Source organism: Macaca mulatta, chromosome 5 (genome assembly GCF_049350105.2).
Source record: "Macaca mulatta isolate MMU2019108-1 chromosome 5, T2T-MMU8v2.0, whole genome shotgun sequence".
Classification (NCBI taxonomy): domain Eukaryota; kingdom Metazoa; phylum Chordata; class Mammalia; order Primates; family Cercopithecidae; genus Macaca; species Macaca mulatta.
Window position 1 is genome coordinate 120,272,321 of NC_133410.1, and position 67,026 is coordinate 120,339,346.

The 67,026-nt window shown below is 35.9% G+C and overlaps 1 long non-coding RNA gene across 1 annotated transcript; it reads right to left on the reverse strand.

Annotated features, from left to right (window-relative positions):
- Positions 1-15,385: 15,385 nt before the first annotated feature.
- LOC144340918 (uncharacterized) lies at positions 15,386-45,916 on the reverse strand. The gene is made up of 4 exons (XR_013417465.1): positions 45,823-45,916; positions 27,065-27,212; positions 18,908-19,039; positions 15,386-16,270 (listed from the first exon to the last, which is right to left on the reverse strand). It is a non-coding gene; the product is annotated as an uncharacterized LOC144340918 (long non-coding RNA).
- Positions 45,917-67,026: the final 21,110 nt, after the last annotated feature.

Sequence of the window (67,026 nt, forward strand, 5' to 3'; positions counted from 1 at the left end):
GGTCTATTTCCAAAAGCAGTTGATTCAAGCCATCTCCTTAGTCTTCGAGCTTTCAATCCTACAATCACTTCTCTGCACTCTTAGAAGATACACTTCTGTATACCTGAGAAATTCAATGTAAATGTTCTCATGGGAGCCTCTCAAAAAAGGTGACAAATGTGCTTATTGAAAGACCAGCTCATGGATCCTTGACATGGCAGTGCTGGCCACTATTAGCAAAGACTACAAACTGTACTACTTAAGTGAAAATAACACTGTCTCCACTTTCCTAAAAATCCCTATCCTCTGCCCAGTCAAGAAGGCAAGGCAATGCAGATAGCTGCCATCTTCTTTCCTCAGAGCCAGGCTCAAGCCTGAGTGCAGGGAGGGGAGATTATTGGGAATAGATGTTAAAGTTTTAAATTAAGTTCACTTAAAATTTTAGAAAACCTAAAGTGAGTCTTAATTTCCAAAACAACCATTGTTTTAGCTGGAACAGATATATATATATATATTTTTTTTTAGCTGGAAACATCTGCAAAGCTACCGGCATAGACTAGAAATATAGTCATAGTAAGAGAGATTTAAGAGAGCATCTTTAACACAATGGTAAGGGAAAAATAAACCGCTTCCTGTTTGTACCCCATTCAGTTCAGTCCATTTAATTTATTTGCAATGATACTCATGTTTGATACATTACAGGAATCTTTAGAATTGTATAACAGAAAAATCAGCCTCCAAAACATCTTAATTCTTCTCTCTCTTCTAATTGCTTCCTCTTTTCTTACCTCTCTTCCTTCCTCCTTCCCTTCCTTCCTTTTTTCCTTTCTTCCCTCCTTCCTCCTTCCCTTCCTTCCTTTTTTCCTTTCTTCCCTCCTTCCTTCTTTCCTCCCATCCTCCCACCAATATCAAGACCATAATCTATGCCAGCACTGCTCTAAGTAACAGGGATATACCGGTTAAAAAGAAAGAAACAATCATTGCCTGCATGGAGTTTATATTCTAGTGTCAGAGAATAAAGTTAATTACTTTGAGCCAAGACTAAGTGAATAGCAACAGCATGTCGTAAGAATATCCACTGAAGGGTGTTGCATGTAGAGGGCATAATGAATGTAAAGACCCTGAAGCAAGAGTGTGATAGGCAGGTTTGAGGAAAAGCAGAAGCACAAAGAGATACTGGAAAAGTAATAGAAGGGGTTAGGGGTACATGATGTGGGATCTTGGGTCTTTAGGTTTTATTCTAAGTGGAAGGAAAAGTCATTGGATGGTTCTAACCAGATAAGTGATACAATTTGATTTTGGTTCTAAATATAGATAGACCATAGTGAGACAAAAGTGGAAGCCAGAAGATGAGTTAGAAAGCTATAATAGTAGTCCAGGCAAGAGATGATAGATGCTTTTACTAAGGAAGTAGAGGTAGGTATGATGAGACATGATTGGATTCTGGTTATAATTTGAAGATTGAACTGAAAATTTTGCTGATGGGTTAGAGGAAAGCTATGCAAAAAAAAAAAAAAAAAAAAAAGGCATTAAACTTTGTGTCCACATTTGTTTGTTTGTTTGTTTATCTCGTGCAGAACCCTGGTGTCATTTACTGTGATCCAAAACGAAACAGGAAGAGCAGAATTGAGGAAAAAAAATCAAGAGTTCAACTTTTGCTATATAAAGTTTGAAATGCCTAGTAAACATTCTATTTGAACTAGATGAGTCTAGCGCACACACATGTAAATATGGAAGTTGTTAGTTTATAGTTGGTATTTAAAGTCAAGTGATTGTAGTTGAGCACCTAGGGAGTAGGGAGATAGAGAGAAGGAGAGAGGTCAGTGAACTGAGCCTTGGGTTACTCCAGCAGCTAGCAAATGGGAAATGAAAAGTGTCCATCAATGGAGGCTGAGAAGGTGTGTCCAGTGGTGTCCTGAAAGCTAAAGGAAGGATATGTCTCAAAAAAGGTGAATGTGATTAGTTGTTAAATGCCACTAAGAAGCTTCATTAGATAAAGATTGAGAACTGGATACTACTAGAATTGACAAATGTGGATGTCCTTGGTGACTTTGATGAAGAGGTTTCAGTGGAGTGGTAGAGGTGAAAGCTTGACTGAAGTTGGTTCATGGCAGAATAGAAGATAGGAAGTAGAGAGAGTGAATAGACATGCTTTAGAGTAGGTTTGTTATAAAGAGGAGCAGAGAAAGGGAGAGGTAGCTGCAGCTCAGTGAGGGATCAAAAGAGGGTTTGTTTTTAGATAGATAACATTATAGAAGGTTTGTGTGCTGGTGGAATGATCCAGTAGAGTGGGGAGAAGCCATGGTGTGAGAGAGAAAGGAACAGTTACAGAAACAAAATAGGTAGAAAGGTGAAAAAATTACAATGAATAGTTTGGCCTTTGATATGACAATGACATCGCTTATGTCTGGCATAAATAGAAAGAATCATACCAACCCTGTATACCTGCTGTTGAGAGTATTAGGTCAGGTAGGCCATGGGAAAGCCCTTTGTAAATGTGCTTATAAACATAAAGGCTTCTATTTAGTTGAGGCATTTTTACTGAATGAGATGATTGTGTCACCTACACCTGACAGATCTATTAGCAAGTGGACCTCAGACAATGCTGGGGAAGGCAGCAGGGGCCTATATTCCCACATACTTATCTGAACACATACCTTTTATATAATTAGACCAGCAACAAATATTGAAGCATCTTTGATGAGCCAAGCACTGACTCGGGCACTGGTAATACAGTGATGAAAAAGACAAAGTCGCTTCCAGTAAGGGTCTTACATTCTAATAAAGAGAGATGATGAATAGAAAGATGAATAAATAAGACATTTTCTGGTGACACTTGTCATTAAAAAAACATAGGGAGATGTGTTAGAGACACTGACCTCATTCCTTTGAGATTGAAATTTGTTACATATGGGGCCTATATGCTCCAGAAACAGAATGTGTTCTGATCACTGAGAGAAATTATCTCTCACCCTCACAAATTTGTGAGACAGGTGGAACAAGACAGAAGCGATCCCCACTTTTCAGATGAGAAAATGCAGATTCAAGGATTTGGGACATCAAGTTGTAAAAGGAAGATTGAAATACAGATGTTTTAGCTTTGAGCTTACTGCTTTCTTTGTGATACCAGAAAAAGCATGTATAATAAATTGAAAATGTTTATTGTTCATTTCAAAAATCATCCTATATATTCAAAACCAGATATAATTATAAACATGCAGGAGTTAGAATCTCTTAGATTTCAACAGGATCCAGGAAGATTAGGTTTGCACTTTTTTTTGTAAATATAATTGTTAGTTCATAGTGGATGCTTACTACATTTTTGGGGAAAATGTAAAACTTTATATTATTAGTCAATCTTCTGTAATGACGTTCTATTAGGTTGTGAGAAATTATGTGTTTTAATATAATGTTTTAAATGATTTTATTTTACTACTGTTATTCCATATTTTATATGTTAAATATTAATATTTGCTCAGAGAAAGTTGTTTATACAATGATTTTTTGAGACTACAGACAGAGATTTTCCTAAACAGAAATAAATATTTTAAACTAATACCTTGTAAAATTTCGCTTTGGAAACATGAAACCATTTGGGGAATATAAATGTGCTGTTCAAGGTTGTTGGCTAAGCAACTCAAAAGCCAGGATTTCTTGTTAACTAAATGCTAAAGCAATAGATAAAAAAAAGTATGATTGCTTTAATACCCCCTTTTTACTTGTACTTAAACTAGACAACTATTTAGATCTGTAAGACAATTTTATCTTTTAAGCTCCGGAAAATGTTGAGTCATTGGTATTGCTGCTAATTAGATGCAATAGAATTTTGAAATGTAATTTCCAAACCTTTTGATTGTCGTAAAATTAAAGACAATGTTAACTATGGAAAATATAAAATTTCTAAAAAGGACACTGTAATATCCTAAGCTGCCTTCCTCATCCCAGTGTTGTAGATATAAGCTCTGGGTTTAAAAATGCTATTACAGATGTTAAAATGTATAGTGTTTATGATAATGATGGAGAGTGATTTTATGAACATGAAGCAATTGAGAATCAAGAATCAAGTGGCTTAATATTGACTTTTATTTGGGAGTCCCAGACTTTTGGTAATCTTATGCATAAACTTTGAGGAAGTCAAATATCATAGGGAGTGTCTAAAATTTTTGTCTGAAGGTCTTTTTGTTCTTAACTGTCAGAGAATATAAAAAATCAGCTGTGGTATTTTCAGAACTATCCAATTTCAAATGCCCTTTTATTCAGTGCTTTTATGACCAGTTGCTTGACAACATATAGATATAGTTACTTCATGTGAGTGTTCCTGTGCTGTTGGTGTTAGCATATTTTTCTGGACATATGCTGTTGTACAGTAGTTCCCAACTTATAGATTCTAAACTGGCTCTAGTGCTTTGCATTGTTACAGATTTAGAAACTTTTGTAACTGAAAAATGTTTCTCCACACACTCTTTTGGAAACATATTCTGAGACAAGTATTAGTTACTAGATATGTAATGTGTGGTGGGTGTGCTTTAGTGATTCAGTATTCATTAGACATTAAACATGCTATGTATAAAATTAAGCTCTTAAAAAATCTTCTATTTTTGTATTAATTTGAATATCTAAGAGTAAATTTTGTTGCTATAACCTGAAAAGTTCAAAATATAACTATTCTAAAATATATTTTAGTGAAAAAATATAATTTCAAAACAACATATACTTTTATAGTAATTACAGCCTTTAATCTCCTCTGTTGATACTTATATCAATTTTGCCAGTATTTAGGCAGTATTGGGAATATCACTATACATCCACACAAGTCATTCCTCTGCATGTATAAATTTCTGTAGGACATTTTATATGTAGTTTATACATAGTTTTATACATAATTTATACATAGTAAAAACATACTTTTATAGTTTCACCACATCATATATCCAACATATAAAGCATATTCAAGAAACATATTCATGTAAATATTTTTTCATTATATTTTGCTTATTATGTGGTCTTAGTTATTAAAGGGGAGAGAATAGGTTAACAATATAATAGATCAAGAATAGAAGAGTGGCATAGGATTAATTCAACACAAACATTTATGTAAATGACTGAATTTAAAATAACCACTTACTAGATCTTCTAGGTTTAGCAAATACCTGAAAGCCAAATGTTTAGACTGTTAACTTTGTGGAGAGAGTGACTCTGAAGACAGTTTCAGGTTAAAGTAGTTGTATGTTTGAACTAAAAACAGTGTGCATAGGAGTCCTACGCAATTCTAGGGGATTATTATTTCCTTTTAAGAAAAACACCGCCCTGTGGATCACCACGTCCAGATTTGTACAAAGAAAAACTAGTTCAGGGCTGAGACTGAGAGCTGATACATTTCAAGGAGGACCGGCCAGCTGCACTTGTGAGCGGTGACAGATCTCTGTGAAATATAATCCTGATTAAAAATGCATGTGTGAAACCTCTTCGAATAAAGCTCTGTGTCCAACAGCATTTTTAGAGCTCCTGCATGTAAGAAGGGAAGACTAATGTAGCTACTCTTGTACTATTCACTCCATCATTTGCTGGCTGTTTTACATTTCTGAAATTGTCTCTTACTATAACATTGAATTAGGTAGAATTATTTTTGTTTGTTAAAAAAGTCATTGATACAAGCGAGTTTAACAATTTAGAAATTCACTGTGCACACATACATGGACTTTTTATAAATATGTCAAAATCAAATAAATACACAGAGTGATAGAAAGTTTTGATATAGATGAACACCAATGCCTATGGTATGTAGGCCTACACTACTGCTGTGTCATATAAAAAGGCATTTGTATGATTACTTCATACAGATTAGCAACTCTATTGTTGTAATTGTATTACTCTTGCAGTGCCAAAGCTATAATCAATTACTGAACAATTTAAGTGTGTATGTAAACTAATTTTGTTCTTTTGGGGTCCAGATTTGAGGGAATTCTAGTATAAAGCCTGGGAATCTCCTAAAATAGAGATGAGATATATTTGTCTAGTTAAACATAAAAACAAATAATGCAACTATGGAGAAATCTGAGCAAACCAAATTGCCTTGTGTTCCAGTTATTACAACTGTGTGTAATTTTGATCCTAAGATTATGGCCTAGATGCCTTATTATGGCTATATCTTTTGTTGGGATCTAAAATATGGTCATAAACCATGCAAATATTCACTTCTTTAAAACATTAGAAAATAAAGAATTAAGGAGGAAATCAGTAGAGTGACACAACGCAGCAACAGAGTATAAGTACTTGTCTGGAATTGCACATGTATCTAGCTAGTTGTATAATTGTTATATATACAGACATACACATAGATAAATGCACACACATATCCATAATAAATATATCAGGAAAATATTTATTGAGCTTATTCCATGGGCTCTATGACGTTATCACAGGTTTAGCTTGTTAGGTGCCCTAAATATTTATTTTTAATGGCTATATTTTAAAAATCTTATTAATACTCCTTGACCAACATCTCCCCATTTCCCCTACTCCCAAGCCCTGGCAGTCACTATTCCACTTAATGGTGATTTTAATAGATGAGTGTTTTATTTGATATCATTTAGAAAAAAATGACAATCCGAAGTTTTCTACATAATAACAATTTCCTGCTGAGAACATTTTAAAATATAATTTCTCCAAATAAAATGTAATTCTAATTTCCATTTGTAGAATGTGTGTAGAAGTAGTGGCCTGTGCAAGTTTCTTTATCTTGCTTTTTCCTATATGACTCAGTCTAGGGCACTGTTCATATCTGGGAGTCAGCAGTTCTTCACAGGAAGATATGAAAGTTAACTCACAGATGCAATGCATCTAATATATTGGTACCAAGTCTTTTTTTAATCATGTAATTATAAAAGTATTCAAGATTTTGAGTTCTGATTTTGTAAAACCAGATGAATGGGTGAGATGAATAAGTTTATCTTCTTTTGAAGGGACATTCATATTCTAAGGGACGTTTTAAGATAAAATTCCCATCTATAAAAAAATTCCTCCTTCCCATATAATTTTTAAAAATACAGTGGGACTTCAAGTTCATATTCACACTTAAAAGACCTAGGTAAGACCAGGTGCAGCTTTACTATTCATGCCTGTAGTAAAGCTTCAAAGCCGAAAATGTTTTTAAGTGTGAGCTAACTTCTCCTTTTTATGTATTCAATTAACATGTATTGAATAGTTATTGACAACCTAAGTTTGCAGATACTCAATTTTATTTAGAGTATTAAAATGGGTATTCTCTGAGGGATAAATAGTGGTGTTTGTCGTCTCTAAATTTGAGATTTCAACTTATTATGCCTTAAATTTTGTCTTCCCTAATATTTGTATATATTTTCAATAATATCTATTCTTCCTTATAGGAGAATTAACCTGATAAAAAAGATTCCTTTATAATGTATATGCATGAAGAGCAATATTTATTATATATTGTGATTTTCCTAAAATAAATGTAAGAATTTTTAAAAAATATATTATATATAGCTTAATGACAATGTATAGAACATAAGATAGTGGATGAATTTCTACCACAAAATATGTTGCAGGTACACACCAATGAATAAAAATTACTATCTCTGGACAACAATAACAACTAAAAGCTTTCTAAAATATTTAAGACCTTGGATATTTTTTGCTAATCCGTTGGTGCCTTTTAACAAGTGAAACTATTTTTTAAAAAGTAAAATTGTCAATGGCTGTTTTTTTGAGATTTATTGGGGGCCCTATTAGCTGGAGTATCTGTTTTTTTGCGTTTTAACAGTATAAAAGCTTTCTCATGTATTATTTTCCTAGTGCACATGCTCACACACGAAAACATACGCAGAGAAGTTTGCCAGAGTGAAAGGCTGATCACCTTCCTGTAAAATGTGATCCTTTATATCTGTGGCAAATATCAAACGAATAAAGCATACATGCATTTTTCTTTGCTGATATCCTCTTACTAATGAATGCTTAGATAGTAGAAATGAAATGTAATTTATCTTCATCATTGTGTATATTTTACTTTATTTGCAATTAATTCTCTTGCTATATTACATCTATGTTAATATATGTTTTCTTACAAATTCTAAGGAGAGTACTGACTTTAATTTATTTCCCATCTTGCAATTAATTTAAGCAGGGGTTTAATACCAGTGATCTCCTTTCTTAGTAACAAATACACATAGTGAGTGTTCTGAGATTTGTGTATGAACCCAGAATTCAGAAATGGGTTTTTATTATTCCTTTTGACTTAAAATACCAATTATTAGCTTAAAAATTCACATTGAGAATTAGTAGTCTCAGATTACTATTTAATTCATTCCTGTTATTTTAAACTATAAATTATTGATATTAAAATCAATGTTTTTGAGCAACATTTCTAGTGTAAACAGGTTCTCTAGTATTCATAGTCTGAAATCACTGTGTGCCTATATATGTATGTGAATAATTAAAAAAATATGTGGAAAATTAAAATCTAAATATTTATAAAAATATATGTTTTTCATGATGTTACTTCCAAGTCCTATAAAGACAGTTACATGAATTTTTGTGTATATTAAAGTAGTGACTTTTAATTACAGTTTCACAAATAAAATTAAGATAAAAATCACTTAATAGATTCACTGACAAGAATTGTCATTGAATGTTATTAGACATCTGACGTTTGAAATGTCAATTGTCATCCCCTTGAGAAAGAAAACTTGTAAAACAAGTATGTTTAGGAAACAGAAAACCATAACTTTTAAACCAATTCTAGCTCAATAGGAATAAAATCTATTATGATTATAAAATAGTCACAGTGCAGGAAGGGAGACAGAAGAGCTAAAGAGAAGTAAAAATGTTTCAAACATTGAAAAATGCTTTATTTTAGTGCCTATAATCATAAATGTAGAGTGCTTCATTGTGAAGTGCAATTTAAAATACTAACTGTTGTGACAACTTGGGGTGAAAGTTCTTTCTGTATTGTATACCTGGACAGAGAGTACATGGGCCCTTCCTAGCTATAGTTTTTGTTACAGGTCTTCCCAAGCAAGAGTTTGGGGTTTCCTTTTTAAATCCTCATCCAGTGATGTTTTCCTTATCATACAGTACAATATCATATGGTGTCTTCAGCAAACAGAATGTAAAAAATTCAAGAAGCCTTACATGTAAGAATGTGAATGTTGACCCTTATTTCTGACTGACCTTGCTGATATACCTTCCATATAAAGTAGCTGTGGGCCTTGCAAGGCTTCTAGTGACTGTTATTTGAATAATAAATGTAGAATCTAGAGAAATATGTTTTTTCTTAGCATTAACACACAGGTACAGCAAATGGTAACACCCCGACTGGCCCAGAGTCCTTAGTTAAATCATCAGTTTGTTAACTGCTGTTTGCAAGGTAAACCCTCCCTCTGGAATGAACTTCTTTAAAGCAAAATGAAATAAAATAAAGGTAAGTAAAAGTAAATAGATTTTCCTATTGAAAGTTATTACTTCAGGAATGAAGAAGATGGATATTGATCGGCACCATCCTTTGCCATTACTGTCAGGTCCACGCAGATAGCTAAGACACTTTATTCTAAGCAAACAGCCATTTTCTCTTCTGACATGGGATTCCAGTGAGAATTGAAAAAAGTAAAAGGTTTGTAAAAACATTTTTCTGTCCTTCTTACAGGGACAATTTATGTTGAAGTAACAGTTTGTGAGATACTTGCACTTCTTATTGATTTATTTCTTCTTTGTCCTGAACAATCTCCTGTTTTGTAATACAGTTACCCTTGTATACTGTTCCTAGGCAGTAATTTAGAAATAATTTTCATTGCAGCAATGTCCCGAGGGGCTCAAAATATTGGAAGTATATGAATAAAAGAATAAACATGTGTAAACCTTTTCTAGGTGTTATCTAGGTGTTTTTAATACATTGATATTTGCAATATTTGTTTTTAGCACTAATAAAAGACACACTATCATGATGAGCTATTGTCATAACATTACAAATGGAATTCTAAATCCATGAAGTCCCCATGGCTTCTGGTCAAATAACCCTCCAATATGACCTTGGGAATCCATGGACTGGAAAACAGAAAAGAGTGTGAATAACATAAACTTAGCGTACTCAGGTTATAATTTATTACTATCAGAGATTGGCTAAGTCTCTGCTGATAAGAAAGCAAATCTGAGTGAAAAATCTAGTAAACCTGAAGAAAAACTTTTGTTTCAATCAATAAATACCTTTGAGATATGCACCTATAAATTTTCCCACTAGTGCATGTATAAACATCCACTTTACTCTGTGTGTTCACCTATACAGTATACAATTGTTTCCTCCAAAAAAAATCAATATGGCTGTGATTCCACTATAGTTCATTCACTGTTTATGGATAGGGATTAATGTTTGACCTCTCCTTGCCTTCTTGACTTGAACCAATTACTTTAGAATAATTTTTCTGGTTTAACTTTTTATCACATTTTCTGACATTTTAGTGAATAATAGTTGACAGCTATGAACATCTGCAAAAGTTATTGTTATCATAACTTGAGCTCAATGGAACTACCGTCACTGATGCTCTAAATATCATATTGCACTGCAGAGTAGGAACACACTTACATTAAAAATTTATTTGATTTTTCAGTAGGAATCTTTGCTTAGTTTGCTTTAACAAAGGCAGACTGTTTCAATTTTTTTTTTTTTTTTTGAAAATGCTACCTGGAGGTGGGAAGCAAATTTGCATTCTGTACAGGGGAAGCCTCAAAGTCTCTATTTTTCGTTCTGGAATTTTATATATTACTGTTATGCAGGGAACAGCTTTTAATCTTCTCTATCACTTTCTACTTTTTCTTAAATGAATAAAACAAAAATCTTTGGAACATGAACACTGAAAACCAGCTTTATGCATCATAGGTTTGTGAGTAATTTCTGATAAAAGTATTTCATTTCAGTGTCCTGATTTCTTATTCAGTTTGCACTCAGGGAAACTGGTGTATTGCATTCTCCTTGAAGAAAGCCATAGAGAGAGAAAATGCAGTTAGTCATTTATGTGCATATAACAATATAAATTGTAAAGATTAAGGGGAATCATTTTGGGGAGCATCACAATTCTGCAACTAAAGGCACTTAAATAATTACCTTTTTAAGCAACTTTTATTGACTATGCAGCAGGATAAAAAGTAATCTTACTTGTTTTAAATGGCATAAAGCAACCAAATGCCATTAACAGAGTGTTACATTTCTTATTTCACTAAGATTGTTGAAGCTTACCAGAAAGAGATAAAAAATGTATAAATTCAGGAACGCTGGCTAGTAATATCCCAAACCATTGTCAGTGGACTCCTACTTTCTCCTGCCAAAATATGTGGAAGCATGCATGGATTGTACTAGATTAGTAAGAGGGGCTCGTTTCCGTGGCATTAGCCAGGTATCTTAGCAACAAGACCATACCAGATTCTAGCAGTGCTCTGTGGTGGTGCATGTAATATCCTGGACATAATCTGTCTTTTAATTTTCTTTGGATTGTAGTGATATTACAGATACATGTGTTCAGTTATAGATCTTTATTTAATAAGAAGAGTGCCTTAGCTGAAGATTTGTACTATGCCAGGAGTGGGCAACTCACAATAATGTTGCTGGCGTTTTAGCTGAGGTACTGCCGTGTCTCACATTTCAGATTGACAGGAAAACTTACTCCCTTCATTAAGATGTGCCTCATAGTTCATATCTTTATGCTGTGGAGATGAGGATGCTGCTGGAATTCATAATACTAAGAACGTTATTTAATGTCAGATAGAATGCAAATTGCTCGTACAATTGAAATGTCATCTAAAACATGCCACCGTATGCAACACCACTTTATTATAAGTCACTGAGAGCAATATCTTAAATTTGGAATTGCACTAATCCTTCATCTGCTTTGTTTACCTTTCATCTATAATAGAGATGTCGAATTTCCTCCAAACTGGATTTGCATGTTTTAACTGCTTGCTCACACAGCTGAAGATGTGTGGGAGAACCATATAGGGGTACTTCCTTTGATTTTCTTGTCTTTTTGTTGTTTGTCTAATGCAAATTAACAGCAAAAGATAGCTTTCAAATACTAGACAAAATGCCATGTCAACCCTTTTGGGGAAATAAGCTAAAGCTTATGAAAGAACATTTGATTGTTTAAAGGGCGAATTATAATACAAATATGCTGTCGGTTTATTGGTAATTGATTTTCTTGGTAATTTAGTTTCATGCAGTATTTTCTTGCATTTAATTGAAACAATAATAATTTTATAAGATTAATTTTGTTCACGGTGAAATTACATGTGTGCTATTTAAGACATTTGTCATGCTCGCTTGGAGAAAGCGTCCAGAACAATTGCCATCCAAAATAAAGCTATCTTGACATAAAAAATGTTGTTTGTACACAAAGGTTCTTATCTTGAGTTCTAAATATTCATTCAAGATGATGGCTTATGTTTTATAGGTCAGTTTTCGGTACCAAAGAAGGCCCAGAACACCTCTCGAATCTGTAAATTCTAGGGTTTTCCATAAAAATTACATTTTTGCAGAGATGAGAGTTGTGAGAAGGAAAGTGGGAAGAAAGAAGAAAGTCCTTAAAACCCCACTCTTTGGGTCTATCCCCTCCTACTCAAGATCCCCTCTTCCTGCAACACTTTCCCAAAGAATTTAGGCTCTTAAATGCTTAGTATCTTTTAATAGGCTGCAGTGAAGATTCTGTTTTGTTTGTTTCATATGATATAGTATTTTCATTGTTCATAACAGAGTATTCTAAATCTCAATATGCATTTTGTAGGGCCTTAGAGTTATACCTCAAAAAGATTATTTGTTGATGAGTATATTTGATATAAAACTTATGTAAGAATGACAGGACTCCCAAAGTTCAAACTCTTCCAATTAGGTAAATATCTCAGTTTTTGTTTGTTTGGTTGGTTGGTTGGTTGGTTGGTTTTTTGAGACAGAGTCTCACTCTGTCACCCGGGCTGGAGAGCAGTGGTGCTATCTCAGCTCACTGCAACTTCCACCTCCTTGGTTCAAGTGATTCTTGTGCCTCAGCCTTCCAAGTGGCTGGGATTACAGGCACACACCACCACGCCCAGCTAATTTTTGTATTTTTAGTAGAGATGGGGTTTTGTCATGTTGCCCAGGTTGGTCTAGAACCCCTGGGCTCAAGTGATCGCCTGCCTTGGTCTCCTAAAGGGCTGGAACTACAAGCGTGAGCCACCACACCTGGGCCCTAGTTAGACATATATCTTATATATCATTTGATATAAGAATCTGTATAAGGTTACAAAAAATTATTTGTATTTATGAAGACATGCTTTGACTCCTTGCAAGGAACAGCCTAAAGTAACCACTATAATATGGTTATTGCCATAATGCTATAACATTTCCTCTAGTTTTTAAAGATCTCTAGAGCTGGGCCGGGCACGGTGGCTCATGCCTGTAATCCCAGCACTTTGGGAGTCCAAGGCGGGTGGATCATGAGGTCAAGAGATTGAGACCAACCTGGCCAACATGGTGAAACCCCATCTCTACTAAAAATACAAAAATTAGCTGGGTGTGGTGGTACGTGCCTGTATTCTCAGCTATTCGGGAGGCTGAGGCAGGAGAATTGCTTGAACCCAGGTGCTGGAGGTTTCAGTGAGCTGAGATCATGCCACTGCACTCCAGCCTGGGCGACAGAGTGAGACTCCATCTCAAGAAGAAAACAAAACAAAACAAAACAAAACTCTAGAGCTATTATACAACTCTCAAAGAGTTGTCTGAAGATTTCAAGTCTTAGAATCACTTGATTCTATTTTATGAAAAAGTTAGATTCCTAGGCCTTTGCCCAGACTCATTATATGAGTCTCTATGGGTTTAGAAATAGCTCCAAGTTTTTCTTTGACACTTAGAATTTGGAACCATTAATTTAAAATAATGAATGGCAATTCATACAAAGGTTAATTTTCATAATTAAGGGTTAGTTTTGGCAAGTTAGACCATGTTATATTTTATATATGCCTGTGTGTGTATAGGTTGTATAAAATATATGATATAAATATGTTATAAATATGTAAAATTTGAGATTTTACTAAAAACTAAGTTGAAACATTGGGCTTGGGATTTCTTTTTAAAAAGTCAAAAGTATGTAATTTGTCATTACATAATTTGGGTTATTTTCATTTTTTCCTTTATTTTTTAGAGACAAGGTCTTGCTTTGATAGTTCACTATCATCTCTAACTTCTGGGCTCAGGCAAGTTTCCTGCCTCAGTCTCCCAAGTAGCTAGAACTACAGACACATGCCACCATGCCCAGTTAATTAAAAAAATTTTTTTTCAGAGATGCTATCTTGCCCAGACTGGTCTTGAACTCCTAGCCTCAAGTGATCTTCCTGCTTTGGCCTCTCAAAGTGCTGTGACTACAGGCATGAGTCACACCACCTGGCCTTGCCTAGGTCTTTTAAGTGAGAATATTAACTTGAAGTTCCACTGTATTTTTAAAAATCATGTAGGAAAGAGGACTTTTTTTATAGATGGGAATTTTATCTTAAAATGTCCCTTAAAATATGAAAACTCAGAAACATATTTTATAAATACATAATATAAAAATATAAATTTTTGCATTCCTTGATGTAAAAAAAAATAGAATGAAGATAAAATCAAGAGCTAAGTTTTTATTCTATATTTGGTCTGGGTACTGACTTTGAAGTCAAGCTACCTTTTTGTTTCTCCTTGCACAATTCTCAGCAACCAGTCTTCCATTTAACAACATCTTGGGTCCAGAAGCATCCCTGGGTTTTGTGTAAACTAAATACAGAAATCAATTTATCCAACTGTGAGGTATAATCATCTCTTGGGTATAAAATGACATCTGGTTCATGGTGTCATCCGCATTATATAGCCACAGTAAAGAAAAAATGACACACAGAAAGATAAATTAAAGATAAATTCAAATTCATGTGAACATAATGGAGTTCCCAAGCTGATGATATATGACTGATGCCTAAAGCAACAATCAGCAAATGGTTTAGTAATAGATGCACATAATTCCAGAGACTGACAAGCCAAGAGCTGGTCTCAGACTCAGATATACATGAACAGTTATTCTGTGCTACCTCTTTGTAGGTGTGGGATACCAAGATATAGTCAAATACAGAAATGTTTCTAATGCTTACCTCAGAATGTCAAGCATTACTTAGAATGATGTATCTGATATGCAACTTGGTAGTTTATCATAAAATACTCTTTTTAAAATTTGAACAATTGCTACTTTTTGATGTCTCCAAAATGTTCATTTATAACTTTGACGTTTTTCATACACAACAGTTGTACCTCTAACTTCCTGTCTTTAGAAACTACGTTATCATCTCAAATTCAGCCTTTCTAAAATCAAAATTAATGTTTTCCTCTGAACACAGGATCATATTACTGATTTCTGAGTTCTGTTGCACCGCTATTTTCCCTTATTATTTGTGTTCAAAGCCTTTCAGGGATGTTTTGGTACAGTATATGTGCTAAAACTTCTAGTCATTTTGCACACAATATCATTGTGAAACAGGTTTATTTTGAAAACATGCCATGGATACATTGGGAAAAAAACAACTTTAGTTCAAGATATCAAACCAGATTTCTCAATACCCAATTAAATTACACATCCTGCTTCTAACCACGTAAAATGAGAAAATATGACACTTTAGGAAAGATATTTGATCATCTAAATAAAATTAGCAGCAAGGAATAAAACATATAGTAGAATTTTTACCTGAAAAAAAAAAATCAAGACCCTATTTCTCTCTTGATGAGGAAAGAGTTTCTGATTTTATAGAAATCATCTGTTTACACCACAGAAGAATATTTTATCTTTTTTTTTTTTTTTTTTTTTTTTTTGAGACGGAGTCTGGCTCTGTCGCCCGGGCTAGAGTGCAGTGGCCGGATCTCAGCTCACTGCAAGCTCCGCCCCCCGGGTTTACGCCATTCTCCTGCCTCAGCCTCCCGAGTAGCTGGGACTACAGGCGCCCGCCACCTCGCCCGGCTAGTTTTTTGTATTTTTTAGTAGAGACGGGGTTTCATCATGTTAGCCAGGATGGTCTCGATCTCCCGACCTCGTGATCCGCCCGTCTCAGCCTCCCAAAGTGCTGGGATTACAGGCGTGAGCCACCGCGCCCGGCCGTGTTTATCTTTTTAAAAAATGTGGCAGGGTGATTTTTTGTTTTTTCCCCCACTTCTTCCTGATGATTTTCTTGGGCATGGCCTCCACCAAGAATCGGATTACAGAAGCAGCCATTGATGATGCAACCTAATGTGGAGACTCTTGGAATCCTGGGGAGGAGACCAAGAGATGAGAGTGTCAGCCCCCTAATTTTAGGGACCTGTATCAGATGTACTGGGGAAGAGGGCTGGAGAATTTGAAGAGTGAAAAGCACACACAACTTTCTCCTTATGCTCCATCTGAGACTCTGTCTGAATTGGAAGAGATAATTAAAATCAAACAATAAAGATGTTCTCTATATGCATCTGGGTCCTGGCTAACAGGACTTTGGTTTAAAAATGGGCCATATGACTGTTTTTCTCTACAACAAAGGACATGATACTGGAGACAGAATCCTCTTCAGGATAGAATCCTAGGGGTCTATTTCTGTATATGGTAATGTTACGTTTTTAGGTCATGCCCCATTACAAGAATGTTGACAAGAAAGCTCATGGAAGAGATTTGTGAAGGATAAGGAGTTAGTAAGGAAGAGCCGATTCTTGACAGGGCTGATATTTGCCTCCAAGTGTCATCATGAATTTGAATATTGCTAATATAATATTTTCCCATCATAATTGCAAACACTCTATTTTTACAAGGTAGCAGGCCAGACTGTTGGAAATTGGCAAAATCGGATGAAAATAAGCACATCCACCTTTTCGGGGGCTGCCACGAAGGAAGAGGTTCTTTCATACACATCTCGTATTTTGCAGAGTAGTTTGGTCCTTTCTAGCTTATCATCCTTCTCATGTGTATTGGGAGAGAGAGAGTTAGAGACAATTAAAAAATCAATGAGAATCCTGTTACTAGAGAATTCACTGTAGCCCTACTACTAGAGAACTAAGAAATGCCCCAAATCAGTGACTGCAAATCACCAACAAATCCTTAGCACTTCTTATGTGCCATAAACCTTGCCAAATGCTTGACACAATGTATGTTTTTCAATCCTCGTCACAGTTCTATGAGATGGAGACTATTAACCAATTGTGAAGATAAGGAAATAGGTTTGGTGAGGTTAAATAACTTTGATAAAATCATTCAGCAGATAATTACAAGAATACTTATCATGCTAAAGCAAACAGTTGCATAGAACTTACTGAGGGCCTCCTACTGCTAAGTGATCAATATATACTAAAAATATATACTAAAAAGTTTAAACCCACAGCAACCGTATGAGGTAGGTACTGAAATTACTATAATTATTCTCATTTTTATAGATAATTAAATTGAGGCCTGGAAAGATTAAGTTACTTTCCCAAGTCACAAATCTAGTAAGTGGTAGAATTAGGATTCAAAATTAGGATTTCAGGCCTCACAATCTGTACTCTTTACCATGAAGCTATGGGAATACATTATAGAACCATAGATCCAAGGAAGGAAACCTTACCTCCCCCAAGCTTTTACCATCAAAATCTAAGTGTCTGCATACATAAAAAATAGTTACAGAGTGAATAAGACCTAATATTTGATAGCACTATAGTCAACAATAACTTAATTGTACATTTCAAAGTAACTAAAAGAGTATGACTGGATTGTTTGTAACAAAAGGATAAATGTTTGAGGGGATGGGTACCCAATTCTCTGTGATGTGATTATTAATGTCTGTATGCCTGTATCAAATATCTCATGTATGCTATAAATATATACACCTACTATGTACCCATAAAAATTTAAAATAAAAAAATTAATAATAAAAAACCTAAGTGTCACCCCTTGAAACACAGCTATTGATATAAACGTATTGTCTTTTTTGTTTTTCATAGTTTTGATATGTGAATGTAGATATTAAACATATTCTATTGATATGATTTATTCTCAATAGCAAAGGATTGTGATTAAAGCAATGGAAATTAAGGACACAAAGATATCAGAAGGCAAGCACTTTGAGATGTTTATCTCTCCATTATTTTGAACCTTTAGGTCAACTTCTTTTGAATAAGTGTGTAGGTGAGTAAACTGAGTGAACTATAGAAAATTACGTTATTGACGTATTTTTGTGCGTATGGTTATACCACTTAACAAGTAAGTGATCTCCAAGAAAATCAGTCCTAAGTCAAAAACAAACAGTATTGAGTAAATTAATGTGCCTTTACTATTGGTGGGCAATAATGAATATTCTGCTAATCTTTAGAATTATTGCAATTAGCACCCAGCACTACATCGCAGACTTCCTTCATGACTTAATCTTTATTTTTAATCTGAAATTGATTTTACATTTGTAATTATTGGTCTACTATGTGGTTTTTGGCCTTTACTAGCTATGCAAAACAATAGCTGGATACTAGAAGGCATTTTATCATAATCTTACTGTTTTTACCATGATTGAATGGTAAAAATATGTCACCATTATTATGATGTCATTTTAAACTTAAATAAGCTTAGACCACTTATTGAAAAATCCTGCGTAATTTTAAATTGATGTTGACATTAAAAAGGATTGCCTATAATGATAGTGTCTTGTAGCTTTAAGTAGCAGTCTGAAGTAAATCTAGTAATAATTATGGTTACATCTTGATCACTTGCCTTTTCCTGTTTATTAACCTTGTAAGGAAACATATTGTTAGAGTCATCTTTAATTCATACAAAAAATTAATCCCCTTCCATCCCTTCTTAGACAAGAATAGAGAGTGTGAGTTCAGTGCTTGAACTTTTTTCCTGGAGAGATTCCCACATGCAAAACGGAGGCAAATCTACTAAAAGCTAAGTACCTTCATCACACATCAGCTTCGAGGACCTTCTGTTACTGTCTGTCCATCTCTTCATCTCTCTTGGGAGGAGCCCGAACCCGCACAGCCCAGGGCCTGCTGAAACCAGCCAGTGGTAGAGCCGTCAAGACCAGCCTATTTGAAAAGAAAATAATGAAAGACAAAATCTCATCAGCCAACCTGAATTGCTGATCCCCGGAGGGTGCTCTAAGAAAAGTTGGAAAAGATTATGTAAAATAGCTCTCATATGTTAGGCAGGAAAAATTACTTATTGCCTCTAAATGGAAAGATTGTAAACAAGGTTTCCCATTTTTGCAAAAAAGAAAGATCAGTTGCATCAGATGCTGCCTTCAAACACAGCTTCTATAAAGTGCCATCAGGTTTAGATTCAGCCACTTGTGTCCAAGACAGAAGGGGAGAAATGGGAGAGATTTATCTCTCTTGTCTCTAAGCCTCCTTCTGTGTTGGGCAGAGCCCAAAGTCTAAATAGATAGGATCCTTTATCCAAAACCCACACTTCTGCCTTTTCATCCTAAAAGTGAAACAAAACAATTTGGCAGTTCAATCGTCAAAGAAACAGTAATATTTTGTAAAGAGTTAACCATGAAAATGTGACCAAATCAGTATTTGTTTACTGTCTCCTCTTATTAAGAATATGCAGTTTATGTATAAATTTGTATAATTCTTACTTTGACTTAAAAATTATGAATAAATGAATGTGTTTCATAGTTATACCGATGCTGTTATTGATTTTAATTATATTACAAGTTGATGGTTTGTATATATAAATGTTACAGACAAAATCAATGAAATTTAAAGTATGTGTGACCTCTAATTGTGTATGTTTTTTCACATATTTTAAAAGTTACTAAATAAGCATGATAACTTGAATTTCTTTCTCTTTCTTTTAAACTGTACCTACCCCAAGCCTCACTGTTATTTTGCACCCTTTCCTGACCACTCTAGTCCATAGCAGTCTCCTTTTTGTAATAAACCCAAAGAACGGTCGTTTCTAAACATTTTGCCATAAAGCAAGTTAATTTTTACCTTTTGTAGACCCTACCTATGCTTCCAGATTTTAGTTAGCAAAGATGTATTTACTTTGTCATTTGTTTCTTCACTTTCTATTTATGGGTACTATTAACCAGCAGTAGACAATAGTGGCATTGATTTGCCAAATTTGATGAGAAGAGCCAGGTCTGGGATTTGGACTGAGTGAATGTGGGCAGATGTGGTACAGGTGTTTGGAGGACACAGAGGCTGAAGTCCTCGGACTCCTTAGCAGAGCAAAGCAGTGTGGATTAGGGCTTGGACAGAGAGAGAGCGAGCTGATGACTGGAAGTGTGTGATTGCCAGAGATGAGTGGGAATGCTGCATGAAGCCAGGAATGGGCCAGGAGCTGGATCACCCATTGTCAACGTAGGATCTGATTGTAAGTGAGAGGCAAATAGCACAAGAAGTAAGTAGAGAAAAATTAAGAGCAATCATATGTCACTTGTATATTATTATATAATTAAAGCATGGATCCATTCATCAAGAAAGCGCCCTGCCTTATCCCTGGAGTGTCATTCCTATTTGAGTCTTTAGGGGAATCTAAACAACTTCTGAAATAATTTTAGCGAAGTGTTTGTCTCTGGTAAATGCACATTAGCTTTTAAAAACTATATTAAAAATGTTAAACATTTATGAAGAATCACTGTGCTGCCTCTTCCTATGAGAAGTTCCAGTCCCAATTTCACTGGTGTAGGGAAAAGGAGTGGAAAGAACATGCGCTATTTCTTTTTGAATGATAGCTTTAAGAGCTCTCCTGTGGCTCCACCGTGCTATCTTTTCCATTTGCCATAAAACCAGCAAAGTTTTAGGTAGGGAATAAAAAGCTGGAACAGATACCATGTTGAACCCCAGGTGGACATGCAATGTGAGTGAAAAATCCACCTTTATTTTGTAAGTCGCTGAGATTTTTGAGATTGCTTGTTATCATGGCATTGTTTAACATGATCTGACGAGCATACATTGTCATTGACATGATTGTTTATCCTGGAGGTCAGTCAATATTTGTATGCCCTTTGTATTTTTTACATAGTATTTTTAAATCTTATTTACCTAAATTGTATGTCCCTTGAGAATAACTTTAATATCTTATTTTTTTTTTTGCTTTTTGATCCACCATTTAAACAGTAAACCTCTGAAATAAAGAACTTTAGAATGTGTCAAGGTTAATCAATGAATGAATAACTTTACATATGCTCCATCTTAGTAACTATGAGTGATACAAACATGTCAAAGAAAGTGCAATTAAGATAAATATTTCCATATTGACAAGTCTATGGAAGTTACCAATCAATTCATTTCTTTCTGATAGTAAAGCAAACGATACTTCCATTCTTTAATGAGACATCTGAAGGCACAGTGTGCAATTAAAAACTATAAATATATTGTTGAAATTATTTTATAAAAATAAAGCATCACACTTTTAACTTGCACTACTGATGACTGCCTAATATGGCACTTATTGTACACATTTTCAAGAAAAGAGTTACTTTAAAACTAAAGTAGGGGAAGTTTCAAATGGGAAGCTTTGCTGGTAACCTCAGGATATTTACTACATTTCTGAGACTGACCCTCACCCTTGATGTGAGAAAATTAGGTTTAAGTTTCTATTGACTGATAGATTGAAAAGAATTATAATTATACTAACTGAAGTATGATTGAGGATGCCAAGTTATTTATTTATAGACAAGAATAGCTATGTTCATGATCCTTACTCCTGGTACTCTTATTCAGGAAAGGCCAGGGACTAGGAAGTACATAGAGTTGGAACTAGTTGTTGGATATTTTTCACGAGAAGTACATATCACGTGGCCATTTTATTGAAATGTAATTTCAATAGCTGGAAGTAATGAAATCTCTTTGTCCTGTATTAAATAATAGGTCTCTAGTGGTAGAATGCATTTGTTAGATTCATCACTGTTCTTCCCTTTTCCACTAATGTCGCTATTTGAAATCCGTGTTCAATCTGGGTCACCTTTTCTCATTTATATGGCATATGTATTTTTTCTTTTGATGTACTCATGTTTCTAATAAGTTTGAAGAAAACATTCTTGCCTGTCAGATGGTAGAACTGCCTGATAAACCAGTGTTTTTACTTAATAATTGAGCTCTTCGTGGGGAATATCCTCTTTTTATGTTTTCTGGTTTGTAAGAAGTACTTCCCAATTGCTATCATGTACTGCTTCTGAATAGCCTGGGGGCAACATGCAGGTAACTATGAGAAAAAAGTACTTTGCTTAGTATTCAGAAGATCTAGGTTCCAGACCAGCTTTAGATTGTATTATCCGTGTGACTCTGATTACATTACTTATTTTTTCCAAGCCTTGGTTTTCTAATATGTAAAATAGAAGTTATGTTATCTTCTTCACAGAGTTGTAAGGATAAGTAAATGCTATGCGAATATGGGCTAATATAAACATAGACTTGAGGGTGCCATCAGGTAGCACAACCATAGCTTTATGTGTTCTTAAACTTCTCTCGGACAGCCTAGACACCACAGCTGTCCAGTGTGGACCGCTGTGGCTGGACCATGTATTTAAGGAATTCTGTCTTCTCCTGGAAAGGTCCTTGTCTTCCTCCCACCATCTGATTCATAGTCTTTCACTGCAGTTTCATTAAAAGACCCTTAGGAGTAATTTGGTCATGTGTCTGTGTTTACCTCAGTCAACATAAGACACCCCAAAACCCCATAGTCATCATTCATGCCTTAGACTTCCATGCCTATATGGTTCTGCGTATTCCATAATTTGACTCACCCAAACACTTTCAGTCATTAGCAAAATCTTCGAAGTCAGAGGTAGAGAACATTATTTTTAAAGGGCCAGATAGAAAATATTTTAGGCCTTGGGAGCCAAGAGACAAAATCAAGGATATCGTGGAGGTATTTCTATAACCATTAAAAATGTAACTATTTAAAAATACAAAACCTATTCTTAGCACCTGGACATAAAAACAGGAGTTTGACTGTCTGACCACAGCCTGGCAACCCCTGCTCTGCATCTTCAGTCTCCTCACAAAAATTTCTCTTCCCCCTCTTGGTTTATGTGGACCCTGGCTGCTCCCTGAGCACATTTCTATGTGATGTCCTCATTAACGATGATTTTTTCCTTCTACAACCTTCATATCACCATGCCTGGAGGTAAGGGTAAGGGTCTTCCTAGATCTCATTGCTGCCTGCAGACCATTGTAACAACCCTCCTCCCCTTTCAAACATTCCTTCTCAGAAACATATGCTGCTTGATTATTCCACCTTCATTCATTCTTGCCGTAATCATCACCAGATTTCGGAGACACTACTTCCTCATCCCTCAACTTACATTCATAAGTAGATCCTATCCATTACGCTACCATCTATCCTGCTCCAACACAACTCCTGTCATATATCATAGTGATTTCAATATCTATGCAGACAAACCTTTCCAGCATCCTTACTGCTCAGGTCCTTGACCCCCTCAGCTCATTAACTTGCCTTCCAGTGCACCTTAGTCGCTGTAGCTATGCCTAGATCTTGATGTTATGAATTATTGCACCTTTTCATAATCTCAACTTTAAGCACTCCAATCTCAGACTTTTGCGTGCCTACTTCCCCTCCCCAACCCGGTCTCTCATTCTCACTCTCTCTGGTACCCTAACTCTAAAATGCCTTTCTTTCCAGTTCCTATTTTTCCACTTTCCATCATATCCTTATCCTCACATAGCTTAGATGCTGTGGTCCATCATTATACTGACTTTCCTGCATACCACCTCAGCTATTTGCTCATCCATTATCTTGGCCTAGAAAAATCCCAAGCTTATTAAATTCAACTCCTAACTCACTATTCGGCTGCCCAAGCAGCTGACTTGAACTGAAGAAAACCGTACAATCAGGTTCTTGTGTCTCTCATTAAGTTCATGACCACTACTCTCAGGTGAGCTCTTAGTGCTGCTCTGTAACACACCTCTTTATCCTTAGGTTCTGTACTCCTCTCCTAGAAGATTATTTCACACCTGAAAAAGAAAACTCTAATCTCCCACATCTTTTTTCTGCCATCTTTCAAAATATGACCTTTTTTTTTCTTATTTCATTGAAATAATGGAAACAATCAAAAGGCAATTTCGGTGTGCTTCTGCAACAGATATACCAACCTGCGCACATCAGTCCCTAAACATGCTACCTTCCCTCCAGGTAGAAGCTATACATTGCCTTTGCTCCCTCTAAGGCTAGCCCCTCTTTCATGCATTGTGTTCCTCATCACATCTTAGGGACATTTTTTCTACATTTGCTTTCTCTATCCTGTATCAGATTATACCTGTCTGCAGGAACATTCCCAATATTCTACATCTATGTTATAATATCACACATTCTAGAAGAAAGTCATTTGGCCTCAATACACTTCCAGATACCTCCCCAGTTCTCTGCTAGCTTTTATAAAAAGTCACCTCAAAAGATTGTATTTAATCTCTCTCCACTTTTACACCCATTCTCTCTTTAACATACTTCATTCTGGTTTCAACTCCAACCACTTCTCAGGGACAAAGAGCTCCATATAGCAAAATCCAGTGGGCACTTTTATTTTCTTACTTCACTTACTGGGAAGCAGGCTTTGACACAGCTGGTGATTTCTTCCTTGAGACCTGCCTGACCTCTGGAATACCACTCTCCTTTCATGATCCTTTTACCTCATGAGATGCTCCTTCTGGGCTTGTTCCTCTTTATCTTCACATCTGAACATGGTAGCTATCTAGGGTTCAGTCTATAGACCTTCAGTACTCTCTCTTTCTATACTCAGTTTTCGGTGAACTAATTCAGTTAGTTTAGCTTTAAATGTCATTTATACACTATTTCCAGAATCATTTCCTTTGAATTCCAGATTCTAATATCTTACTGCCTATCTAACATGTCTAGGTGGATGTCTCATATGAACTTCAAATCTAACACGTCCAAGTCCAAGTTATATATTTTCTCCCAAATCCCACCGCTAAAACCTCTTCCCATCTCAGTAAACCAGAATTCTATTCATCCAGTTGCTTGGGTCAAAAAAAAAATTGAGGCTTTTTTGACACCTCTTTTCCCCCACACACAATCTAACACAGTTCTGTTGATTTTACCCTTCAAGTATTGTTTAGAATCTCACTACTTCTCTCTCCACCTCGAGTATCTCAGTCCAAGGTAGCATTATCTCTTACGTGAATGCTTTCAGTTGTCTAAGTCATGTTTTTTTTTTCTTTCTTCCACCCCAATTTCTCTGTAGTCTGTTTTCTTCTGAAGCAAAAAATATTCTATTAAAATATAAGTCACAGATTGTTTTCTGCTTAAAACCCCATTGACTTTACATTTCTATTATTTCTTTGAGAATTTCTTGCCTTCTCTATTTCTAATAGTAAGATGCTAGAAATCTTAGCTTATTCCTTCACATTTTGTTCGTTTCCTTTCATATTTAGTGTCATTGTATGTTTCTCTATAATCTTGGATATTTCCTTGGCTTTATTTTCTTGTCCATTAATTAAAAATTTTAATTTCAGGGATCTTAGTTTCACCTTCTATAAGCTTTCTCATAAACCTGTATAGATTATTTGTATAGCATTCTATTCTTGTTTTGTGAATATAATGCTTTCTTGAAACTACATAAATGTGAATTAGTGAATTCTTTTTTCCGATTTTTTATTTGCCCCTTTATTCTATGATGATTTTTCATTTTAATTTATATAGATCTTTCTCCTTTATGCTGTTCTTTTTTGTCTGAAAAATCTTGGTTGTCTGTTTATATTCAATCAAGAAGCATTAGTTAACTAGTGTGCATTTTCTCTGCTGATAGGTAAATGTTAGTGTGTCCCATGCATGGTAGACTTGGAGATCAGTGTGTGGCTGGACATAATTTATTGACTGGGAGGTTTAACTTTAAATTGAATGAGCAGAGGCAGCTATTAGGTCTCAGGTCCCCCAGAATTCAAAACAAGGGGCTTTATTCTTGGCAGACGCATTCACAGCAGAAACCTTGATTTAAGCAAGTAGGTCTACTCAAACTCTTCAGAAAAGAATCCCCTGGGGATTTTATCTAGAGGAGAAACACTCTGAATTTTTCGTTGCTGCCAATTGGGGGTACTGATTGGTGAATTTTACCAGATACAGATCTTCATTTAACATCTCTTTTTCATCCTTCTCATTTGTTCTTGACATAACTTCATTATAATCCCTCACAACACATCTTGAACTTAAACTGTTTTGTATAGTTTCAGCCATCCATTAGCTTTCGTGCTTCTTTGACTTTCAGAAATGAATTAAAATGTTTTCTCTACTGATGACTCAATTTCCTTACTTTTTAATTCTCCTCCTGGTTATGAATTTTTAATTTTTATTGTTTATAGTTCTACAGCTTAGTAGGCATGACCACGTTTGTAATGGAAGAAACAACTTTACCTGTCTATCTATTGCAGAGTTTGTGCTATTTAATGAGATTATAATATTTTCTCTGTGGGTTTTCCGTTTTGGTGAATATATAATTTCCTTAATTTTTTTCTCCCAAATTCTGGAAGGGCTATTCACTTCATCTATATCAATTACAAAACCAATGTTACTTGTGTCTAATGCAGGAGTCCCTAACACCAGGCCATGGACTAACACTGGTCCACCATAGCCTGTTAGGAACCAGGCTGCACAGCAGGAGGTGAGCAGTGGGTGAACCAGCATTACCATCTGAGCTCCGCTTCCTGTCAGATCAGTGGAGGCATTACGAGGGTGAATCCTATTGTGAACTCCACATGTGAGGGAAATAGGTTGTGCCCTCCTGATGAGGTAGAACAGTTTCATCTCCAGACCAGTCCCCACCTCGCACCGCTTGTCCGTGGGAAAATTGTATTCCACAAATCCTGTCCCTGGTGCCAAAAAAGGTTGAGGACTGCTAGTCTAATGGAAATTCATTTTCATGCAGAAAATAGTGTTTACAATAGTTAGTATTAAAAATCGGTATAAAGATGAAATTGAATGGGCAGGATTTCAGTTCCACAGTATTTGATAAAAGTTTCTTTCTCTATGGAACATGGCAAAATGCGTTAAGGAGAAAAAAAAAAAGTCTTGTTTTCCTTTGGTGGCATCATGATGATTACTTACCACGGGACATTTTCATTACTTACATATGTTTGTTGCTTTTTGATTTGTTAAGCATATATGATTCAGCATCATTTTCTCTAATGCAAGATGACGAGAAAACCCTCAAACCACAGTGGGTTCTGCTGGGATATCCTCTCAAAGTATTCACGTTTGTCAACCACGTGTGGCATACTAAAAAGAAAAAAAAGTGAGACTTTTTGAAATAATAAAGTAGAAGTAACTCGTTAATAGTTTCAACAATAAATGCCAAAATTCAGTTTTCCATTAAAAGGTTTTTGTCAAGTTGAAGAAAATTATTTCATTTTAATGGTTTTTATATTTTATAACTTTAAAATTATTGGCATGTTTTAATTTTTTCCCTTAGAAAAGTTATATTTAGTTATTTCACTACCAGTTTGAATTTACAGCATATGCTTACTCTAATTACAAATTACTTTTCTAATTTAAAGATTATGATCACTATATTCTTAGCATCTGGTAAGGTAGATAAATGTAAATGAATTTCAGCGATTTAGATATAATGTTAACATTCACACTCCTCCAATATTATTCAGATGACTAAGACATTTAGATTATCTTAATTCAAAGGTACCTAATATTCATTAGTATCATTTTGTCATAGAGTCCAGCTATAATTACTTATGTAAATAAGTAAGTTAGTAGTAAAATATGTAATACCCGACCGGGCTTGGTGACCCAGGCCTGTAATCCCAGCACTTTGGAAGGCCCAGGTGGGCAGATCACTTGAGCTCAGGAATTCGAGACCAGCCTGGGCAACATGACCAAACCCAGTCTCTACAAAAACATACAAAAACTAGCTGGGTGTGGTGGTGGGCGCCTGTAGTCCTAGCTACTGGAGAGGCTGGGGTGGGAGGATCGCTTGAGCCCAGGAGGCAGAGGTTGCAGTGAGCCAAAATCGCACCCATGCACTCCAGCCTGGGCAACAGAGAGAGAGCCTGTTAAAAATAAACGTAATATATGTCCTATTTATAAAAGAATCGTTTGGAGTTGCAAACATATTAAGTAATAACACAGATGAATTTGGTGATTGAATTTAATACAGGGTGAGCAGGCCATTTTTACACAGGGCTAATTGCAATGCCATTTAAAGTAAGAAAAGTCCCCAAAAGCTATGCCTTAAAGTCATGTAGTAAGCACAAAAAAGTAAGAAGAGAGTTTTGCAAAGTTAATTTTTGAAGGGGAAAGTCTCTGTTTTCTCTTCTTCTTAGCACAATTTTCTATGTCATAACTTCTCTGTGATCCTCACCTGGCCTCAGCTGCACCTCAGCCTCTACCTGCTGCCATCCATACAGGCTCCTCCCCTGCTTCTGTTGTTCTGCCCTCCTCTGCTCTGCATTGGAGACCCACTGCACCTGGCCTAAGATTCTCAAGGACTCCTGTTAGAAACAATTTTTCTGCCCTCTTTTCTTCTTGCAAAATTTACCTGTCTAAAAGCCTACGTCAGTAAATTTTCCAAACTTTTGTTAATAAAGCTAATCAAGAAAAAAATTTTGAGCATTCAACTTCAGAATATTATTTTTGGTTATTTGTACATTGGATGCATGAACTGCCGTATGAATATATGTGTTTCATAAAACATACAAAAATAAAAATTAAGGGTAACTGAGGAAAAAAGTGGTTAGTGAAACTTTATTCCTATACTCTGATAGAAGTCTAGTATTTCCTTTGTGGGCACACTCACTCTAGAGACAACTGCATAGATCATTATTTTGGGTACAGCCAAGTGGTTGAAAATCAAATAAATTATTTCTTGTAGGATATTGATGAGGGCCATTGACTTAATGTCTCTCCGTTTTCAGACATGGTTGTACTTGAATAAGAGTTTTTCTGCTAAAGATATGACACATTATGGTATCACAATCTGTGTGAAAACCCTGACGATGGAAATTTTTAAGGGGAAGCATTACCTCAAAGCCCCCTTTGCATAAACTTAAAATTGACCATAGAGACAGATATTTTTACAAGAAGATACAAATTTGTAAAAGGAGATGCTACCAATTAGGTGGGTATTGGAACATGTAAACACTTTTGTTATATCTCTCTAATAACAGTCCTTGGGTTGGAGTAGCAGAGAGTTATAATTTATTCTGAGAATTATTTTCTTATTTGTTCTCTTTAATTGCAGATATATAAAATGGCTATAGCTTATAGTTTCAATATGGTTGCTACTTAAATATTTATAAAATTAGTTTTTTTCTAACTAGAAAGAACTTTAGATTTTATTTCATCCAACCTCTTTATTAGGCAGTAGGGTAATTTGAGAGTAGAGAGGTTTAGTGGCCCTATTGAGGTCACAGAGGTACTGACAGGACTAAGGCTTTACAATCCAGCTCTTCTTCTTGTAGGACCGGGAGGCCTTCTGTTCTCAATCAGCAGAAATATAAAGGGATCCTATCTGAAAAATGCTCTGAACTATATGTGCCTCTGCTTGCATTCAATTTGTTACAGGGAGTGTCAACTATAGATCCCAGAGTTTAAAATCTCATCCATGTTACAGCTATGGTGACTTGGATTTATAACTCAGATAACAGTTTTTCTAATCAGTCTTGGTGAGCAGAGCAGGAATGAAGCATAAAGAGGAAAAAGATAGACCAAAACTGATGTATAGTAGAATCCAAGCATACAGAAACTTGGAAAGGCTCAAGAAGCCTGTAGAAAAATATGTTCTAGTTTTATGAATCTCTCTTGCAAAGAGAATTTTTAGAGCTCTGTTTTCAAAGTATCTAAACTGGAATGGGATTTGGATGATAGAGAGCCAAGACACTGTGGTGAAGACAAATGAGGAAGCATGCATGGATATACACTGACTCTGAATAACCAATTATTGATTTGAATTAAACTTCGAAGAACCCCAAGGACTTTTTTAGAAGATGGAAACAGAATGAGGAATACTGTTTCCTGAGTACTTAGGATGCACCATGAACTGTTACCTTAAGGACATTGATTGGGTATCCTTTGATCCGCCATTTCTTTGAGTTAAAGACCCCTCTTCAGGTGCAACTATATGCCACACTCTAACATAACCATATATTTGTTACTTCCTATTGTCTGTTGCTCTTATTAAAATGTAGCCTCCCTCTTAGATATATATCTAAAAGAAATGAAGGCATATGTCCACATAAAAACCTGTTCACGAATGTTCTTAGCAACATTTTTCACTGTAGACAAAATAGTAGAAACAACTCCGTCTACCACCTGATGAATGGATAAACAAAATGAGGTATACCCATACAATAAAATATCATTCAGTGACAAAAATGAGGAAGTACTGACACATGTTATAACATGATGAAACCTTGAAAATATGCTAAGTGAAAGGAGGTCAGTTACAAAATACTACATATTATATAACTCCATATATTAACTTGCTAGTATTACCATAATAAAATATCATAATCTGGATGGCTTAAACACAAGAAAGTCATTTTCTCTCAGTTATGAGTGCTAGAAGACCGGGATCAAGATGTGAGCAGGTCTGGTTTCACCGGAGGCCTCTCTCCTAGACCACCTCTTGCTGTGATCCTCACACGGCCTTACCTCTGTCTACTTACGCCCCTGGTGTCTCTTCTTCTCATAAGGACACTGCCCAATTGGATTAGGGCTTTGTTCTTATGATATCATTTAGTCTTAATTACTTTTTTAAAAGTCCTCTCTCCAAATACAGTCACATTCGAGGTTAGAGCTTCAACACACAAATTTTGGGGAAACAAAATTTGTTTCATAACACATTTATATGAGATATCCAAAATAGGAAAATCTACAGAAACAGAATGTAGGTTTGTGGTTGTCAGGGTCTAGGGAAATGGGAAAATGAGAAGGGATTGCTAACGGGTACAGGGGTTTTGGAGGGGATAATGAAAATGTTCTTGAGTTAGACAACGGTGATGGCTGCAAAACCCTGTGAATACATTAAGCACCATTGAATCATACACCTTTAATGAGTAGATTTTACGGTGTATAGATTATATCTCAATAAAGCTGCTTAAAAATGCAATCTCAATGTGGTAAAGGCACATTTGGAGATAGAAATAACGTCGGTTAATTTAACAAAGAGAATTTAATAAGTAATGAAGAACTGAGAAGCCAAAAAAAAAAAAAGACTCTAAAGTATCACAAAAGTAGCAACTGGCACCCTTAGAGCTGGGAAAATAGAGAGACTGGAATTATTAACATTTAGCAGCTTAGAGGAGATGAAATTTAGACCTTTAGGAAGGCACTCCCTGGCTGATGCTAGTGTCTCTGAGGAAAGGTGATACAGATTCTTTGAGTCTTGCAAACACTGTGACACGGAATCAAGTACTGCAGGTGGAACAAGCTGGCCCTGCTGGGGTGAGGGAGGGTTATGAGAAAAATGCTGTCAGAATCAGGAGGCAGGCAGGAGGCAAGCAGGAAGGAGGGTGTGCTATCCTCCTCCATTTGCCTCCAGGTTCCTCAGGGAGCCCCTTGTTTTTAGATCCTAATAGAAAGCAGCTGGCAAAGGAGAACTGTAATTTGTAGGGTTCCAGCCCTAGCATCAGAAAGCTGATGATACAAGGATGAGTTAGAATTCCAGAGACAATGGCTAAACTAATGACACACAAGGTGTAGCTTAGCATAAACTACAGAATCTCTTCGACCTTTTCCAACCCCAGTGATTATAGAGTCAAAGGGTTCATATAGTAGAAGAACAATGACCAAACGCTGGTCCACCTCTGATTCAGTACAGTGGGTGATTGTCTAAGGTAGTTCTCAGACCACTTTAAGGTATTCCCCTGAGCGTATCTTGCTGGGTGGTCAAAACATTCCCTGGGTTTCTTGAGAAGCCTAATTAACCTGGCCACCCAGACAGACACCTGTCCAGCTCTGCTGCTTTCTATCTTACTAGGCTGGAAGATGGCCAGAGGTGCATCAGAAGCTGGGTAGCCTTAATCCCTTTGGTCTCCAAAATGCCACAGATTAAGTGAAATAGTTTTAAGACCCTTGTTTGCATTTTCAACAACATAGTCTTACCTAACATATATTTTAGGTATTGACACAATAAAAGAATTTCAAGACCAAGCTGAACTTCTGTGCTTCAATCTATATTACATGATAGCAAGTAGACGCATATTAACAAACTTTTATAAGAAAACATTTACGCTCAGTGCAGTATTATGATATATATTTTTATGTTGTGATTCTCCTGCTACCATATTTTTAATGCATCCATTTTGCAGCAAGGATAGAGCTTTATTCTAATATTAAGTTCTTAATTTGGGGAGCTAAAATGCCAAATGCTTTTTTGTTTATGAAAGGATGATGAAAGTAGGTGGTAGTTTTTATTTTTGTTTATTATAGTACCATTTTGTGGAAACATTAAAAAGACTACTCTGCATCAGCTTAGCTCTATTTCCTCATGTCATTTGCACACATGGCAAAGTTTGTATATTCCAGTAGCCAAACTTGAAATGACTTGTCCAATGTTCTGAATATTTCTTTCTTCTCTTCATTTTTCTCCCATACTCCAACATGGCAGACATGAAGCACTGCTCTGTATTTCCCGAATACCTTTTTGGGGCCAAGGGTCTGTGCCAGGATATCTGAGGATCCTTCTAGTTTCAGGTGGCTAGGAGTACCAGGGAGCATTCTGTACTATGAAGTTGGTTCACAGGTTTTTTTTTTTTTTTAATAATACTTTTGTTCTGCTTATTTTCATGGTCTTTCCTATGCTATCTTCCTATCCATTTCTTTCTCCTTTCCTTTAGGGACTCCAGAATATCAGGAAGCAATTCTCATTTTTTCATAGTGCAAGAATCCCACCCAGGTTTTATTTCTTTTCTAGTTAAGTCACTATTGGGCTTGTAGAAGTCAAGGTTTATTACTGCATATAAAATACTTATGACTAAAGCTCCAATTTTCATTTAAACAAGTCTATCAATATAAAAAGAATTTTTTTTTACATTCAAATTCCAAATTATCAAAATATGACAATGCTACAGCTTACAAAAATTTACTCAGCTTTATATTTACTTGGCAAGCTATCAGACCCATTGTCACATCATTACCTAAAACTTTGATCTATAATTCAGAATTTATCTGATTTGGGAACTCTAATGGAATAGGCTCACTTTGAGGTCTTTGTATGTAAGAATTGAATTATGTCTATAATTTGTATATGAGAATTGAATTCTGTCAAGCCTCTATAAGGCTTGAATTGTGTCCTCTGTTTTCAGCCTACATCTTTGTGTGGTTGGGCTGCTGTGTTTTGTACCAGTGGAAAGCTTCTGGGTGGTCTGCCAAGGGGATCTAGACAAAGCTCCCACAGGAATCTAGTCTGGAGGTCACAAAGGCTTGGGATCCTGAGGACAAGCTCCACAAAAAAGAGAGAATGTTCTAACATGATTGTAAAACACAGACACAAAAAGTAGTTTCAGCCATTGAGGCCACTTGAAAATCCAGCAGCATCTGATTGAATAGCATCTAGTCTGCAAACTGCAGATGTAAAGAGAAAACCCATTATTTTAATTGGATACCAGAATCCCTGGATCCCACCATTGTGTGCCCAACTGGCATGTTTCAGTTCCTGAGTTGGCAAACTCAGGAAGGTTTGTGTTAAGTATGTTAATTTAGTCTTCTACAAAATTAGCACCAAGCATGATATCAATTCATACATGTAGCTTATCCATTTGGTCTTTCTATTTATAACACAGAATTATAAATTCTATTCATCTAATTATATAATAGATAAAATACAATTTCCTTTTGAGGGCAATAATTATTACTCAGGCAAAGTAAGTGGTTGCTTTTCAAGAGACAGTTTATCTTTTAGCCTTTAAGAAAATTATCTTATCTATTTTTTCATAGCAGTAGTAAATTTCTGAGGATTTCCCAGGGTAAATAGTGTCACGTGGGACAGGTATTAGCCTTGCATGTGTGATGCTGTTATATATGTATCTATCATTTCTCTCAGTTTTTAAGAGAATCTGAGATATTAAGTGGCTGATGAAAAAGGCATAACTTTATCTTTTTGAAACGACAGAGTTATCAGGGGATCACCACTATGACTTAAGTATTAGCTGTAAAGATTCCGTCTCGCTCATTACAGTCATTTCAGTCTTTTAATTGAGATACATGATCAAAAACAAAGATAGGATTTGGGACACTGTGAAACCAACTGCTTCATGTTTTCAGAGATTTAAAGTATAAGTCCCTTTTGGGACTCAACATGTATATTTCAAAAATGAACCAGGTTTTAAAAAATGAGTTTCTGGACTAGATGATCTCTAATAATCTTTCCAGACCTCCAATTTTATGCATTTATGTGGGCATTCCCAATATGGACTTTTATGTATCTCTGATGTAAAATTATCTTGTTAGGAGTATAACTATTTTTAAAAGTATGTGATTTCCCCTCAGAGGTCATATTAGTTTTTTAAATAAACTGCTCAGCAACCAAAATTTACATTTTGCTGATAAATTTGTCAGGAAGAAAATTTCACTATTTATATTATAATTCCCATTTCCCTTCATTCACAGCTTATTACAAAATGTAACTCAGAGCCATTTGTATGTGGTGCTAGAATCAGTGAGATAGTATTGTGTAGGACTAACACTTCTAACTTATCTGCCAGACTTTGGAAATCAATGTTCATTTCACACCTACTCCCTCTCCCCCAGTAGTGCTCAACAAATACCAATGCTGGGAGAGATGACCCCTTTTAATTCCTTAATATAGGCCACAGTTCTCTTTGATTTATAGAAGACTGGTAGACTATTTATAAAATATGTATCTGCAAGATGCAGTTTATGAGAAACTTGGCTTTTGGGACACATTAATTCTAACTGCAGATGCAACTTTCATGTTTTATAATATAACCCTGACAGCTGTAATTTCAGATTAAAGATTTTTCATTCACATTCCCATCCTGATTGCTCTGCACGGTCCTTATATTACCTTATTGTCAATAGCAAGTGTTCACCCTTTTGGGAGTCATTTAATAACCAGCTGCCATTTAAAGTGTGGACAGAACATTTGTCTCAGCCAGGCCATCTCAAGTAGAGTTCCTCAGCATACAGAGCTGGGACCCCTTCAAGAAAAACAACAGCTGGCCTTCGCTATTGTCCCAACTTTTCCTTTTTTGTTGAGGCCAGTTAAAATAAACACACGGACACTCTTGGTGAATATTCTGAATGCATTTGTGAGTTTGTTATTTTAGTAACCAAATCATTCCCTCTGTCAGTCTCACCCCCAATCCCTTATCCCACTCTGACCCCATCCACTTCATAGCCCAGGCTTTCATTCTTTCCTGAGTTCTATCAATGTATGTTCCTCTTAAAGTCACTTATATTGGTTACTCAGAATTGAGCAACATGAAAATTGTAGGTTTAGTAGGTACCATAAAACGTCTGCTTTTTGAGAGGCGAACATATCAGTTTTTATAGATTACGTGTTGTAAATGATCAGACTGTAGTTAAGAATAATATTAATTATAATAACAAGACAATCTTCCAGGAATAGAATTACAAATCCTGGTTTGTCTATGAAATCTTTGAGTCCGTTGATATATGAAAATGAATTCATGATTGGTAATATTTGTATTTAGTGTCTCCCTTTAAATTTCCTTAACTTGACAGCTGGGGATTAGCATCTACAATAGGCAGCGGCGGTAAAAGGAAATAAAAATGAAAAGTAAAGGAAGGCTTAAAAAAATAAAAGACTCTTTCATGGCTAATTAAACCAGAATACAAATCAATCATTGGAAATAAGTGATGAATTTATTATGCTTGAAGGCTCACTATACCCTGTAGTGTTTGCTATACACCAAAATTGCAATTCTCATCAGCTTATAGGGTAATCATTTACCTTCAGCTTTACCTTTATCTATCATATTGATCTGAGACTCAGGCAAGGAATGGAAGGTTGGCAGTCTAAGTAAGTGTGAGGAGTTAAAGTGTCTGAGCTAAGAAACGTAGGAACCTCTGCCTAGTAGATGAAGACTTTACTTTTTTCTCATTTCAAATGTTAGGAAAGTATCTCAGTCCTAAGTCCACAGGCATATTTAATTCAATAGATGGTAGAGGTGGAGGTTGGGGAATGGCAGCCCCTGGATTTTTCAATTGATTATATCACCTTTACATGCTCCTGGGCTTAATGCTGACTGACACTTAGGTTTTGGACTGTATTATCAACAGTTATCAGGAAAGGGCTGCAATGTTAAATTCATGCTAGCCTGTAACCCTAGCATTTTGGGAGGCTGAGGTGCGCAGATTGCTTGAGTGTAGGAGTTCAAGACCAGCCTGGGCAACCATGGCAAAACCCCATCTTGACAAGAAAATAAAGAAAGTAGCCAGGCATGGCAGTGGGCGCCTGTAATCCCAGCTACTAGGGAGGCTGAGATGGGAGGATCACTTGAACCTGAGAGGTGGAGGTTGCAGTGAGTCACGGTCATGCCACGGCTGGGCAACAAAGCGAGACACTGTCTCAGAAAAAAAAAAAAGGCCCAACAGTCAAACACTAAATTAAGATTGAAATACTTTGAAATACTTTTTCTTCTGTTTATTTTCTGATATTTGATTTCACAGCCACTGCTATGTGTAATTTGTCTTCTAGGTAGACTATAATAATAAACTTTTTTCTTTTTCTTGAGAGTCATGCATAATTTTTACATAATGACATGGTTTTTCTTTTCACAAATGTCACAAGCATATCGTGAGGGACCATTTAGACCTCTAAACTGGCTCTTGATTTTTGCACTGAAAGAATATAATAGCACATAATGTTTCCAAAATAAAAATATGTTGAATTTATGAATACTTCTCTAGATGTATGCAAATATCTAAAAATTTTGTAAAATGAAAGCCAGGTATTCTTTCATAGATACAAGATAAAACATAAGCATGTGACTGACTAAAGTCTAAGGAATGGCAAAAAAAAAGAAAAAGAAAAAACCAAATGTGATTACCTCTGCTTCATTAAAAAAATTGCTGACTTTCTTAATTTGCCGCCTTGCCAATGTGGGATTCACAGACTGGCTCCTACAAATAAATATTACTTCTTCTCTAGCGATAGTGCCATAACTAAGCTGTTGAACTCTCACCCCTATAAGGCACTTAGCTCTCTCTACTCCAGCTCCGTGACCTTGCCCATGGGGCTGCCAGGACTTCTCTTGGTTGTCTCAATGCATCTCATATATTAGCCACTATATGCTCTCTCAGAGTGAAAAACCATCATCCAAAAGTTGGCCCAACTCTCCTATGTGTCATCATGTGAGGGCAGCAATAAAGAATTAGGCCAGCTGCATCACCCACTAGAAGAAACCATGGTCTGAAACATCTGCATTTCAGGTCCAGCTATAGATGAATAATAAATCGAGATGTCTCTGCCTTAAATTGGAAAAGAGGTCCCATGACTAATCATGCCTATTAGAGTTTAAAAAAAAAAGGTCATCTTCATATTCTGCCTCTGCACTTCAGTGCTTACCTGCAGACGGTTAAATACAATTGAGAAGGTAGCTGTTTTAAGCAAGGCCATGAATATTTACCTTCATTTTTTCTTGTTTTATTAAAAAGAGAAAAGTAAAACAAGTTACTTTTTAAAAATTTAAATTAGAGAAGGTGCAGCACAGAAAAAAAAAAACCCTATAAAAAGGCAGACCTGTAACATCTAAATTAAATAAAAATTTAGAAGGACCAGGCCTTCCGGTGCTGGCTGTTTCATTATTTACTATAAACAAAGCACGGAGACCTCTGGAGGCTAATGGGGCTGTTGATTGGTGTTTACTCATCTCAGCAGGATCTGGTTTCTGATAATCTAGGACTCCTATGTATTGATGAGTGTAGGCTGCTGGTGAACTAGTAGAGCCCACTTCAAGGTAGGAGAGAATGGCTTGTAAGTTCTTTGTGGCTAGGTTGAGCTGAAAAACTTTGTTTATTTAGAATTCTTCCCAAGTCCTCTAGGACCCTAGCAAGAGCTGCAGAAGTCAAATTTCCTAACGTCCTGTGTGTCTTTGTAGAAGAATCTGGTTGATAAAAGGCTAAATAAGAAATCTACCATATTCTTCAAAGGAGTCCAGGACATTTTATCAGATATTTATTGTTTCCTTTTACATAGTGATGTTTTGGTAGATTGTCGTTTAAGCATAAGCTATTTTAGGCTGAATGACTACAATTATTATTATTTGCTCTAAGAGTAAATTTTTCAGAAAAAAAAACAAAGGTAATCTACATTTTGATGACATTTTAATTTTCTTTGCTTTCATGGCCTTTTAGGTTTAAGACCTAAAAGCAGATATCAAGATGATTTTGACAAGTTCTGCCACAGAAACTTGGAGCTTCGTTATAAGTAAGCTCCCATGAGAAAGTTTATTCCCCCGTGGTGGTTGTTCCGGATAAGAAATATAACTTTTGGATACTTAGCCCAATGATGATTCCAACTTTTTGTGGTCTGATGACCAATGATTATGTGATTTCCGTCTTAGAACCACGGAGATAACGTATGCAATAATGGCTTTGTATAAACTTAGTGACATTACACTTAAACCATAGTGAGTGCTAATACCTAGTAGCTATTTGATGTTGTCAGAATCATTTCTTTTCTGCCTCCAACAGAATTACCACAATTCTACTTCCCCACCAAAAGGAATGAGACACTGCTTTCCATGTATCCAATTAGGCTTTGCTGAGGATCACATTTTGATTAAAATGCAAAATTTAAAAGCCCACTGATTTGTTATAATTTCGGTAGTTCCAACGCATATATTTTAAGCTTGCTGCAGTTTAGGGAAAGATGTTTCACATTTCTTTTCATTTTGTTATTATGTCTTTATCATTTATCATTAATAGTCCTAATTAAATTTACCATATTTGTCTTTCAGAATCTGTGTTTAAAAAGAAGTTATAGCTTAAAAGATGGTATATAACTAGTATAAGAGTAAAACAATTCTCTCAATCTGTTTCTTCATCCCAGAATGACATTTTATGACTATCAAATACATATATCCCTTCTTAGTGAATGTTAGTTTTTTTAAAATATTGATAGAAGTGGACAAAAGCAAACCAGTAATTAAAAAATTAATTTGCTGATCATGTAAGAAAAGATAAATCTTATATCTATTAATCCATCAAGAAGTGTTTATTGAGCAGCTACCATTATATCTAAAACTGTGACAGATATTGCACAAAGTAAAGGAAAAGAATATTCTGAATTCTATCAAGGGAATCACACGAGGCAGACATGACACAGGAAAACATTGGATAACACAGACAAGCACATAAGTGTGTGTTGGGTTACGCAGTTGAGCAAGATAGAAATTCAGTGATGAGCATGGGCTAAGGAGAAGTTGTTTGAAAGAAGCAGAGCAAGGAATAAACCTTCACAGAAGGCCTGAATTAGAGAAGAGAGGAAGAGGCAAAATGTGGGTCACACATGCTATGTGATCAGAAGCCAGTAAAAAGGAACTAGTCTGAAGAAAAGAGCTAGTTATAAGAAAAAGCATTTGGATAGTTAGCAGGGTTGAAATCTAGGAACAGAATTTTCATTCTGTGTAGTAGGTAAGAGGGAGCCTCTGCTGGTTTTGAGGCAGAGAAGTGAAACTCCATAAAAATATGCAGAATATGTAATTTGAATAAGGGAAAAATCTAGGGCCGGTGAATAGGAAGGCTTAAGCACAGATGGGCAATGGAGATTGAGCAAAAATGATTCGTACAGGATTAATTTTGCATTTAAATGTTTTAGTTATATTATTATTATTATTATTTTAATTTATTTATTATTATTATACTTTAAGTTGTAGGGTACATGTGCATAACGTGCAGGTTTGTTACATATGTATACATGTGCCATGTTGGTGTGCTGCACCCATCAACTCGTCATTTACATCAGGTATAACTCCCAATGCAATCCCTCCCCCCGCCCACTCCCCATGATAGGCCCTGGTGTGCGATGTTCCCCTTCCTGAGTCCAAGTGATCTCATTGTTCAGTTCCCACCTATGAGCGAGAACATGCGGTGTTTGGTTTTCTGTTCTTGTGATAGTTTGCTAAGAATGATGGTTTCCAGCTGCATCCATGTCCCTACAAAGGACACAAACTCATGCTTTTTGATGGCTGCGTAGTATTCCATGGTGTATATGTGCCACATTTTCTTAATCCAATCTGTCACTGATGGACATTTGGGTTGATTCCAAGTCTTTGCTATTGTGAATAGTGCTGCAATAAACATACGTGTGCATGTGTCTTTATAGCAGCATAATTTATAATCCTTTGGGTATATACCCAGTAATGGGATGGCTGGGTCATATGGTACATCTAGTTCTAGATCCTTGAGAAATCGCCATACTGTTTTCCATAATGGTTGAACTAGTTTACAATCCCACCAACAGTGTAAAAGTGTTCCTATTTCTCCACATCCTCTCCAGCACCTGTTGTTTCCTGACTTTTTAATGATCGCCATTCTAACTGGTGTGAGATGGTATCTCATTGTGGTTTTGATTTGCATTTCTCTGATGGCCAGTGATGATGAGCATTTTTTCATGTGTCTGTTGGCTGTATGAATGTCTTCTTTTGAGAAATGTCTGTTCATATCCTTTGCCCACTTTTTGATGGGGTTGTTTGTTTTTTTCTTGTAAATTTGTTTGAGTTCTTTGTAGGTTCTGGATATTAGCCCTTTGTCAGATGAGTAGATTGCAAAAATTTTCTCCCATTCTGTAGGTTGCCTGTTCACTCTGATGGTAGTTTCTTTTGCTGTGCAGAAGCTCTTTAGTTTAATTACATCCCATTTGTCAATTTTGGCTTTTGCTGCCGTTGTTTTTGGTGTTTTAGACATGAAGTCTTTGCCCATGCCTATGTCCTGAATGGTACTACCTAGGTTCTCCTCTAGGATTTTTATGGTATTAGGTCTAACATTTAAGTCTCTAATCCATCTTGAATTAATTTTCGTATAAGGAGTAAGGAAAGGATCCAGTTTCAGCTTTCTACTTATGGCTAGCCAATTTTCCCAGCACCATTTATTAAATAGGGAATCCTTTCCCCATTTCTTGTTTCTCTCAGGTTTGTCAAAGATCAGATGGCTGTAGATGTGTGGTATTATTTCTGGGGACTCTGTTCTGTTCCATTGGTCTATATCTCTGTTTTCGTACCAGTACCATGCTGTTTGGTTACTGTAGCCTTGTAGTATAGTTTGGAGTCAGGTAGCGTGACGCCTCCATCTTTGTTCTTTTGACTTAGGATTGTCTTGGAGATGCGGGTGCTTTTTTGGTTCCATATGAACTTTAAAGCAGTTTTTTCCAATTCTGTGAAGAAACTCATTAGTAGCTTGATGGGGATGGCAATGAATCTATAAATTACCTTGGGCAGTATGGCCATTTTCACGATATTGATTCTTCCTATCCATGAGCATGGTATGTTCTTCCATTTGTTTGTGTCCTCTTTTATTTCACTGAGCAGTGGTTTGTAGTTCTCCTTAAAAAGGTCCTTTACATCCCTTGTAAGTTGGATTCCTAGGTATTTTATTCTCTTTGAAGCAATTGTGAATGGAAGTTCATTCATGATTTGGCTCTCTGTTTGTCTGTTACTGGTTTATAAGAATGCTTGTGATTTTTGCACATTAATTTTGTATCCTGAGACTTTGCTGAAGTTGCTTATCAGCTTAAGGAGATTTTGGGCTGAGACAATGGGGTTTTCTAAATATACAATCATGTCATCTGCAAACAGGGACAATTTGACTTCTTCTTTTCCTAACTGAATACCCTTGATTTCTTTCTCTTGCCTGATTGCCCTAGCCAGAACTTCCAACACTATGTTGAATAGGAGTGGTGAGAGAGGGCATCCCTGTCTTGTGCCAGTTTTCAAAGGGAATTTTTCCAGTTTTTGCCCATTCAGTATGATATTGGCTGTGGGTTTGTCATAAATAGCTCTTATTATTTTGAGGTACGTTCCATCAATACCGAATTTATTGAGCGTTTTTAGCATGAAGGGCTGTTGAATTTTGTCAAAAGCCTTTTCTGCATCTATTGAGATAATCATGTGGTTCTTGTCTTTGGTTCTGTTTATATGCTGGATTATGTTTATTGATTTGCGAATGTTGAACCAGCCTTGCATCCCAGGGATGAAGCCCACTTGATCATGGTGGATAAGCTTTTTGATGTGTTGCTGAATCCGGTTTGCCAGTATTTTATTGAGGATTTTTGCATCGATGTTCATCAGAGATATTGGTCTAAAATTCTCTTTTTTTGTTGTGTCTCTGCCAGGCTTTGGTATCAGGATGATGTTGGCCTCATAAAATGAGTTAGGGAGGATTCCCTCTTTTTCTATTGATTGGAATAGTTTCAGAAGGAATGGTACCAACTCCTCTGTACCTCTGGTAGAATTCAGCTGTGAATCCATCTGGTCCTGGACTTTTTTTGGTTGGTAGGCTATTAATTATTGCCTCAATTTCAGAGCCTGCTATTGGTCTATTCAGGGATTCAACTTCTTCCTGGTTTAGTCTTGGAAGAGTGCAAGTGTCCAGGAAATTATCCATTTCTTCTAGATTTTCCAGTTTATTTGCATAGAGGTGTTTATAGTATTCTCTGATAGTAGTTTGTGGGGTCGGTGGTGATATCCCCTTTATCATATTTAATTGCGTCGATTTGATTCTTCTCTCTTTTCTTCTTTATTAGTCTTGCTAGTGGTCTGTCAATTTTGTTGATCTTTTCAAAAAACCAACTCCTGGATTCATTGATTTTTTGGAGAGTTTTTTGTGTCTCTATCTCCTTCAGTTCTGCTCTGATCTTAGTTATTTCTTGCCTTCTGCTAGCTGTCGAATGTGTTTGCTCTTGCTTCTCTAGTTCTTTTAATTGCGATGTTAGAGTGTCAATTTTAGATCTTTCCTGCTTTCTCTTGTGGGCATTTAGTGCTATAAATTTCCCTCTACACACTGCTTTAAATGTGTCCCAGAGATTCTGGTATGTTGTATCTTTGTTCTCATTGGTTTCAAAGAACATCTTTATTTCTGCCTTCATTTCGTTATGTACCCAGTAGTCATTCAGGAGCAGGTTGTTCAGTTTCCATGTAGTTGAGCGGTTTTGATTGAGTTTCTTAGTCCTGAGTTCTAGTTTGATTGCACTGTGGTCTGAGAGACAGTTTGTTATAATTTCTGTTCTTTTACATTTGCTGAGGAGTGCTTTACTTCCAATTACGTGGTCGATTTTGGAGTAAGTACGATGTGGTGCTGAGAAGAATGTATATTCTGTTGATTTGGGGTGGAGAGTTCTATAGATGTCTATTAGGTCTGCTTGCTGCAGAGATGAGTTCAATTCCTGGATATCCTTGTTAACTTTCTGTCTCGTTGATCTGTCTAATGTTGACAGTGGAGTGTTGAAGTCTCCCATTATTATTGTATGGGAGTCTAAGTCTCTTTGTAAGTCTCTAAGGACTTGCTTTATGAATCTGGGTGCTCCTGTATTGGGTGCATATATATTTAGGATAGTTAGCTCTTCCTGTTGAATTGATCCCTTTACCATTATGTAATGGCCTTCTTTGTCTCTTTTGATCTTTGATGGTTTAAAGTCTGTTTTATCAGAGACTAGTATTGCAACCCCCGCTTTTTTTTGTTCTCCATTTGCTTGGTAAATCTTCCTCCATCCCTTTATTTTGAGCCTATGTATGTCTCTGCATGTGAGATGGGTCTCCTGAATACAGCAGACTGATGGGTCTTGACTCTTTATCCAGTTTGCCAGTCTGTGTCTTTTAATTGGAGCATTTAGTCCATTTACATTTAAGGTTAAGATTGTTATGTGTGAACTTGATCCTGCCATTATGATATTAACTGGTTATTTTGCTCGTTAGTTGACGCAGTTTCTTCCTAGCCTCGATGGTCTTTACATTTTGGCATGTTTTTGCAATGGCTGGTACCGGTTGTTCCTTTCCATGTTTAGTGCTTCCTTCAGGGTCTCTTGTAAGGCAGTCCTAGTGGTGACAAAATCTCTAAGCATTTGCTTATCTGTAAAGGATTTTATTTCTCCTTCACTTATGAAACTTAGTTTGGCTGGATATGAAATTCTGGGTTTAAAATTCTTTTCTTGAAGAATGTTGAATATTGGCCCCCACTCTCTTCTGGCTTGGAGAGTTTCTGCCGAGAGATCTGCTGTTAGTCTGATGGGCTTCCCTTTGTGGGTAACCCGACCTTTCTCTCTGGCTGCCCTTAAGATTTTTTCCTTCATTTCAACTTTGGTGAATCTGGCAATTATGTGTCTTGGAGTTGCTCTTCTCGAGGAGTATCTTTGTGGCGTTCTCTGTATTTCCTGGATTTGAATGTTGGCCTGCCCTACTAGGTTGGGGAAGTTCTCCTGGATGATATCCTGAAGAGTGTTTTCCAACTTGGTTCCATTTTCCCCCTCACTTTCAGGCACCCCAATCAGACGTAGATTTGGTCTTTTTACATAATCCCATACTTCTTGCAGGCTTTGTTCATTTCTTTTTCTTCTTTGTTCTTTTGGTTTCTCTTCTCGCTTCATTTCATTCATTTGATCCTCAATCGCAGATACTCTTTCTTCCAGTTGATCGAGTTGGTTACTGAAGCTTGTGCATTTGTCACGTATTTCTCGTGTCATGGTTTTCATCTCTTTCATTTCGTTTATGACCTTCTCTGCATTAATTACTCTAGCCATCAATTCTTCCACTTTTTTTTCAAGATTTTTGTTTCTTTGCGCTGGATACGTAATTCCTCCTTTAGCTCTGAGAAATTTGATGGACTGAAGCCTTCTTCTCTCATCTCGTCAAAGTCATTCTCCGTCCAGCTTTGATCCGTTGCTGGCGATGAGCTGCGCTCCTTTGCCGGGGGAGATGCGCTCTTATTTTTTGAATTTCCAGCTTTTCTGCCCTGCTTTTTCCCCATCTTTGTGGTTTTATCTGCCTCTGGTCTTTGATGATGGTGATGTACTGATGGGGTTTTGGTGTAGGTGTCCTTCCTGTTTGATAGTTTTCCTTCTAACAGTCAGGACCCTCAGCTGTAGGTCTGTTGGAGATTGCTTGAGGTCCACTCCAGACCCTGTTTGCCTGGGTATCAGCAGCAGAGGCTGCAGAAGATAGAATATTTCTGAACAGCGAGTGTACCTTTCTGATTCTTGCTTTGGAAGCTTCCTCTCAGGGGTGTACTCCACCCTGTGAGGTGTGGGGTGTCAGACTGCCCCTAGTGGGGGATGTCTCCCAGTTAGGCTACTCAGGGGTCAGGGACCCACTTGAGCAGGGAGTCTGTCCCTTCTCAGATCTCAACCTCCGTGTTGGGAGATCCACTGCTCTCTTCAAAGCTGTCAGACAGAGTCGTTTGCGTCTGCAGAGGTTTCGGCTGCGTTTTGTTATTGTTTACTGTGCCCTGTCCCCAGAGGTGGAGTCTACAGAGACAGGCAGGTTTCCTTGAGCTGCTGTGAGCTCCACCCAGTTCGAGCTTCCCAGCAGCTTTGTTTACCTACTTAAGCCTCAGCAATGGCGGGCGCCCCTCCCCCAGCCTCACTGCTGCCTTGCCGGTAGATCACAGACTGCTGTGCTAGCAATGAGGGAGGCTCCGTGGGTGTGGGACCCTCCCGGCCAGGTGTGGGATATGATCTCCCTATGTGCCTGTTTGCTTAAAGCGCAGTATTGGGGTGGGAGTTACCCGATTTTCCAGGTGTTGTGTGTCTCAGTTCCCCTGGCTAGGAAAAGGGATTCCCTTCCCCCTTGCGCTTCCCAGGTGAGGCAATGCCTCGCCCTGCTTCAGCTCTCGCTGGTCGGGCTGCAGCAGCTGACCAGCACCGATCGTCTGCCACTCCCCAGTGAGATGAACCCAGTACCTCAGTTGAAAATGCAGAAATCACCGGTCTTCTGTGTCGCTCGCGCTGGGAGTTGGAGACTGGAGCTGTTCCTATTCGGCCATCTTGCTCCGCCCCTTAGTTATATTATTGAATATTCACATTAAAGAACTGAAATTTGTTATGCTTTGCTTTTCTATAACTTTTTATCTTGATTTTTCTAATAATATTCCAAAACTACATTAACATTTTTTTAAGTTTTATAGTTATGTTACCATAATGATATACATACACTGAAGAAATTTTTAAAAATACTAAACCAGCAAAAAACATAAAATTAAAATCTCATAGAATTCCACTTTACTTGGAAATCATTATCATTAATATTATAGCATACGATTTTTAAGTTACTTTTGTACTCACGTTTTTGCTGTCAAAAAATAGCATACTACAATACCCTTATTCTATAGTCTCCTTTTTTAAACTGGAGTATATAATGAACTTTTTCCTGTCACATTTCAAGAGTATTCTATAATGCCAATTTAAATGGTTATATTGTACGGCATGACAGAAATAGACCATGTTTATTTCCTTGGAGTCCTACTCTTGAGTATTAAGTAGTTGCCAGGTTTTCTTATAAAAATGGTTGCATAAACATCCTTGTAGCTAGATGTTTGAGTGCATACAAGATAATTGTTATATTATAGTGAAGTCAAAATTATTTATTAACATTTGTCTTAAAAATAAACACACTAGTAATTTAGATTTTTTTTTAAAGCAGGTTACTAGAGTTCCTGCCATGTGCAATTTGCACTGCTAAGTGTCATGTAAAATGAGTTGTACAAGTTAAAGCCCGTACTGTTATATAGTACCAGATAGGATGCCCAAGATACAACCTGCTCAATTCATTCTCTAGAAATGGAAAATTTTGATTTTAGAGAACACCGAGAAATGAGTTGGGAGGGTAGTTTGGACCCACCCTCAGGTAGTAGTGGTATGATTATAGACTAAGGTGATTCGACTGATTAAGATTTTAAAAACATATCTTTGGTACATTTAAAATGCTTTAAGGCAGAGTGATGAAAGTATGAAGATTGAAGTGAAGAATATTTATAGCTAGGGAACCAAAATGGAAGGTTACTGCCATTTCGTAGGGTGCGTGACCATGACATCATGGGGATACAAACTGTCAGGGAGGAAGAGGCAGGCATAAACTGAAAGAGAACCTTCAGTAAATGTAGCTGTCAGTTTTCTCGATCTGGCAGGACTGGAGCCAAAGACATAATCACCAATAACCACAGCAAAGGCAGTAGTGGGACTGAGTGGGAAGAGCTTAGATCTGCAATCATTTGTATTGGAAGAACCAAACTTTTCTTTGAAACTTAGAATAGCATAATGAATTAGGATGAACATATTCTTTGTAAGATGTTCAAAACTCCTCAAATCATGTATCGAGTTAAGGAAAAAAAATAAAACAGAAAAGAAGCATTAAAGAATAAATTCTGGTATTAGTGAAGTTCTAAAATAATTCGTTTTTATATGATTTACATGCTCTTGCTTTGCTATTATTTTAATAAACAGATTCACTCTATGTCAACCATTTACATGAACTTTTTCCAGTAGTCTAACAGCTATTGAAACCAGAATCTCCCCTGACAAAAAAAAAAAAAAATTCTTTTAATTTTTTTCTACTAGTGTTTTTTACACATTTACCCAACACAAACTTCTCATTCTCTGCTCAAGTATATCTTGTCCTTATTTTAAAAAATAAAAGCTATTTTTATTGGGTACTTATCATGTGCCAGACAGGTGCAAAATATTCTATGGGAAAATTATCTTGTTTACACTTAATGTCATGGAATTTGTCTTTGAAAAATGCTTTGCAACTGCTGCCATTGCTATTAGCTAGAGACTATGAAAATAGAGTTATGGAATGGATAGTTCTGAAATCTTACTTTAATGTGACTATCCCCTCGTGTCTATTTAATATCTCTTTATCTGGATACATGGCTATGATAATTAATTTCTACTGAGTTCTAAGGGATGCTATCATAGTGCCATTTAAAAACTTTACTATGGGCTTATATTATCATTGCTTTTTAAATCATTGTAATAGCATGTCCATGATATTACAATTGTTTTTACCTTTAATAGTGGAGAAATTTTAAATATATGATTCATTTGCAAATACAAATGCACAGCATAATGCAAATTATGTAATGAATTTGGCTTTTGGAAGTAGGGTTATACCAAGACCTAAATAAATGCCTTTGTGTGTGAGCAATGAAGTGGTCAAACTATCTTCTACTGCCTTCTTTCAGCTGAGTTTCCTTTCCCATGGAAGTTTTCCCTCGCTGCTACAGAAAATTTGGCTGTAAAAGATGTGCATGCAAATGTCCACAGGTGTTGAGCCTATACCATAATGTCAGGCACGCAAATGAACAACACAGGAGCTTAGTAAACTACACGTGCATCTACAAATAATTGCCCATGGTTACTGAAATTGGGCCAACAGTCTTTTTTTTTTTTTTTTTTTTTTAAAGCCCCTATGTATATGTTGCTCTTAACTTGCTCCAGATTTTGTTTCTAAGTTGCACCCGCAATTTCTAAAGGTACAGACAAGAATAAGGCCACCTTTTTTCTATAGAATATTTCATATACTGGAGACCCAGAAATATGTAAATCTTTTTTCTATGTTAAGCTTACATAGATTTTATGTGTATGATTCAAACTTAACGTATAGGATAAATATTGAGAAAGAATGCTTGCATCTTTTGCAGTGTAAGTCTTTAAGACACTGTTCATTCTATGGTTCAACTCTTCCTGAGTAAAGGCCTACAAGATAAATTTCTTTTAGAACTTAGCAGCAGCAGAAAAACAAAGTTCACCTTAAAAATTAACAGCTGTGCTTCATTATATTGGCCAAGAGAATTAGACATTTCAATTTTTCCTAGTCATTTGGCTCAGTGTAATGTAGACAGGTTATATGTGAGATATATATATATATATATTTCATTTTAATCCTTCAGTTCAAGTCAATACAAAATGACACAGCTACATAATTGGATAACACGTTCATTAGGAAGACTGATAGTAACATCCTATCATGGGAACTGCCGTGCTCCTGTTTCTATCCAAGAACTCACTCAGAATTGTTAAAGATGATATGCTCACTGCCCTCATTCTCACTCCCAGTGTTGCTTTCTGTGTTAGGTCTCCATTATTTTATACACTTGTCTCCTTCATTCCAGTCTGTTTCCTTTAAAGCCAGCCAAAATATTACCACAGGTTTTCTCTATAATGAAAATCTTCGCATTTCTCTCACTTGCTTTTGAGTCATAAATGACTCCCCAAGGATCAACCGTAAAATAAAAGGTTGTGGGATGATTTGTGACTGTTATATCAAAAAAGCATTCTCTATTCAAATATATTGGAAAGTTTTTTGGAGTTAAATGGATTTCTTTATTGCAAGACTGCTCAGAGCCTTTAGTATTCTAAGGTTGATGGGAACCACAGAGAGAGCTATAGAAAGGTATGTATAATTTCTCAGACATATGTATACATAGTACCCTTTTTTTGTGGAGGTTTGGGGGCACAAATGGATGGAGAACTACTCTTTGGAAAACAGGTAACTGCAAAAAGAATTTCCAAGTCTTTCTTCTTACAGACAGTATCCTCTACAACCTCATCCCATCTGCTTTGCCAGTCTTATCTTGGCCATAATATACATTGCACTTAAGCTGGAGTATTTGCTATTTCTGGACCACATCATGCTTTCTCATCTCAGTGTGAGTTTATACTGTTTTATTTGCTTATGAACACATTTCCTTCTTTCTGCTTGTGTACTAGTCCATTCTCATAGTCCTATAAAGAACTGTGTGAGACTGGGAAATTTATAAAGGAAGAGATTTAATTAACTCACAGTTCAGCATGGCTGAGGAGGCCTCAGGAAATTTACAATCATGGCAGAAGATGAGGGAGGAAGCAAGGCACCTTCCTCACAAGGCAGCAGGAAGGACAAGTGCAGACTGAATGTGGGAAGAGCCCCTTATAAAGCCATCAGATTTTGTGAGAACTCACTCACTATCATAAGAATAGCATGGGGGAAACCCTTACCCCATGATGCAATTACCTCCACCTGGTCTCTCCCTTAACACCTGGGGATTATGGGGATTACCGGGATTATAATTCAAGATGAGATTTGGGTGGAGACACAAAGCCTAACCATGTCACCATGTAAAATACATTGTCATTCTTCAAGATCCAGTTCAGATTTCTCCATTTCTATGAAGAATTTCCTCTCCTTTTTCTAAGGCAGGACTATTCCCTCCTTCTTCATGTTGTCACTGAACTTTTTATCAAGCTTCTATTATTGACTGAACCACTGTCCATTATTAATTTATTTCATCACACAAATCTTTTATTTTTATAAAGAAAGCACACTCACAATGTACACTTCCTATTAAATGTAAAGATAAATATGGGTTCACTAGTCTCCATAGAAGCTCCTCTCCCCAATGAACCACACATACAGGATTTCATGCCACTGAGTACTCTCTTACCCCTTGTAGCTGGGCTAGCCCTGTCATTTGCTGTTGATCACTAGACTCTTGTAGAAAGATACTACATAACTTCGGAGGCTAGTCATAAAAAGCCCTGCATTTTTCAAATGGATCGCATGGAATGCTCATTCTGGAGGAAGCTAAACACCATGCAAGAAGGATGACTACTGTGAGACTACTGTGATGTGAGGAAGTTCAGGCTAGTTATGTGACGAGAGACAGAGAGAGAAAGAAAGAGAGAGAGAGCCCAGACAGCACTGTGCTCTTCCAGACATTCCAGACAAGGTACCAGACATGTGAAATAACTTATTTTGTATCTCCAGCCCAAACACTATCTAACTGCAACTGCAAATTCATGACAGCTGTCCAGCTGAGTCCAGTCAATTTGGAAGTGGGATAATGTACACACATACACACACACACACACACACACACACACACACACACACACACGGCATTCCCTTCAGGACCAGTTGAGGGTGGAAGCTAAAAGTATGTTAAGGAAACTGTTAGTAAAGTCTGTGTTAAAAATGTCAGCGGATTTCTTTTTTGTTGTGCATTTTAATGTTCAGGAAAAGACATAGGAAAAAACAAGAAAAAATCTGTTAAGTTTTCAAGTAAAATCTAGAGGAAGCATTTCTGAGACAATTACTTGCTAGCTTCAAAAATAAAACCATTTCTCTTTTCCGTCTTCTCCAACCAGCAAGAGGCTCTTAAAAGAAATGCCTCAGGTAAGGGTAAAAACTAGGGTGCTACCAGGAAAACATCATCTTAGGGTAAATATTTCAATATTCTTTGTTAAGAATTCAAAGATATTTGCAGGGTGCTTGGTAGGACCCTCAGGTAGAACATGGGTTGACAAGTGTCTTTTTTATTATTATTACAAAGAGCCAGATAGTAAATATTTTGGGTTTTGCAGGCTACATAAGACCTTTGTCCTATATTCTTTGCTGTTTGTTTGTTTACTGTGGTACAATATACAGAACATGTAATTTACTGTTAGAGACATATAGCGCGTTCACAGTGTTATGTAACCTTCATCACTATCTAGTTACAGAACATTGTTATCACTCCAAAAGAAAAACCCAAACTCCTTGAATTGTCATTTCCCATTCTCTACTCCTCCCTGCACTGACAACCACTAAACTGCTTTCTGACTCTGTCGATTTTCCTTTTCTGGATATGTTATATAAATGGAATCATACATTATGGGGTCTTTGTGTCTGCTTTCTTTTATTTAACATAATACTTTCAAGGATCATTCAGCTGTAGCATATATCAGTATTTCATTACTTTTTATAGCTGAATAATAAACATTAAATGGTATGAATATACATCATTTTGCTTCTTCATTCATCAGTCCATGGACATTTGGTTGTTTCTACCTTTTGGCTATTATGTATAATGCTGCTATGAGCATTCATGTACAAATTTTTCTTTGAGCTCTTTTTAAATTATTTTGGGTATATACTCAGGAGTGGAATTTCTGTCATATGGCAATTCTGTTTACTGTAGAACTGCCAAATTGTTTTCCACAGTCACTGCACAATTTTACATTTCCACCAACAATATATGAGTTTTCTAATGCCTTCATGTCTTTGACAACACTTGTTATTTTGTTTTGTTTTAATTTTTAGTCTAGCTATCCCAAAGGGTGAAGAGTTGTATCTCATTGTGGTTTTAATTTTCATTTCCCTAATGGCTAATGACACTGTGCTTCTTTTCATGTGCTTGTTGGATATTTGTATATGTTCTTTAGTAAAATATCTATTCAAATCCTTTATTCGTTTTCAAAATTAGGGTTGTTTGCATTTTTATCATTTAATTGTAAGAGTTTTTATTTTAAATATATTCTAGATATTAAACCCTTTTTAGTTATATTATTTGAAAATATTTTCTCCCATTCAGTGGGTTATCCTTTTTCTCTTTTGATAATGTCTTTTGATGCATAAAAGTTTTGCATTTTGTGAAGTATAATTTGTGTGCACAAAAGTTTTAAATTTGTATGAAGTACAATTTTTCTGTTTTCTTTTATTGTCTGTCCTTTTGACATCATATTTAAGAAACCATTGTCAAATCCAAGGTCATGAAGATTACTCCTTTGTTTTCTTCTAATGCTTTAAAAATTTTAGCTCATATTGTGTCTTTGATTCATTTTGGGTCAATTTTCATGGATAGTATAAGATAGAAATCCAACTTCAATTTTTTGCATGTGGCTATACAGTTGTCTCAGCACCATGGCCTCCTCTCCCCATTGAATAGTGTTAGAACTCTTGTTTAAAATTAGTTGACCATAGACGTATGTGTTTATTTCTGGACTTGTTTCAGTTTACTTCCATTGATTTATATGTCTATCCTTGTACCAGCGTAACACTGTTTTTATTATTGTAGGTTTACAGTATGTTTGAAATTGGAAAGTGTGGAGTCACCAACTTTGTGCTCCTTTTTAAAGATTGTTTATTTGTGATTCTTACAATTCCACATACATTTTAGGATCAGTCTTCCAATTCTTGCCACAAAGGATACTGGGATTTTGATTAGGATTACATATTAAATCTGTGGATTGCTTTGTGTAGTGTTACCATCTGAACAATTTTAAGTTTTCTAATCCATGAACATGGGATGTTGTTCCATTTAATTAGGACTTCTTTAATTTATTTCAACAATATTTTGTAGTTTTCAGTGTACTATTATTTGTGTTTTACAATCCTTTCAAATGTAACAAATAATATTCTTAACTTGCAGACCTAACAAAAACAGGCTGTGGGTTAGATTAGGTCTGTGGGCCATGGTTTGCCAAACCCTGAGATAGCCAAAAAAGGCTTCTAACAATCTTAAGTACATGCCTCTTAAACTTCTATGATAAAAAATTAGGTTTCTAAGGATCTTAAGTATGTTTTGCCACAGCACGTTGACTCTCATCCCAAAGAGAAAAAGGAGCGTCTTGAAGAGATTTTTGGTTTTGTCATTTGTTTGATGGATTAGACTATAATTTTATACACAGGAAGCCCACAGTATTTTTAAAGCAATTATACCATGTTGAACCAAAAGAAATAGATTAAGTTCAAAACAAAGAGACACTTGGTGACCCCAAATTTTTACAGGTAGGAAACAGAAAAAGCTACTCTTTGCAAACATGGGCCACTGCTTATCAAAATGAACACTGACAGGGGCAGAACAAAAAACAAGAGAGTGGCACTAAAAATCAGTGAGAACCATCATCAGGAGGAGGAAGTGGGCTCTGCTCAAGGAATTGGCACCATTTACTTAATTTCAGAATTTTCATAGACCAGTTACCCCTCCTCCATTTTTTAAAAAATATACTTTCTAAGTTCTAGGGTACATGTGCACAACGTGCAGGTTTGTTACATACGTATACATGTGCCACGTTAGTGTGCTGCACCTATTAACTTATCATTTACATTAGGTATATCTCCTAATGCTATCCCTCCCCTCTCACCCCTCCCTACAATAGGCCCTGGTGTGTGATGTTCCCCTTCCTGTGTCCAAGTGTTCTCATTGTTCAATTCCCACCTATGAGTGAGAACATGTGGTGTTTGGTTTTCTGTTCTTGCTATAGTTTGATGAGAATGATCGTTTTCAGCTGTATCCATGTCCCTACAAAGGACACGAACTCATCCTTTTTTATGACTGCATAGTATTCCATGGTGTATATGTGCCACATTTTCTTAATTCAGTCTGTCATTGATGGACATTTGGGTTGATTCCAAGTCTTTGCTATTGTGAATAGTGCCACAATAAACATATGTGTGCATGTGTCTTTATAGCAGCATGATTTATAATCCTTTGGGTATATACCCAGTAATGGGATGGCTGGGTCAAATGATATTTCTAGTTCTAGATTCTTGAGGAATCGCCACACTGTTTTCCACAATGGTGGAACTAGTTTACAGTCCCACTAACAGTGTAAAAGTGTTCCTATTTCTCCACATCCTCTCCAGCACCTGTTGTTTCCTGATTTTTTAATGATTGCCATTCTAACTGGTGTGAGATGGTATCTCATTGTGGTTTTGATTCTCATTTCTCTGATGGCAAGTGATGATGAGCATTTTTTCATGTGTCTGTTGGCTGTATAAATGTCTTCTTTTGAGAAGAGTCTGTTCATATCCTTTGCCCACTTTTTAATGGGGTTGTTTGTTTTTTTCTTGTAAATTTGTTTGAGTTCTTTGTAGGTTCTGGATATTAGCCCTTTGTCAGATGAGTAGATTGCAAAAATTTTCTCCCATTCTGTATGTTGCCTGTTCACTCTGATGGTAGTTTCTTTTGCTGTGCAGAAGCTCTTTAGTTTAATTAGATCCCATTTGTCAATTTTGGCTTTTGTTGCCATTGCTTTTGGTGTTTTAGACATGAAGTTCTTGCCCATGCCTATGTCCTGAATGGTATTGCCTAGGTTTTCTTCTAGGGTTTTTATGGTTTTAGGTCTAACATTTAGTCTCTAATCCATCTTGAATTAATTTTTGTATAAGGAGTGAGGAAAGGATCCAGTTTCAGCTTTCTACTTATGGCTAGCCAATTTTCCAAGAGCCTGCATTGCCAAGACAGTCCTAAGCCAAAAGAACAATGCTGGAGGCATCACACTACCTGACTTCAAAATATACTACAAGGCTACAGTAACCAAAACAGCATGGTACTGGTACCAAAACAGAGATATAGACCAATGGAACAGAACAGAGCCCTCAGAAATAATACCACACATCTACAGCCATCTGATTTTTGACAAACCTGACAAAAACAAGAAATGGGGAAAGGATTCCCTATTGAATAAATTGTGCTGAGAAAATTGGCTAGCCATAAGTAGAAGCCCTCCTCCATTTTTAATGAGAATATTGATTGCAGCTTCACTGGACCATGTGTGCCCATTGTGTATTTGACATGTTGGGAGGTGGTACTGACAACTTGTCTTTTTAGTTTGCATGTCTTTAGACTGAGAGGGGTAGACATAAGGACTTTCAATGACATGTGAATCTTATTTAAATGAAGTAATCTTAGACTTAAGTCTGATTCTGTGATGGAATGAGAATTTTAGTGACCTTGTGAAGGGAGTGTACATATTCTGCAAGTGGGAGGAATGTAAATAATTTGTGGCCAAAGCAATAAAAGATGGTCACAAATTCTTTGTCACATTTCCCATAAGGAGAAATTCATCCCACTCACTACTCATTAAATCTGGGTTGGCCATGGGCTGCTTAACCAATACATTAGCTGGTAGTGGAAGTGACACTGACTCAGTTTCACTCCCAAGCCTTAAGAAGACCAGAGGGTTTGCCTTTTGTACTATGGGAGAGCAATTAATCTTCACATAGGAAAAGGGATCACATGGAGAAGAGTGACTTGACACTATAGATGAGGAGAGAGGCTTAGTCACCCCATATCTGGCAACTCATTTGAATGTCTCTAATAACTTTAGTCATACTACTATCTGACTGCAATTGCATGAGAAACTCCAGAGAGCCCAACAAGAAAAAATTGCTTAGTTGAGCCCAACTAATCTATAGAATCACAAGAGATTATAAAAAACAGTTTGACATTAAGCCACTAAACTAAATTTGAGGGTAAATTGTTGTGCAACAAGAGATAACCCAAACACTTGAGAAAACGTCTAAGTCTACCTAGGTAGGAAAAATGAGTGCAGCCACTTAGGTAACAAAAATGAAGCTACTAATTCTAGAAGAATGACTACATGTCCAATATGGACAGCAAAACTTAGACACAAAGGAATGATAATTTCATGCATATTACCCTCTGTCTTAGATAACTAGAAGCAGACAAAGAGTGTATGTCTCAGTGAGGCTCATGCAACTGCATCCATTTCCCGCATCCACTTTTTTTCAGAATCAATCAGAAGCTGGATTCCTTTTGAAATAACTGAAGGAAGGTTTCTGAGCATTTAACTTAAAAGTTTCTCCTGAAGTTAACAATCAGGCTAATAATGTCTATTCCATTGAGATCTGTAGAGCAGCACCAAAGCATGGAGAGGAAGGAGGGCATATCACTAACAGTTTATTCAATATCTGATATATTTGTATCTGAGTACCCTGGTAATATAATCAGTTCCACCTCCCATAAACGTAGTCCAAAATCTTACCACTGACATTAGCCAAAGAACAACTAGAAATATGAGTCTCCCAGCACTTCTGGTCTCATCTGATGGGTTATGTGTCACATGGTTTTCTACCACAGTGGAAATCAACATTTCCTCAGATAAGCGTATCTCTAGATCAATTGAGAAAGTCCCATATCTTTTTGTTTTTATTTTTTTGGTAGTCGTGTTAGTGGAGTTTTGAACTTAGAAATTGCTTTTTATTTATTGTTTTTTGTTTCTGACTCTTATCAGACAGAGGCCCTATTCTTTCTGACACAAGCAATCTTTATTTAGGGACTCCAACAATTGGTGGAAACTCTGGAGGACTAATCTATTCAGTAGAGTCTGTGTCCTAGTGTATCTTTTACAGGAAGACTGAGTCTCTGTGCACTTACGTCAGTAGGTCTGTGGTAATGCCATCCCTGGCCAGAACTTTATTTTATGAGTTTCTTGAATGAAAACCATCAAGTGCTTAATCTGCTTTCGCATGTAGTCATTGCTGAAGGATATGGCGAAAGTAATCCTAGCCCAGTGGATCACAGACTTGAGTTGGCATTTGAAGTGAGTAGTAGAAAGAGGGAGAAAGAAAATTAATCTAAAACTGGCCTTTATTGGCATTTTAACATAATTGTATATAAATGCTTGTCTATCTTGCTATACTGTAAGCTACTTAAGAATAATTCCATGTTAGCCAATTTTGAGGTTCCTAGTATTTATCATAAGGAACTGCCAAGTAATCTTGTTAAATTATAACCAGTATATTGTAGTGGTTAAAAGTGTGGACCCTGGAAGCAGACTGCCTAGGTTCAAGTTCCTGCTCTACTAATTTCAAGCTGTGTGATCTTGGACCAGTTACTTAACATTTCTGGGACCTTTGTTTCTTCTCCTGTAAAATGGGAATTATGAACTCATCTCCTGGGATTATTGTGAGAATTAAATGAATTAACATATACCAATTGCTTAGAAAATTGGCTGGAACAAAATAAGCACTATAAAACTTTTATCTATTATGTTGTTAACATAAAGCAGACATGCTGAAAATCAGAATTTATCTCTTATAAATAGGCACAACCACAATGCCAAGAAGTCAAGGTAATATCAATCGTTAAACTGAACAGTTTGCCTGCATTGCTTTTTTTAAAGGTTGGCATTATTATACCCATCTTTTATGTAAGGAAACAATGGCTTAGAGAAGTTGAATAACTTGTCCAAGATCACATAGCTAGTACGTAACACATCCAGGACTTATTAGTAGGTGGTCTCAATTCAAAACTTGTGCTCTTATTTTTGGACTTTCATATGCTATCACAAGTAATACAGAAATACAGTAGAGAAAATGACTCACTTTGCTGGATAGTCAGGGAGGCCTCACTGAGGAGCAAGTTCAAAAATTACTAAGTGGATCAAAAGAAAAAAAGTTTCCATTCAATCTTTTCTCATTTTTAGAACAGTTTATATAATATACCCAGGCACTTTATGGAGTAGGAGGAAAAAACCCTATTTTGAAATTACTTACATATGCTTTATATCCAGCTTTACTTAAGCACTTAAATTCAAATTTCTAAATCTTATTATTCCATTTAAAAATTTCCACTTTTTATGTAAAAGTAGGACAGTTATCTTTCAGGAGACTCTTTGATTAAAATCTGACTAACCAAAGTTGAAAACACTAAATTCCCCTTTAAATAATCAGCTACATTTATAAACTTGATTAAATTACCTTAACATTTTCATTTACATGTTAACATTAACATGTATAAACTTAAAACATTTGATGTTTTAAACACTTTCATGACTTACTAATAAATTTATTACTGTAACAAGAAAAGGGACACCAAGGGTTTAAATGCTTAAATGCCTCTGAAATGCTAATAAATACATTTTTAAAATTAGTACTTTTGAAAATAGGATTTTTAAACCTTTACTTTGTAAAATATAGACCCTCATATATTTTAATTGGGAAGTCTATTCTTCCAATTATTTTTTTCTTGGCCTATATCAAATTAGCATGAATTTCAAAGACAGAGTACTACTTTTTGAAGTATTGAAATGTAATTAAGCACTTAAAATGAATATATGTTGCACTTTTACTTTTGAGTGATAATAGAAAGTATTTTGGTATTATTGGGAAGTCATCATTATGACAATTACTTACCACTGTCCTAATTGAGCTCTTTTAAAAGGTGTTGATAAGACAATTTTGGGTAAAGCAACTTACATTTTTTTGATAAAACATTTAAAAATATATTGTAGCTTACACTTTCTAGACTTTCATTAAATTCACCTGTCTTTCTAAATATTTTTTATAGTTTCATTTTCATTGTTCCTTACCAGTCTTTCAGATGACAGAACATAAAATTATTTCAAAATAAGAATAATCAAGGGCTATGACTCCATTTTCATTTATGCCATGTAAAAATGTTTTTCTGTATACTATATGCACATGAACTTTAGGTTGTCATGGGAAGCCAAAAGTAGTCAAGCAGAGATGAGAGGAATCAGAATTATTTTTGCTATCTACAGAATAAATAAAACACTGAATATGAGTCATTAGTTTAATTATGGAGTAGTAAATTGCAAATAATTAAGAATTAATTAAACTTAAGTGAACATTAAAACAAAACACAGAGTTAAAAATAGGCTTCTTTGATAAAAGCAAAATGTAAAAACACATTGCTCTGATAATTTTGCTAATGGAACTGCTTTGAACCAGGGTAGTGGAAAACGATAGAATCCCTTGATTGTCTGTAACTTCATTTTCTTTAAAGAAGGCAGGCAGATCTTTGGCACTGAGAAAAGAGGGAAAGAGTTATTTTTATAATACTGGATAATAGCTTGAAATCCAAGAGTTACTAAATGAATGCAAGGGACTAAGCTCTCTTACTTTAATGCGGCAATCTGCATCTTTAAATCTTTGGCAGAAAATACTCGATGTTTCTTTATGTCTTTTATCCTCTTATTGTTCATTTGGTGAATCACTGTATTAACTTTTCATTGTTTTGTTTCTCACACCAATACTATAGTCCATGTTTACCAGTAATTCTATAACATTCCTTCTTTCCCGCAGGTAAGACAGGATGCGAGAGGGGACTTATATTTGTGTAAGGAGAATTATACTTGGGTTACTGAATAAGGGAGAGTGGTCCGACTCAGACACCTACTGCTTCTGGGCTATGCTGGGCACCTCACCCTGTCTGGGAATTTTCTTTATGGGCATGGTGGGACACATATCCTTTGAGTCTGAGCTCATTTCATAGCTTCTGAAACACTGATCTGGTTCTTCCCTGAAGAAGGTAGGACATTATCTCAGTTAGAGGAAAAAATATATATTTTCTATGTTTTGAGCTTAGTTGATGTGAACATATTGACTTAGGTTGTCCAATCTCAAATTTCATAACTCTCCTGATTTTAGAACCATAAGTTAGAAAATGTACTATGCAATAGCCAAGCCCAGGGGCCAAGAGCTATGCCCATTCATTATTGTCTTTCCGATAGTCATTCAGTGTCACATACAATAGGTTTTCATACATATTTGTTGAATAGATTAAGAATGAAAACAGAAAATCAAATCATACTGTTTGTCTACCTCTGCTATTTGTTGTGTTGATTCATCTCATGTAAAAGCTGAGGCCTTGATGCATGAAAAAAGTAAGTAAATGTATTGCTTATAAGTATAAGATTATGCACATGGAATTAGACAATATAATGCATGTCATTTTTTTCTAAATTTTACTTTAAATAATGGTCATTTACATATTAATATTGAATTCATGGAAATATAAGAAAAAATGACTGTCACAAAAACTGAGGATTAGAATTTCCAAGAACTAAACATTTTTCAATATTCTTTAACTGCGTTTTGAATATTTATTCATTTTAAGTTTGAATGATTAAGGCTGAGCATTTCAATTACCGTTAATTTGTCTTTAAAAACAATTTTTATATACAAACCAGATCATGTTCAATTTTCATCATTGTTAGCATCTCTAAAATGATTTCTATAAGACAGGTAGAAAGAGTATTAGAAAAGAGACAGAGGAGAAATAATAATTGCTAAAAAGATGGTAAAATGTTTCCTGTCAGTCTTTAGTTGATTTATTACTCACTTTCTCTACTGGTTTTATAACTTACCAAAGAGTCTCAGAAGCTCTTTTACAAAACCTGGGCAGTCCTGAAGGGAGTATGTACACATACGTATTTAAGCCTATCTGGTTTATTTATCATTTGATACATTTAGAAAAAGAAGGGAGTAAGGTGACTTATGATGTGACTTATAATATGGTATTTATCATGAGGGGTAGTTATATTTAACAAACACAAACATTTCTGGTTTGACTGAAAATTTCCCTGCTGAATGGATAGGGAAAATACTGTGTGGTAGTGAAGATTTTTATTGTTTTTATTATTTTTGCCATTTGGTTACTTATTTTTCATCGCTCTTTTCAAAAATTACATATTGGAAAAAGGCAAAAAAAAAAATACTAAATTTTTTCCCCTATTTTGCAGCCTTTAAACTGCTCTAAAGTCAGTATGATAGTGGATGAAAGAGTGTTTTTTAAAGTTTTAAGCTTATAAAATTTAATCTTAGCTCGTAGACTACTTTTCAACAGTATTAGCATTATTGCACATGTAAAGTAGCTAAAATATCTGAAAATCAGTGAGTTTCCTATATTCTTACTGGAAGGATGAACTCTGTCTTTCTTCCTCTCTTCCTTTCTCCACCATATAACAATAAAGCTCATGTATTGACAGTGATCTCAATGCACATAAGTGGTTTGTGTTTGGTCCATCACACTGCTCCTGAGAATGCACACTTTACATGTACATGTATTATTTAGTATTTATTATTCCATGGAAGAGACTCACCCATAGAAAGAGTTCAGAGAAGAGGTCACACAGAAATGGTTTATGCATTAATGATGGTTCTTTACCATCTTCATTTGGATTGTTTGTGAAATTATTTGGGGAGGGCAGTGTAATGGACTACACTCCTTAATTGACAGAATGATCTAATATATTCATGGCAGCTCTGTCAGTAGGTCAGGGCAGGAGGAAATTAGTAATCTTTGTAAGACACTAAAAAGTTTTCAGATTCTAGAGTATGCATTATTGAAGCCTATTAGAACTTAAAATTCAGATTATTAGCATTAGTTTGATTCATTTGTTATGCCTCTCTATTTTAATATAGACTGTGCAGTGTATGCATTGAGTCTCTTAGTCAAAAGGAAACCAATAACATAATTTGATCCATATATCACCTTCTTGGATTTGAAGTTACAGTAACCCAATGGAGGATAAAAAAAATAGAAACTTCTATTTCTCCTAACTATATAGATAGAAAAAAATGATCAGCCTGGAATTAATGATTTTATTAGGTTTCTCTTTTAAAAGTTTATGGCTATGTCTGCTTCATTTTTATTATTAATTTGGATAAATCTTATATGCTTGTAGCTGCAATGCCACGGATAAAGATAAAGGAATGGGCAATGATAACAGGAAAAATAAAATCAACTTGAATTTCATTAAAAGTTGTTGGAGAAAGAATTTAGGACAGATAGATACTCTAGTATTCTCGAAATTCCATTAACATAATGGAAGAGGACTATGTTTATGCACACGTGTGTGTGTGTGTGTGTGTGTGTGTGTGTGATCTTGATATGTTCACAGTTGGTTGAAGATAGATTGGCAGTAACAGCTGCCACCAATGTCAACAATCAAGTACAATGAAGTGTGGCAACCCCCCGACTGCTTTTCATTCAAATGAGTTATGAGTTCTCACCGTTCAGAGTCACTCTCATTTTTTAAAAAATCGTAAGCGGAGTTGTGAGAATTGGGGAATATCCACCTGGCAGGGAAATTTTCATGCTTTGTGGGAAAAAAAAAAGTGGAAAAAAGAGCTTACATCAGATCAATCAAAGTCACTAGAAAATGTGAAAGTGAGAAAAAAAAGCAGTGAGAAATAACAAAAAAAGCAATCCAGACAAACCCATTAATGAGAATGAGTGTCAGTTTTTCTTGGTTCAAGGACTCCACTACAATGGATTGGAACACGGAGCACCATATCAGAAATGCACAGAGGCAACTGCAGAGAGGCAAGGGGCCCACTCGACCCCCAACATCAAAGCCTACTTGCAGAAAAAAAAAAAATGCTTGGTTACTTGTAGCTTAATCCAACATTACACACTTCTTTCAAACATCAAAACTGCTGCTCAGCCTTTGGATGGCTGGGCATTCTAACTACTAATCCAGCCTTAATTATAAAAATTTTATACTCCCTCAGTTTCCTGCCCCCTGTACCACCACATGCCTGCTGGGAAAGAAAGGCATGGAAAGCAGGCAAAATGAAATTAGGGAATGCTGTGTGGTTAAAGGGAATTGTTGCTTACTTAGTGGTCACGGCAGATAGTATGTTCTAGAAGCATCTATATGTAAAGATCTTTTTTATAGAAACACTAACCCAATTTCAAATTGTCTCTATGTTTTGTGGGAAAATCACTCTTTTTTCCTTTCTTAACTCTCCCTAATAAGCTAAAACTTATTCTCACTCTGAGGTATCTTAAATGGCATTGGGGTCCCAGAGATCACTTCAGGCTACTTGTGTCAAAAGGTAAAGGTCACATATTTCTTTCCAATCAGCTTTTACCCACAAACGTTGATTCGTGGTCTTTTTGTACCCTTGGGGCTAAAAGCACATGCCATTTGTGTGTATGTACTTGAACCTGAGTGATGTCAAGTTAGAAAGTTAGATAAATTACCTTGAGAGCAAAATAAATAAATACATACATACATACATAAATTATTCCGAGCACTTCCCATGAATATGGTAAGTTTATGGTTTCTTATTCTTTTCCTAATGATTAACATAACTTATCCTTTCTCTTCCCATAACATATTTCTAAATGCTTGTAGACAATTAACGTGTCTCACTTTCAATTGTTTCTCCTCTAGCCTGAACATGCCCATTGCTCACAGGTCTGTCTTATTTCCAAACCTTTTATCAGTTTAGTTTGCTTTCCTTTGAACTTACTCCAGTTTGTCTTCTTTTTAAATGTCTGAGATCCAAAACAGAACACAACACTCAAATAGGCCTAAATGGAGCAACTCAAAGCAGTAAAAGTGGGTTCTTTCTTTATGCATTCTGCCTAAAATCTAGGTGCATTAAAGTCTTTGCCTTTATTGGAAATAGATTTTTTTAAATCCTGCTAAGTTTGTTGTCCACAATCTCTAACACCAGACAGAGCCTTTGGTACTATTAAACTCTCTGTGTGTTAATATGAACAGATGATTCCTTCCTATAATTCTTTTACATCTGATTTCAAGCTATTTTTCCCAATCCATTAAAAATCATTCTGTATTAATATCTCTGTTCAATGGTGTTTATAATTACTCTTATTTTTTTAGTTGCTTGTCAACATAATTCAGATTTTTTAATCTTTCGGATTGTATTTCCAATTTATGACAGCACATCATTGAATCGTATGGTGGAGAAGACAGTGTATAATGTGTATTTTCTCCAAACATGACATTGGCCTATTAGCAATTATTCTGGTGCCCAAAAGATTAGAAACAATAGGCTATCCATCTTTTAGTAGTTTTCTCTAATCTGTGTTTCTCTGGTTTCTCTATAAGAATGCCACCCCCTACTTTGGAAAAGAGGACAGGTGTTAAATGACAGCTGTGCTAGGTCTCTTCTGGCAGTGTCCCAGCCAAGAGGGGTCTCCTCCATCCCCTCTCCCGCATCCCAATTCCCAATTCTCCTCACCTCCTTCACAGGCTATACACATGTTACAGTTGCAATGGAAAAGGCTATAATACAAATTGGGATATATAATTTTTAATCATCAATAAAAGCCTTTTTAATTGAAAATTTACTAGAAAATGAAAGATGATCTCAACATATGTATTCTTCAAGAACAGTACTATATCTCAAATATTAATTCTTGTTATCAAGTACATAGGAACATTTACAAATAATGCAACTCTGACGTATCACTCAATTTTTTAAGAGAATATATTTTAATATTTGAATATATTTTAAGTTAGATTGGGCTTTGGAAAGTAAGAATCCTCTGTAGTAAAGATAATAACACCAACATTATTTGGGAATCATATTACTATAACAAATGTAGGTTTAAGTAAAATAATTTTTTGGAGGAAAATTTTTTTAGATATAAGAAATTCTCATAAATTTTATCTGTAGATCGTCTAAGAGATATCTATGCTGTGCTGATACCTGGCGGTCCAGCTAAACAGTGGCAAAATAAATTCATTAATTCTGATCAGGGCTATGTCAACTTACCCAACAATATATCCCTAAAAGCCAAAAGAGAGAACTTTACCAACAGGATTCTGAGGTATTCAGATATCAATGTGAAATTATTTTGAAATCTTATATTTTATCCAAAACATGCATGCAGATTTTGCATTCTACTCTGTGATATGCCTGTAGTTGTTTTCATATAAAAGTAATGCTTTGCATTCAATACCAGTAACACTCTTACCTTGATTTTTCTTCTTTGCTAAAAGTGTGACTCTAAAAGTATAAATCACATTTATCCTGTTATTATAGGTTATAATTTATTCACTGGTTGATCGTTTATCATCTGATTCCTGCCCCAGCATCTGAACACTTCTCATGGGTAGGGAGGGCCCAGAACAGTAATTGGCACAGCATGGGTGGTAAACAAATATGTGTTAGGAGAATAAGTTAACCTCATGTGGCACCCTATGCCTCTGGTATAGAAACCTCAAGATATTTTACATTCCCATGTGAGATGCAGTAATTTAGAGTACCTTTGTGATCCAGATTCATCTCTTAATCTTGCAATGACTATATCATCTATCCAATTTCAACAGATTGATACAAATTATTTAAAATTCCTCTAGCTACATCACAGGATTTCAGATACTTCTCACATAACCCTAAACACATTGTGCTCATGTCTGTTTGCTTGTCTGTTTTCTTCATTTAACTGAATGGGGAAGGAGGAAGGGAGGGAGAGCCTGAGGGCAGAAACTGTTTGTCATTTGTCCTTCTATGCCCATGGAAGAAATGACTGAAGGAATGAATAAACTCATCCATGAAGGAATGCATGATTCTGACTCAGAAGTCAGGTAAGAGAAAGTTACTTTTATGTGATTCATGATATGACCCAATATTTTTAAAGGCCCTCCATAATCTGATCATTTTTCAACCTCATTTCCCATGCTCTACTACATTGATCAACAGAGTACTTGCTTGGTACAGAGAAAGAGCACAGTAAATGCTAAGTTACATCTAAAGTAGTATGTGCATGGCAGCTAGAAGTGCTCAATAAAGGCTATTCACTATTCCCTTTCTCTATTCTGTAGCTTAAAAATTGATCTTTTCCAAGCTTCCCCCACCAAACACACAGGTACATCTACCCAACTCATAAACTTCAGCTCTTCACCTGTGACTTGCCTACCTGTACTGTGTTCTTCTTCCTCTTCACCTGTTTTCACACAAAGGCAGCCCAATTTTCACCTCTTTGCTCCCAAGTTCTCCAGCCTCTTTTATTTTTCTCATCCAAGAATAACTATAGTTGATATAGCATAATATATTTAGCAATATATTGTTGCATTGTTCACAGTTCACTACAGGGATTACTAATCTTCTCTCTCCAGCATTTTACATTCACTAGGATTGAGGTAATATATAGACAGATAACAAGTATTCAGATATATTTTTAGCAAATTTATAAATATCTTTTATGGTTCTCAATTTTTCTTCCTTAGGCTATTATAGTTCAAAAGCTAATGAAAACATTATAGAAAAGAAGATTTTTAAAAGTCGCTCCCGTGAAAAATTATTTAAAATTCCTCTAGCTTGCAAACATCCATTTGGCTGCTTATTGGAATGAAAAGCCAACATGGTTTAGTCAAAGATTGAAATGTTCTCATATTTATTTGATCTGTGGGATCAGTTTTGCAGTTCTGGATGACTTTAAACTTCATGGGAGTCATTTTGCAGGAAATTGCAAATTATTCTGCATCAACTTTCTTTGTCTTTTATTCTATGCTGCCCTAACTTAAAAGGCAGTGAGACTCCTTTCTTGTCCTGAGGGCTGTTGTAAATTGATTTGGAGTGGGGGAGTTGGAAGTAAGGGGGACTGCTTCTCACCCTCACATTTAAATTCCTCTTCACTTCTTCAATACCTTGTATGTTCTAATAACAAATGCTTTGAGTCAAATAAATTAGTTTTATTTTATTTTAGAGTATTTTATTTTCTTTATTTAGAGTGTGCTTAGACACATTGAAAATTTTTAAACATGCTCTTTTTAATACAGTCATAATATCATCATTTATGTGTTAGTTATATTGCACAAATACTTTCCAGAAGTTATAGCAATATCCTCTACTGTTTACTTAGTACTTGTTTCTAAAGAAGATTGAATTAATCTTCTAAAAAAGAACCTCAAGTACCTGTGTTTCTTGTCTGTTATTATACTCATAGCAGATTGCCAATGTCCTAGAAAGACAAAACGTCCAAACTCCAAAGAAAGAATACAATGTGCTCTTTCCACATGTTGGCCGGCAATAATAGCTGAAGGGTGTAGAAG